Genomic DNA, 72,089 nt, shown 5'->3' with positions numbered 1-72,089 from the left:
AGGAAGAAACACAGCTCAGTGATACGACGTATTGTCATATCACACCATTTTCTGATTTTCGTTGCTAAATTACAACCATGGCTTACCATTTTCTTCCTCTGCATGGATTTGACATATCAAATGAGTGGTAATGGCAGAGGTATCTTTGCTTAGAGCCACTTTTTTATTGTCAAATATTGTCGTCATTGTAATAACTAGGAAGAGAAATAGCATGAATACCTTACACTTGTTATTTCTGAGTGTATGGAATAGAGAAAAGATGAGTCATGAAGGTATAGTTGTAATGGAGTTTTAATAAGAAGTTGAAAGGAAGGAAGAAGATGAAATAATGAAGTATCAGTACGCTATTAACAAAGTAAATTTGATAATATTAAAACAAGTTGAAAGAAGTTAAAAAAAATAAAATAAAATAAAAGTTGAGAGGGGGGAGCCGTGACTTAGCTTTGGTAATTGAATTGTATGCATGCATTTAATGCACGCTTTTTCATTATCAAAGCATGCACATTTGTCCTTTGTGGTTTTGTTTTATTTTGTTTTGAACCAATTTTTTTTTTATTTATTATGTATTAAAAGGTGATTTAAAATATTAGAATAACAATAACAATAGGATACATAAAATCAGTAGTGCTAAACTTTTATCCGGGGTTAGAAAGTGATAATATAGAAAGGGTCGCGGTTTTAAAATTGTACGGATTAGAGGGTCAATATTTAATACTCCCGACCATGATATGTCAAATGGAATAATTGTTACATACGTCAGTGGTAACAACATTGTTTTTATTTTATTTTTTAAAGACAAACTTGTTACTATTATTAGGCTAAATGATTACACGATTGAGATATGATATAAATACGGATAAGATTTACTTCCTATAAAAGGGTGATTTCCCTTATCCGAAATCACCATTCACCCCATATCTACCCAAAAACATACTCCTTTCCTTTTCACCTTCAGTTTCCATGGCTCCCAGCAACCAATCCCTCTCCGTTTAACGAGCATTTTGAGTGCTAAATTTACATTTAGCTTTGATTATGGTGTTAGTGGTGCTACTAATGGCGTTAATGATTTTCATAATCATGAATAAATGACGACTTGAAGTTTTTTGCACGGAGTGTACAAGGTTCGGGTTGTGCTTCAAATTAACATCGTGTTCGTAAATTAGAAGTACAAATAGTAAGAGTTTTGTGTACTCCGAAATTATAAATAAACATCACTTGCATTCGTCTCTTATGTCTAATTATTGCGGTTATTGTTAGCATAATTAAATTTGTTATTATAATTATGAAATTATGCAAAATTTATTAGTTGATTGAAAGTAAAAAAAAGAAAGTATATAACTAGGGGATCAAAATTTATTGTCCACAACACCTTTACTTGTTTTGGACAAAAAAAAATGGGGACAAAGGGTTTTTAAGGCATATCTTGATCCTCAAAATTAAAAAATATAGGATGAGTAACATGTATCAGTAGAAAATTTACATTGATAAAATTTCTCTTTTTAAAGAGTAAAAATGTAATCTAAGTATATATTATCCTTAATTATAAATCCTATTACCCTCTATTGATATTTTGTTCTTTCACAATATTTATAATAAAACAATGTCGGTTAAGATGTAAATCTTAAGGCATTTGTCAAAATAGAGGATGGGGAAGTTAGGGTATTTATTTATGTTTGTTTCAAATAGCCAAAAGGGATAAATTAATATTATCTTAATTATGGAAACTTAAACTATAATCAGTAATTTGACACTCATGTTTACCCTATATACATATATATATATATATATATATATATATATATATATATATATATATATATATATATATATATATATATATATATATATATATATATATATATATATATATATCCCCTCCCCTCTTTAAGCAAAGTACATGCTCCGTTTCAAAATATTCAATCAAATAAAATAAAAGTTGATTTTGTTGAGCGATCTTTTCCGTTATAACAAAAATAATACTCCGTGTTTTTTTTTTTTTTTTTTTTTTTTAGTAATGACTAAATTTTAATTACTTTAATTTCCTTGTTCCCACCAACAAATTAAAAGTTCGCTCCCATCATCCTATCATCATTAATTACTGTGTCAAGATTGAATGTAAATTGAACTTCCAAGAGTTTGAACGATTGGTTACTACTTATCGTGTTGACGACATTGACCAAATCTCATCGTACCAATCTATCGCACCATATTGTCTCTCCTATAGCACCGTAACATATTCCTTTAGCCCTTTTGTGCCTATTGCCACTCTAATATTGTGGACTTAATGAGGTCTTTTGGACATTGTGATGGAAATTCTAATAAATTGTGGCAAGAAGTTAAAGATTATGTTTATAATGAGTTAAGTAGTTTCTCTCTAAGAAATTGGATTATAGTCAGGAACATTGGTGGGACATACCTGCTTATACTGATTATGTTTGCGATAATATGGTGGTGTAAAGGGCGTGGGTGGAGAGGGAATCGTTCGAGAAGGAGGTCAAGCGGCCTACTCCGGCAAGCAAGCAAGGTTATTAATTCAACATGTTAAGAATCAAACACAGCATATGTTACAAGATTGATCTCAAATTCTCAAATTTTGTTCATATTAGTTTAATTCATTGTTCATCTTAATTTTGTCTTAGTCTAATATGTTGTTTGTAATATGGAATATTTGTTAGGATTATAAAAATTGTAGTATAGAGTGACTTTTCGTTTTATTTAGATATTTTGAGGGGAGAAATTTTAATATCCTTAAACAAAACTTGTTTCTTTATTTCATATATTTTGCTTTTTTTTTCCTCAAAAAAAAAATATTTTGCTATTAAATTATTATAGTCATTTAGTTAAGAGAGTAATTCCTTAATTTAACGGAGTAAGTGGATTGTAATAATCTATCCCTTTTGACAAAAAAAAAAGGATAGGTTTTAATACTATAAAATTGCAAATTTCAGCTAATTTTTTATTTATGCGTGCAAGTCAAAGTTCTTAAGGTATTAATGAGTATAAGTTGCACAAACTAGTTTTTCTAAAACCTTAAACTATCTACCTCAACTTTCTAGAATATTCTTGAACTTAAAAGCAACTAAAAGATAAGGTTCATGAAAAATTCTAGAATATCATGGATAAAAGCTTGAAGAAAGTAGTGCATCGCACAAGTTTTATTCAAGTTAAACTTAATATATAATATTTAATCAAAATAACAAAATATTAATACATAATGTTACTATTATTATAATCTTATACAATTAAGGTTCACACATATATTTGTTTTTTCAAAAAAGGTTCACACATATACAAACTGATATATGTGTTTTATGTGCTATTTTATCCCCTGTCCCACGGTCATTTATATGCATATTTGAGCTCTTCGGAGCTACTTTTAGTACTAATGTGTGGTTTCGAGTGTTGTGTAGAGTTGGCATCGGAGCTACTTTTAGTACTAATGTGTGGTTTCGAGTGTTGTGTAGAGTTGGCATTTGTTTTGTAGGAATTTCCCGGATTTGTCGGTAATTTCTATGGTTTTCCGGCCACTACGAGATATTGAAGCTTGTATCACATTCATGACCGTTGATCGTAGCCCAAGACCGATCATATTAGTGATTAAGGGCTTGGTTCGTGGAATTAGTCCGAGCAATGGACCAAGAAGAAGTTTGGGCCTTTGACGATTGGAGCCCAAAGAAAACAAGGAAGAAAAGAGTTGACCAACAAAAGACCAGGCCCGTTTGGGCGGCATATGGCCCGATCGGGCGGTTGCCCAGAACTAGGAAGAGAAGAAAAATGGTGAGCCCAATCTGGCGCGTGTAATTCTAGGCGATTTAGGAATCGTTGTTTGGCTCATTCTTGAGCTTATTATTAAAACTCTTTTTCTAATATTTATTAGCTACGTTTTTCATTATTACTCTTTTCATACTAAAACTTTAGAGAGATTCTTAGTTGGTGATTTTATTGTTGAATTCAAGTTTTCCCCTTTTAGTGCAATTTCATATTTCCTTCTTTCGGTATTATTTCTTCTCTCTTTTATTGCTTATTTCATTGCTTGGATTTTAATTGCTTCATTAATTTGTGTTCTGATGTCAATCATGTCTTATTCATATGGTTTGATTTGTTTAGATTTAAATATGTGTGAGTAGTTTAATTCTAGAGTTCTTGGGGGCTCCATAATTAATATGAAGGGATAATTTGTTATTGTTGATTATTGATATTGCATAATTATTTCTTATTGAATTGTTTTAATTGTTTACAATTGGATTATGAATCGAGTTGATGTGATTTGATTGTAAAGTATAACAATATTGAATTGATGAATCGAGCAGACGTTAATTTAATATTAAAGGCTATTTTCAATACGAACTTAGATTTAGTAAATTGCAAGAGCCTGTCATATCTATGTTGATTAATAAATTGCGAGAGTCTGTTAATCATGTTATATTTGCAATATCAATCGTTGATTGTTATATTTTATCCCGTAGTATTGATTATTGGTGAACTTGTGACCCTAGGCTTCTTATTATTGATTTCTCCTTAATTATTCCTCTTAGTTTAATTCCTTTAAAAATAACTTGGTTACCTAATAGTTTAGGTTATATTAATTAATTAGGAATAGAAGAACGTTGTTTCCCTCTTGGATTCGACCTTACTTCCCTATCTACATTAATTAGAGGATTTAGGTAATATTTTTGATTAGATGATACGACTTTAGCCTATTACAAACAAAAATTTAAATCTTCCAAGCTTCCATCATCCTTTGTACGTAAATCAATCATTGATCTTGCAATTATGATAACTGCTCATCGCATTCCAGAATTTCATGGTGTTCAAATTCTAAAATATGCTTCGTTGCCTGCATAAGTGTATATTAGATTGAAAAAATACTGGATTTAAAGTGGTGATAAAGTTTTTTTTAGATATAATAAATTTCATTAACGTAGAACTTAATCTTTTAGCCGAATAAATGATAAATGATGAATAATTTTTTTTTGCTGGAAAAAGAGAAAAGATATATTTTTAGTTTCTATGATTTTTTTTTCTTATTTTTTGTATTTAATTAAAACTGATATTTTTTTATAATTGAACATGATTTCATATATTTTTTATTAGTATTTTTTTTTTACAAAAAAAATATTATAATCACTTCTCATATTTCATTTTTTTATCTAATCCAATTTTTTTTAAAAAAAATAAATTGGACGTGAATTTCATTTTTAAGTTTAATAGTATTTTTTTTTATATATTTATACAAAATAATATAAACTGTTTCTTTTTCTCTTTGATAAAATTTTCAATTTTAAAAGATAATAATTTATTTTTATAATAAATTTAAACCTTTATTTATAATCCTATGTGACCAGGGGCGGATCTTCATGGGGGGCCATCATGGGCCTGGCTCCTGGTACCAGCCTAAAAAAAATTTAGTTGAATAGGATGAGTATTGGAGTATTAAATAATTCAAGAAATACATGTAGAGGCCCAAATTTGGTGTAATTGCTTTGACCGTGTAACTGACTTCCTATCTACCTCCCTCCTAGATTCCCCCTAGTAGCCTATTTTCTTTTTTTTCCTAAATTTTTAATAAACCCTAGGTACTACACGGTTAAAGCAAGTTACTAGTACTTATTATCATCAATTTGCTTAGGAAGACTAGCACTACTACAGTATGAGTATTACTTTCACACCAAATCAAGAATCCATAGGTAAATTTAATTGCTTTACTGTGTTTTTTTTTTGTTTAATTTATTGATTCTTGCAATTTCTAATTTTATAAATTTTGATTTTTTTTTTGGCTTTGTTATTATGTATTTTTAATGAAATATTAACCTCATATTCGTATTTGTTTATGAGTTTACGTGATTTGTGAGTTGTGACAAATAAATTTATAACAAAATGATAAATAAATTTAATTTATTATAAATTTCAGATTAACTATGAACAAACAAAAATTAATTACCTCTTTTTTAAAGAGGAAAGCGCCGCTGAATGATACAACCCTAACCAATGAAGATTAATATTATTTGTTTTTATTACTCAAGTTCTATACTTTAATATGTATTTTGTATGTATGTGTAACACATTCAGTTTTGATCGGCCCCCTAAAGAAAAAATTTCAAGATCCGCCACCGTATGTGACGCTTTAAAATAATAATCCTACGTGGCATAATCCTATACGTAATGCTTTAAAAATACTAATCTTATATGGCGCTCTAATAATTTTTTAAAACATTGAAATCCTACGTGGCTCTCTAAAATCTTGGGAAAAATCTTCCCTTTATATATGTACTAGATGAAAGCCCGTGCGATGCACGGTTTTTCATATATAAATCTCAAGAAAAGATATTTTCATATTTGATTTATTTTACTATTTAATTATTTCAGACAAAAAAACACATAATAATTTAGTTAAAGTGTTATTGCCTATTACAAAAGTATAATTTGTTGAAATGTAATTTATAATGCGACTTTATTTATTGTTGTTTTGTATTTTATTTTTGGTTGTTTGTTATATGACAATTGAATTTAAAAATAGGAATAAATTGTAAATATGATATTTTATCGGTTACATATTAGGATAAAATGTTTAATGTGAAAAGATACTTTTTTTTACATATTTAAATCCTAAATCATTATTCGTTGATTTTAAAAAAAAATAAAAAAATATTAAAATAATAAAAAACATGTTTATTATTTATCTTCTATTTCTTTGTTCACACCCATATTTCTTTTATCTAATAAAACCGGATAAATAAAACATGTTAGCAAAAATAATAAAATTTATATAAAACTAATCTTTATAGTCTTATAAAATAAATCAATATATTTACCATGAAGTGAAAAGTTTTTCTGAAATTGGTCTAAAAGTTGTAATTGTACAAAATCAAATATATGCATTGGAATTTTTAATCGTCCCCCATTGCCGCTTCTTATTTGTAACGATCGAAAAGTATCTAATGGAGTAAAATTTTATTAAATTAATTTTCGACGAAATTGTACAAAGTTGGCTTTAATTGAGGCATGAACGTAATCAACTTGTAATTAAAATTAAAAATTAAGTTAATTTGATGACTTGATTAAGGTACCTAAATCACAAAAAAATTATTTTCATCATAAAATTAATTAATAAAAACGAAAAAGGTTTATAAAAATTTAATAAATGTAAACGATTTATAAAGATACAATACCTCCTCGTACTTTAATTTGATTTTCCAATCATTTTTGCTCGAATTTAATTCTCTGATTAAATTAGATATGCATGTAAAAACAAAATTCAGTAAACAAAACATAAACATACTATCATTAAGCATTCCAAATAAACACAATCATTAAGCATTCCAAATAAAACAATGTAAGCAATAATTACAAATATATATTTAAACATGGATTTTGAAAATTAAACTAGGAATTACGCAGCCACTGAGGACCTAAAACTGACACAAAATTATGACACAAAATTCGCTTGATTTGGTTTTGTATGGATACGAAATGTTATTGATGTTGTACGATATATCAATTCATAGTGGTAGACATCAACAATTTTATATACATGATTTACCAATTTAACATGTTTCTTAGATATATAAGTCCTATATTTAAACATGATTTTTTAAAAAAGATAATTTCTAGTTTTTTAAATAAATTAAATGCTTATTAATCACTATTCGTTGTTTTTACCTACGTGACAAAATTCTTAAATCTCATTCGTCACTTTTGTTTAGGTGGCAAGTGAATTTTTTAATTCTAAAATAAGATAAAAATCTAATTTTTAATTGGTCAAAAATATACCTTGCTTATGTGGCTCGCCGAACGCTCTCTAAAAATGTCTACTTTATTTATATATATTATATTAGATTGGATTGTATGGTACATTTAAATAATGAACACTTACTTATAATTCAATTGCGGCCCTTCTCCTTACCACAAAAAAAAAAAAAAAAAAAAAAAAAAAAAAAAAACGGAAAAACATGTATCATTAATGTAATATATTGTATGGTACATTTAAATAATGAACACTTACTTATAATTTTATTACATGTAATAATTAATGTAATAATTTACACCCTATAAAATGAACATATGAACATTTCGTAATAAAAAAATTAATACTTCAAATAAAATAAAAAAAATTAATCATTTAGTATATTATAATTGAACTTATCATAACAAAATGCTCTAATGAATGTAATATATACACATGTTTGTCGTTCCTACAATCATGTCCATTTTGCAAAATTATATGTTTAAAACTTAAAATAAAAAACAAAGGTTAATAATAAACTAATTAATTATTTAATATAGCACAAATAATTGTTCATAGTACGAAATTGACATGTACATAATAATATGAATTTAATAACTTGATCGCTTTAGAAAGTAGTATACTCATATGAGTCAGATACATAAACACAAAACAATGTAAAAAAATAAGCTAGCCCCAGTTACTCAATTTGAGTAACAAATAGTGTTACTCGATCAAATGGCACAATTGTAAATAATTGCTTCTTCCTCCTTCCTCCTTCTTACAGCCACCAAAACCACCACCATCATCACGCTACCATCATCATAGCCACCATCTCTCACTCCAATCTTCTTTCCATCGTCGACCTCATCTTCTTCGTATTTTCTCAAGCCCACAACGCCGCAGCGAAACAAAACTCAAGCTTCCCCATCTCCACTTTCCCCGATCTCCACCCACATCTGTAGAAAAACGAAAGCCCTAGGAATGAAGGGTGAAATTAAGGGCATGGTCAAACCCAAAGGGAAGGGGTGACCTTGTTCTCTATTGAAGCTCCTTCAATTGATGATGGGTCGAGTTCAGCGGCGACAAAGTGATGATTGGTCAAGTTCGACAGTTTGTAGATGAATCGAGTTTAGTGCCGACGAATTAATGATGGTGGTGGTTGTGAAGATGGTGATGGCTGTGATGGTTGAGGTAGAAGAGGAGTGAGGACAAAGAAAGTTGAATGATAGATATGAAAAGACAATAGTTCATAATAAACTCAAGTTGAGTAACATATTTTGTTACTCATATTGAGTAATTTGGATTCACTTGGAAAAAAAAATCTATCAAATAAATTTCAAAGAGTAAGACATAAAAATTATGTTGTTTAAAACTATTACTCCCTCCGTCCCTAAATTACATTCCTCTTTAGAAATTTACACGGGAATTAAGGAGGGAAGAATAAGACAAATAACAATAATTAGATAATGCAATGGGAAGTACAAAGATAGATTAGTTATTACTCATGACAAGTCATCAATCCTTTACAAAAAAAAAGGACCAATCACATGCTCCTAATTAATAATTTTTAACCAATCATATTCATTGTAATTTGACACAAGGATTATGAGTGAGATTAGGTAAAGATGAGTGAGAAAGCATTAAATATAAAACAGAAAAAGAGAGTTGATAAACAAAAAAAAACTTACCAAAAATAGAAAGGAGGAATGTAATTTTGAAATACCAAAAATAGAAAGGAGGAATGTAATTTAGGGACGGAGGGAGTATGTACATAATAAACTCAAGTTATGTTCATTTAACAAAATTGAAGGTTTATCTAAAAAAAAAATTGAAATTTAATAAGACTAGCTTGCTTATGTTAGAAAATACTTACCCACCCCTCCCTTGGTCATTCACAATTCCTAGGATTTACAAATTCCCACATGACAACTAAACATATTTAGGTTGCGTTTGGATACTTGCACTTCCTTTGAAATCATTGATTTCAATTCAAGAATTCAATTTCTAGAGTTCAATCACAAGTTTCATGTTTGGCAAATTAAGAATTTCAAATTTGGAATTTCAAAATCCAAAAACTTGTTTGGGAAACAAAGAATTTTTTTTTCCCCAATATAAACTGTTGCACATACATTAAATCAACAACTCAGAGAATTGAAAAAAAATTAGGGAAAAAACTACAAAATAAAGAAGAGCGAAGAGAAAAACCTGTTAATGTGTAGTATAGGGATACAAGATACAATTAGCCGCATAAATTAAACAAAATTGAAGAAATTGGGGGAAAACTTAAGGATAATCTAATACAACAAAGAAACCCTAATTTCTTCAAATTGACAAAATTAAACAAAAAATAAAGGGAAAATCAAAAGCTTATCACATAGATCAATGAGCATATTATTAATCGAAAAAATCTTCCGCTCCTTGCTGCTTTGAACTTGATTTCTGCCATAGCAACCCAGAAATTTAGAATTATCATCTCCTTCAATTTTGTAGGATTAGATTACCTTAAAAGTGTAGTTTCACAGTAAAGGATGAGAGAGAAAACACTTGAGGAGAGAAAAAGCTTGCATGAGAGAGCTTGAAATGCTTTAAACCAAACAGACGATTATGTAATTCTTAGGAATTTTAATAGGAAAAATTAACAGGAATATTATGACCTTTGTCCGATTCGCCTTAAATAAAACCACCTTTTGATAATCCCCTAATGAAATGACCTTTGCACACCATCCTCCAAAACTTGGATAAAAAACCGGTAACTTGTTTCATAGGTTAAGGAAGGACACATGTCACATTATACCTGGTTAGATTTTTAATTTCATTTTTAACATATTTCTTTTTTTAAAAAATAAATCAATTTATAAAAAAAGCTAATTAAAATGAAATTTGATCTTAATCATTAATAAATAAATAAAAAAATCACCCTCACCACCACCCCTTCACCGTTCAAAACCCCCTACCATGGAAGCTCTTCACTGACTAAACCCACTACACCAAACCAAAACCCATTATTATTATTATTAAATATTATTAAATTATTTTTTTTATTATTATTAAAAATTGATTATTATTATTATTAATAAAAATTAATAATTTGTATTATCTTTAAATATTAGTTATTATTTTTAAATATTAATTTTTATTATAAAAAATCAATTATTATTTTTATTATTATTAATATTATTAATAATAAGTATTATTATTACTATTATTATCATTATTATTTTTTGAGAAAGTATTATTATCATTATTATTATTACTATTTTTATTATTATTATTAAATATTAATTATTATTATTAATATTATAATTATTAAATATTAATTATTTATATTTATTATTATTATAATTCAATATTAATTATTATTTTTATTATAAAATACTAATTATATTATTATTATTAAATATTTATTTTTAATAATATTAATATTATTAAATATTATTTATTATTTATTTATTATTATTATTAAATATTAAATATTTATTATTGTTATTATTAAATATTAATTTTTAATATTATTATTAAATATTAATTTTTAATATTATTATTAAATATCAATTATTTATTTATTATTATTATTATATATTAATTATTATTATTATTAATTCAGTATTAAGTATTATTTTTAAGAAGGGCAGAGCAGAGCAGAGCATATTGAAGCAGTGCAGAGCAGATTTCAGCAGAGCAGAGCAGAGCAGCTCTAAAGAACGGGGCCTAAATAGGTTACCAACCGGTTTCGTCCTATTTTTGGAAGATCAGTGTCAAAGGTCATTTTATTGGAGGATTACGGAGTATCAAAAGATGGTTTTATTCATGGCGGATCGTGCAAAGGTCATAATATTCCTGTCAATTTTTTCATTTTAATAAAGGAATTAATTTACCATGAATTAGAATTTCCCATGGGAATTTACTTCCTACATCAACTAAACAAGGCCTTGTCACATAATGTATTTTTGGTGTTCCACCCTGTTCACCCTTTGGTTAATCCAGATTCAGGATTAGTTCTGGGTGATTAGGTTCCAATCCCCTCCCAATTGTTATCGCGGAGGATCGAATACGGATCTTTTCTACTAAATGTAGTCTCAATCACCACTACACCAACATCCAATTGGTATGCCTTGTCACACAACGTGGAAAGCCCAAAAGGCGATTAAAAAAAAAAGAAGTTAAATTGTAAGATGAAATTTTTTACCTACAACCCCCTTTAGCCAATGCTGCCTACTCCCCCCAATTATACTACGTCGTTTTATTCTGTTTCTGATATTTTTTTTAGCCCTTTCCCTAAATAATGCTGCCAAAAAATTCAATTCCACAAATACGGTCACTTTTTAATAAATTCCCACAATACCGTCCACATCACCGGTTCAAGCATTTTTTTACTTTTTACGGTTATATGTGAAAACCGCTATTTGAAGTGGCGGTTTAAAACAGTAAACCGCCACTTGAAGTGGCGGTTTTAGGTCTTTGAGTAATAAAAAAAAAACACATTAAACTTCATTCTCTCTTATCTTTTGGCTTCCAGTAAAAACAGAAACAAAAAAAATCCGTCTGATTCCGCCATTATTTGTTCTCCGACTTCTCACACTGCTCAAACATGGAGAAAAATTGTTCCACCTACCTAATTCCGTCCTCGAAGCCGCACTTCACGCTCAAGATTGTTGATGTTTAAATTAGGGATAATGGAGGGTTAGTATAATTTATGCCTAATTTCATTTTATTTTTTCAATTCAATTGTTAATTTAGGCCTAATTTCATTTCTATTTTTTCAATTCACTTGTTAATTTATTCAATTTTTGTAATTGTGTATTCCAGATCTAATCATACTAAGTTTTAATTTTTTTTTTATCTTTTTTTAAGTTTTGTTTGATTTGGAGTATTAGCAATCATAATGGGCTGTGTTTTGTTTTCTTCTAAGTATAACTATTAATCTTGGAGAATTATAATCATGTGAACTTGTTTTTCTTTTTTGATTATTTGTTTGTTGAAAGAATTATGTTGCTAGCTTTTTAATGTATATTTTTTTTTTTAAAATTACAACAGAAAACCGCTACTTCAAGTAGCGGTTTTCACTTCTAAAAACCACTACTTGAAGTAGCGGTATTTAGTTTTGAAAACCACCACTTCAAGTAGCGGTTTCTCCTTGAACCGGTAAAAAAAAATCGGCTTTTTCTAATTTGCTTACGTGGACGGTAATTTGGGAATAAAAGAAAAAGAAGCTGTAGTTTAGGAATTGGAGTTTTCCCCAACATTTTTCTTATTATTTACTTTTCTTATTTCTCAAGTCATTTATATATATAATTTAAAACCTATTTTTCTGTTTATCGTTCGTTTTTTTTTTTTTTGCATTTTCTCTCTCTTCTTCAACATTATTTCTCTTTCAATCACGTTTTTTTCCTCTTATTCATGGATGAATCATTGATTGGAGCTGTTGATTGTGATAATGAAGTGCTGCATTCTTCGATTGCCGAATTTGATTGCGATTGTGAAGTTATTTTGTCTCTGATTGGAGCTGTTCAATTTTGATCAATTTTGTCCCTAATTTCGATTAATGCTTGCTGGTCGATTGTTTGATTCAATTTTGTTAGCTGTTTTGTTTTAAATTGTTTGCTGATTTTATTCGATTTTTCAAGTTTTTTTTAATCAATTTAGCCTCTGTTTTAGTTCAATTTGGTTTGTTGTTATAATTCAAGTGAATTGAAATTTTATTTTAATTAATTTTGTCTCTTATTTCGATCAGTATGATTTATAATTCAAGTTTGTTTGCTGTTTTTAGTTTAATGATTGCTGATTGTGATTAAATAGATGTTTTCTGTGATTGATTATATTTTTTATATACGTTTTTGTGTTTTTTTAGTAGCTTTATAATTTTGATCAATTCCATAATTCTAAATGATCATTATGATTCAAACTAGTGTTCTGTTATAGTTGTTTAAATTATATTTTAAATATTTAGTACTTTATTTTATTTTATTATTTTGATTAAATTGATGATGCTAAATGATCATTTATATATGTACTGTTTTGTATTTGTACATATCTGTTATCGATTATGTTCATTTTTAAAAACTTATGCAGTGGGTGCTAGTGGTGAAATTCTGTATGAAGAAGCAACTAAATCAAAGTTACTTTTTAAAGATTTTAATTCTGAACAAGAAGCTTATAAAAGGTACAATGAATATGCTTTTAAGAAAGAGTTTGGTATTGTCCAAATGCGTGCTCCAAGAAAAGGCTAAATTCCTTCGAGTGCTCCAAGTAATGTCCAAGTTTCTTTAAGTGTGCCAAGAAAAAAGGTTCAATTTCGTCCAAGTGTTCCAAGAAATTTTCAAGTTCCTCCAAGTGTTCCAAGAGATGTTCAAAGTATTCAACGTGGTAGCTAGTCAACATATTTCTTCTAAGTATGATAGGTTGTTAGCTTTTTTTGACACTAATGTAGCTAATAGGTTGGCAAATAATAATAAGTAAGAATTTGGATTGAAACAATATATATTTGTTCGAGCTTGATTTTTTTTCTGATAAGTGATATGTAACTGAACATATTTTGTTTTGACACTGAACATTTGCCTTTTTGGTTATGAATATTTTATTGTATTTCGTTATAACGGTTACGTAACTGAACACATTTTATTCTGATAATGAACATATGACTTCTTGATAATGAATAATTTCATTCCAGTAATTAATATATATATATATATATATATATATATATATATATATATATATATATATATATATATATATATATATATATATATATATATATAACAAGCACTAATGAATTAAAAATTAAATATGAATATTAATGTACTTGATCATTTAGAAATCCATAAATAATCAAATGTCCAAAAGAATAATATTTTTAGTAATCTAAGCTTCCATAAATCTTCTTGCTCCTTTTCTATTGCTTCTAGCTTCTGTTTAATCCAAATAGCATCAATTGAGCAATGTACTGTATTCTCATCTTCTTGATTTGGTTTATTTGTAATTCAAACAAATTACAATGTCAATGTGTGTATTCATTGTTATGAAAATGAACATTATGCTATATGTCAAATTAACTTACTTGTGGTTCAACATGTTTCTATCAATATATGATTCCCACCAATTACTATGTTGTTCATTTTTATCTTTCAATATAATTGATGGCATTATCTCCTGTATAAATATAGGCTCAGAGTTCTCATCTCTAAATTATTGCAACGCATGTTTCACTCTATATAGAACATCACTACAATATATATTGTGTTTGTATATCAATATATATGCATAAACATTATATTGATATTACAAATTTAATGAATGTTCAATTGGCAAAACAAAAATGTACATTCTGTTTTATATAAATGAACAAATTATCACAAATAACATGAACATATATATATCACAAATAATGTAAGTGACAATATGTGATTTATTTTTGAACATTTTTTTAAAATAGAATCATATTTTAAAATAAAATCATATTTTAATAGGTTTATGATGAATGAACAATATGTAATTTATTTTTGAACATTTTTTGACATGTGAATTAACATACATTAATATATGTGTGAATAATATACACATATCCAAATGAACATCTATGTATCAAATTCGAATAAGCATCTATCAATATTAGAGCGAAAATGTATGTAATATAATATTCAAATGACACTCATGAGCATATAATTAATATGAAGTTAAACATGTATTATTATATTCTATGTGGATATTTTCAATATGAGAATGAACATGTACGTATTTACATTCAAATAAACATATGTTTAAATATCAGTAAACATTCATTAATATGTAAATATCACAAACAAAATTAGGATAATCTTCTCTCAAGAATGAACCCTAGCTAGTAGATGTAAGGTAAGAATGTAAATGATCATATACTAATATCATAATGAACATCTATTAAATTGAAAATGAACATTTATCGAAAATGAACATTTGTTCAGCAACCGTCTTCTCTGACGGAACCTTCGAAGTGTTCTTCTCTGTTTCATTTCTACAAATTAAAAATACCACAAAATATAGTTGATTTTAGTCTATTTTGCACAAAAATAAGTGTAATTATAGTAAATTTTGTTTTAGAATATCAAAACGCAAAAAAATATAAAATTTAGGGTTTACATTCAAAATTCTACTTAAATGAACAAATTCTTACTCTTCTTTTTCGGAATTTAGTTGTGATTGATGAACTTCATCTCGAATGTCAGACATTTTTAGATGTTTTGATGCAATTTGCAGTAATTTTGAAGATTTTTTTCCTGAATTGTAGCGATTTTGAGTATTTAAAGAGAGAGAATATGATGTTGAAGAAAATTGGGGAATTAACTGCAAGTTCTAACTAGTGCAGTTAGTGGGGTGAGGTTAGGGCTATTCTGGTAATTGTGGGAGGGGGAGTAGGCAGCATTGCCTGGAGGGGGTTGTAGGCATTAGGAATTAATTGTACGACTATACCCTTCTCCTTGTTCTTGTAACTTGGCCATTTTCAGCCTGCGGAGAACAACCTCTGTAGTCCCTATTCTCGGAGCTCCACCATGTGGAGAACCTCCCTTTCTCTCTCTTCCAAGAGACTACTTTCTCTCTCATTAAACCTAAACCCTAATCTCAACCCTAATCTCAACCCTAATCCTATTTCTTCTCTGCAAAAACGTTCTCCATCTTTTGATTCTAGTTATGGCGGATTGAGCTCTTTCTCTCAGCTCTACTCTTCCACAATCCCTAATGAATCCACTAAAATCGGATTAGGGATTAATCAATTAGGGATCGCTGCTACTGCTTCTGCTTCTGTTGATGCTTCGTCTTCGCTTTCTCGCGATCTTGTTGGTGTTGTTTCTCATTATGGTCGCTGTTATTGGGAGCTTTCTAAAGCTAAATTAAGGTATACTTGAATTTTGCTTTATTTGATCCATTTTTAGCCTGATTTCGGATCATAATTTTGTTTATTTGTTTGTTTATTTTATGTGAGTTAGAATTGTTTGTTAATTTGGGGATGATGCAATTTGTGATGTTACTAGATTATCAATTTGCATTTGTGGCTGTTTTTTTTATGAATTGAATGTGGAAAGGTCAAATCTTGTGCTTCGATTAAGTATTTGGAATAGAATTGGATCATTATAGCTGTAGGATGCTAGTTGAGATCTTCAGTTTGCCGTTGAAGGGAGGTGTCGGCTATTCCGACGAGATTAAAAGGTGTTGGATTAGAATTGGAAGGACGTGTATGGTTGTAGAATTGGAAGGTGTTCAACCAATGGAAGCTAGGACATGATTGTAATGTTGCATATCTTGCGATCATACGACAATTCGATTGAAGTTTGAACTTGCAGGCCTATAGTTCTATACGACTGAGGGTTAATGAAAGCTTCCTTCTGTGAAAAGTATTGAGGCTAAAAGTAATGAGATGTATTGATGCTTGACTGCTTATTTGGTGTTATAGGAGACAGGGGCTAATGCTTATCCGAAAAAATAAAATAAAAAGTTTGCAGCACTTACTGATTAGCTAAAAGGTTGAAGATATTCTAGGTTGTTGAAGCAAATTTACATCTGGTATGGTGTAGAGGTAATTTGTCAACTTTGTTTAGTGTAATATATGGAGAAGGATAAACATGCTTTGCTTGGTTTTCTTGTGCTTCTTATATGTAGTGATGCCCAGATACATAGCTAGTTAAAACTTAAGAAGGTGGGTGATTAGAGGTTAACATCGCAAAATATGGTTAAGTCGTTAAGTTGAAGTCTATTGCTGTATGTCTTGTTTGAAATTCCGTATAATATTAGTTATCTATAGTTAAGGATGCTGGCAACATTTCTGATCAATGTCTTGATTCAGATAAAAGTGGGGAGAAGGGTATAGGATCTTCCGATTTAAAATTGATTCTGCTATTAATATCTAATGAATATCATACTTTCTGCTTGTTTTCTTTTCTGCTTTATTACTGAAAGATGATTGTCTGACTCCTTTATTTATTTATTTGTATATTAATTTGTATCATTCTGATTATGTGTATAAATCTCAGCATGCTGGTGGTTGCAACTTCTGGAACTGGATATGTTCTTGGCAGTGGCCAGGTCATTGATCTTGCTGGCCTTTGTTATACTTGTGCTGGGACAATGATGGTTGCAGCATCTGCTAACTCTTTAAATCAGGTTAGCTGTTAGATTTTCCTTGTCACCTGATGCCATATCGCTAAACGTTTGGCTGCTAAATGATAAAAGCACAATTGTTTTTTTTATTTCATATTATTACGTCATTGCTCCACTATCAGTTTTATACTTTTACCCTCCCATCCTTGATGCCCTATTCAGTACCCAAACATTCCACTTAATCAATCTCTCCCACTAGTTAAGGTTAGGCTGAACATAAACTTTTCCATACACACCCTTGTGTATAAAAAGTGTGCCAAGGTGCAAGACAACATGGGTTATTTTTTGGCCCAGGTATGACAATTTTTCTGAGGTGCACCAAAGGCATGCCTAGGCACACATCTTTAATTTTATTTTTTTTCCTGCACTGTTGAAAACTTAAAACTAAATTAGATGCACCTTACTACAGATATGCCTTGGAAATTTAACCAATTTGTCAATCCACATAAAGTGATGTGCATAAAATATATTGATATTTTTCATACCCACAAATATACAATGAAATTAGGGGTTTCTTAGTTAATTAAACCTGAATGGATTGCGCACACAGGGAGGGTATGCATTCAAATTCCCATATCTATCTGAAGTTGTTTGGTTTAATCCTACAATGGACTGGAATATGTAACATTCAACCATGACATATGTAATTTTTTCATAATAAATCCAAAAATGATAGAATCTGTATACACTTCGTTTAAGGAAAAAATAAATAAAAATTGAATGTCATACTATGTTACTTGCACTCTTCATTTTACCTCACGTACCCGTGTCGTACCCTTGACACTCGGACATGTGTATGACACCCGGACACTTCACTTTAGTTCAAAATCATGGAATTTATCATGGAATTTTTTCACAAAATAGCCGAGTCAGATGCTTCGACGCGTACCCATGGTACCTGAGTCCAAGTAACATAGAGTCATACATGCAAAATAACAAGGAAAAAAAAGTTAAAAATAATTAAAAAATTACCATAAAAAATAATAAATTTTACACCCCAACTTTAACTAATATCAATTCACCCACCCCTTCAAAATAATAAATTTCCATTGCTTTTCTGTCATTTGTAATATAAGTTAGGGCTTGTATTAGGGATGGAATGGATTGTGAATCTTAGGGGGTAAGGTGGGTATGAGATTTTAGGGGAATAGGGTGGAGTTAGATCCCTATTAATATGAGGTTCTATAGTTTATAAAAAAAAAAAAAAAAAAAAAAAAGACCAAATAATTTATAAGATGGAATATATTCTAACTTTATTGCAACCCATTACAAAGGTCTAACCAAAAATAATCAAATTTCTTAACTTTTGTAGATAATTTTTTTTTTCCCCGGGGAGTTAGATCCCTATTAATATGTTGAGCTCTCATGGATTTCATACTTTTGGTCTTCCAGCTTACTCAAAAAAGGCTTTGTTCTCCTTCATTCCTCATCTTTATTACTCCCTCTAATACTTATTATAAATAATTATAAAAGTTGCATATTTGGAAATTAAAAGTTGAGACGAATCTAACAAGATCCCACATGATTATTTTTTAAATAATAGAAAAGACATTAAAGTTTATGATTCTATTTGCATTAAAACCTCCCAAGATTCCAAATGTGACAAACAAAAGATACGAAGGGAGTAAAAAGTTTAAAATAAAAGTAAGAACTTCTAAGCAAAATTAAGTTGATTAAAAACATGTCAAGTTTGATAAAAAAAAAAAAAAAAAAAATGTTAGCGAGCCAAAAATGAGTCTAGTTAAGCAAAATTTCAGTAGAATTAAATTAAGTTCTACAAAATATAATAAATTTTCAGCTAAGTGAAGTTGAGAAGAACAAAGTCTAATCCAATCTATTTTTAAAGCAAATTTAGTAAAAATTGGGGAGTGTATTCCAAGAGAGATTTTATGCATATTTCTAGGTATGATGTGTTAAATATATTGTGTATATGTTGGTCAAAGGAGATAATTAGCTTTATAATTTATCTTCCTAGTTTGGCTTCAGTTAGCGGATTTCGTGTATAATGGATTGCTAGTTTGTAGGCTAGGGTCAAAGCTATATTTTGTATATATTTTTTACGATTAAATGAGAATAGCAAAGAAAATATTCCCATCTTATTTCATGGTATCAGTTCCCATTGCTGCTTCCTTGGCCATGCCTGCCTCTTCAAGAGTAAACATAGAGCGAGCCTGGTAGAAAGGCGGAAGAGGGTCACTTTGTCGCATAGCGTACCCACCCCACGGTATGCGGTAGTGAGACCCGAAACTAGTTGAAGCACAAGCCTGTTACGGGACACCGGACATCGGAGCTCTGACATTTCTCAATTGATCAACTAAGGATTTCAAATGCTGGCAATAGGCGGAGGCATTGGGATATTGCTCCATTTTTGTGGTAGAAAAGTCATGCTCGAGAGTTACGGCACGAGAATGCTTATGATCCTGAAATATGTCACGTAATCGATTCCACGCCTCCATTGTAGTCGCATCAGGTTCAAGAATGGTATGCAAGAGGTCATTCGAAATTGTGGCATATATCCAAGAAAGGACTGTGACATCGAGAGTCGACCAAATTTCCTCATCACCATCACCATCGGCTGACGAAGAGGTTTTTTCTTTTTCCTTGCCTTTTTCTTTGGCAGGAGGAATAATGTGGTGCAAGACCTTGTGAGATCTACAATGAACCTTGAATAACTCCGCCCAAGTAGAATATTGAACGGTCTCCATGTCAAGTGTAATGGAGACATGGTTCTTGATATTAGATATTGCAAGAGTAGGATGAAAGGAGGTTTGAGGATGACATTGATGCTGCCACAGAAGAGAAAAAGAAAAACTGAGAAAGAATTGGGCGGAAAATAGAGCTAGGGCCAGTGGAAAGAGAAGAGATCGAAGACCCTAGTCTTGTGATACCATGAAATAAGATGGGAATATTTTCCTTGCTATTCTCATTCAATCGTAAATAATATATACAAAGTATGGCTTTGACCCTATGCTACAAAATAGGAATCCATTATACACGAAATCCGCTAACTGAAGCTATAAACTAGGTAGATAATTATAAGGCTAATTATCTCCTTTGACTGCTATAAACTAGGATGATAATTATAAGGCTAATTATCTCCTTTGACCAACATATATACAATATATTTAACATGATGGACTTAAAATTAGGATAACTGCTTGAGTTTTGGCATCAAAAGGTTGTTAGACTTATATGCTATAAAAACAGTAAAAACTTATCTCGATGGGATGCAAACCAAATGATAGTAGCTGCGTCGTGGGTAACCACTGACCTAAAAGATGATTCCGCGCTACCTCCCGATGCAGTAAAGATAAGCCGACACAGGAGTTTGTGTGTTGGAACTCAGAATATTTGCGAGAAAGGGAGAAAGGGAGTAGTGTTTTGAAGTTCAGAGAGAAGAGAGTTGAGTTTGTGTGATTGTGTATTATAATAGTCGTGAAAACACGACTATTTATACGGAAGAAGCAGGCAACGATTACCACAAGAAAGTGTCTAGATTCGTTCAGCCAAGGGACCAGATACGTTACACTAAAACGACAAGAAATAAATATGCCAATTAATTAGCTAGAATCAAGGGCTAATTAAACTATAACCGAGAAAATTCTATTACCAAAGAAAGAAAAAAAGATAAAAATTCTCCAAAAAGATGGAAAGCCCACGGGCAACCCACGCCCGCTCACCGCATTCCCCAAGTCCACGAGTCCCGAGTCTGACTCGACTGGGCTTAGCGTGTGCTCATGTGTGGTATGGTGAACAACCTACTTCCCACTTAATCAACTAAGTAGGACTAAAGTACTACAATATTTAAACAAGGGATTACACTCTTGTTCTTTCGATATGGGACATTTACCTTACTTTTAGACAACTCTTTTCTTTATTTTTCATTGAGAATTTCCAACCATCCCCCACGGATTCGAAGATATGAAAAAGAAAATAAGGAAAAAAATGATTTTTGGGCAAAACAAACAATTGCATAAGTCCCGCGACTTGAATTGACACATAGTTAACATCAAGCTATGATCTTTTTCCTACCAAGTGACCTTCGTCTTGAACTTAATAGGGGTTAGGGACCCGTCACTTGAGTCACACAATTAACTATGTATAATATTCTAAAATTCTGGAATAAAATGACGCATTACATTGGCTATACGTCCGAGCTTGGATGCTCATAGGTACTCTAGAGTATAAGCCCACGAAATACTCATAGGAAGCGGCCACACTTCCACACTTAAGTAGGTGAACCCCATCAAGTGTGAGCTACATTACACCACCAATTATATGGTTATGGCTTCATTAAGAGCCATATGCTCAACCTTTTTCTCATAAGTAGCAAAGCACAAAACACACATCTAGGGATGGACAAAAATTAAAAATTGTGCTTCCGTATTATTATATATTGTTCCCCTTTGAACTCATAATGAGTAGGAGTTCATTACTTTACAATTCATACAACGAGCTTTAGTCCCATCCTATGTATAAAAAGGCTCAAGGCGTTTTGGAGTACCTTGCGCCTCATTGAAGCGAAGCGCATATAATAATCAATAAAAAATTCTAAAAAAAATTTTGTGCGCCTCAAGGGTGCGCCTAGGCGCTCCTTTGTGCGCCTTAGCTGTGCCTCATCGAAGTCGCCTTAGTTTTAAAAAGCGTTGTTGAGGCGCAAGGCGATGCGAGGCGCAGGGGAAATCGCCTCAGCGAAAGAAGGCGTAGTGGGGTCCAAAAGGCGCTAGAAAGCGCGCGCCTCCTACCGCCTCAACCAAGGCGCAAGGCACACCGCCTTTGCCGCCTCATGTTTAGATGCGCGGAAAAAGGAAATAAAAATCTGAAATTATTAATAGAGATAATTTTTTTATTCAAAATGTGTCTTTACCCATTCTTTAAAGTGATAATCGAGCAAAAGCCCTTTATTTATTGTATGAAATTACTTCAATTTAACCCCTAATTGGAGAACCCTAAATTTTTGAAAACCCTAATTTATGGGATGCTAACCAATTTACAAAAATGACGGCTTTAGAAACTGCCGGAGGGTATTTCGCGGCAGTTCCAAATATGCCGGCAGCGGCGCCGGTCAAGCATTCCAAGCATTTTCTTCGATTTGCTCTTCATTTTCTTCTTTCATTCTCTCTCTTCGATCTTCTTCATTTCTTTTTCTTTTGTTTTCTTTTGAATTTTTTATTAATTAAGTAGAGCTAAAGTCTGCCACTTCTGACTTTCTTCCCATGTGACCCCCCACCTCCTCTTTTCTGATTATTTTCATTTAAAAAAGTTATACAACACTTGTTTTTATTAGTTTTTAATTTTTTATTAGTTATTATACTTTAAATTTGATTTTTTTTTTTACAAAATTTTTTATACCAAAACATCAATAAAATAAAAATAAAAATAAATAATTAATTATACTTAAATTATTTTTAATAATTAAAATCTTATTACCAAAATAGCAGAAACAATAAATAAAAATTAAATTAAAATATGTGCACCTCGGATACAAAAGGCACGCGCCTCCGCTTCGCGCCTAAGCGGGTGCGCCTCGCGCTTTTCAAAACTAAGGAAGTCGCCTCGCCTAGGCCATAAAAAGCGCATGACCTCTAACGCCTTGCGCCTTAGCCAGCCTTAGGCGCGCTTTTTCAAACACTGGCCCCATCCCTTTCAATATTTCCAAAACTAGTTTTCTACATAGGCCTTTAGTCAACGGACAACATTCTTTTCAAACTTAACATAGTCTACTGATATCACCCCTTATAGCTGTATGTGTGAGACGTATGTGTCTCTTCTTCCCATTGTAGGAATGGTTGTTTGCAACAGCAATTGCAGCTTGTGATTCTCAATAAAGTGCAACTGAAGGAGTCGGCTTCCCCCACAGTGGAATATCAATAAGCATGTTCCTTAACCATTCTCCCTCATGACCTACGAGCAACAGTAATAAATTCAGATTCCATCGTATACATATCAGTACAAGATTGCTTACTAGATTACCATGATATAGCTCCATCCCTAAGGGTGAAGACATAATCACTGGTGTAGTTAACTTCGCTGTTGTCAGACACCCTATTGGCATAAAAAAAAAGCCCTCCAAAACTCCTAGAAAGTTGGAGTAATGCAAACCCCAATCCATGGTACCTTTAAGATACCTAAGCAATCTCTCGAGAGCAATCCAATGATCACTATTCGAGTTATGAGTGTACTGTGTACATGCTCAATTTGCTAATAGAGTAAGCAATGTTAGGTCTAGTAAAGTACATAAGAAACATAACGCTACCGATAATCCTAGCATATTGATGAACGGGATCACATTTAATTTTTCTTTAGGTGGAGACTGGACTCATATGGAATTCTAACTAGATCGACATTAAATGAGTCAAACTTTTTAAAAAGTTTTTCAACAGTGTGTGGTTAAGACAGATGTCATTTTGAATCCTTTTAATTTTTACTCCCAAAATCACATCTGCCTTACCCATGTTTTTCATATCAAAATTTGAACTTAAAAAATCTTGTTTCATTTACTTGATCTAAGTTAGTTCCAAAAATCAACATATCATCAACATAATGACAAATAATCACACAACCATGGCTATCATGCTTAGAATAAACACAAGAATCACCTTCATTAACATAAAAACCATTTCCAGTCATAGTTTTGTTGAATTTGGCATGCCATTGCTTTGGAGCTTGCTTAAGCCCATATGATGACTTACTAACTTACAAAACAAAGAAATTTTTTTATGAACAATAAAGAAAAGAGTGGTATTAAAGTAAGGTAAATGTCCCATATTGAAAGGAAAAGAGTGTTATCCCTTGGTTTAATTATTGTGGTATTTTAGTCCTACTTAGTTGATTAAGTGGGAAGTGAGTTGTTACTGTACCACACACGCGCGCGCCGATGTGAGTCAGGTCGGGTTCGGTCCTCGATTCCTGGGGAATGCGATGCACGGGCGTGGATAGGCATCTTTTTGGAGAAATTTTTATCTTTTTTTCATACTTTGGTAACAGAAATTTCTCAATTATATTTTGACTATTAAAGTTTAACTAGCCCTTGATTTCGGCTAATTAATTGGCAGATTTTTTCCTTGTCGTTTTGGTGTAAAGTATCTAGTGCTTTAGCGAAATGAACCTAGACACTTTCTCGTGGTAACTGTTGTCTGTTTTTTCCCTATAATACCCGTTCACCAGCATAATACACAATCACATAAACTCTTTTCTCTCTAAACTTTTAAACACTGTTCTTTGATTTCTGGCAAATATTCCGAGTTCCAGTTAGATTTATGAGTGCACACACAAACTCCTGCACCTTGATTATCCTGGAGGGTGACCAATTTGCGTCTACTGCACCGGAGAGATAGTGAGGAATCGTCTTTTAGGCAGTGGTTATCCACGACGTGGCTACTGTCATTTGGTTTACATCCCATTGAGATAAGTTTTAACAGTTTTTATAGCATATAATTCTAACAATCTAAAAGACGAATATGGCTTCCAAATTTCTAATTTCTGATATGTCTAAGTTAGAACCCGTTGATGAAAAAAATTATAAACGTTGGGCTGTTAGGATGCGTTTTTATTTAGAACGAATAGATGTTGTTTATGTGCTTGATGAAATCGTTGAACTTGATAATAAGAATGCTTTATCCAATTCTTATCTCAATGGGATGCGAAAATCCTTCAAAGAGGAAGGCAGTTTCTCAATCAAAATAATAGCAAGGGTTACATCACATTTCAGCACCCACATTAATACAAACATTCTCATAAGCATGTACTTGATTAAGAATAGGTTTATCACCCTGAACTTTAAAACTCAACCACTTACTAACAGAATAACGTTTAGTTCTAGCATCATCGGTACCATACTTTTTCTCTTAAGCAACCCAAATATCCTTAGCATGATAAAAACCCATATATATATATATATATATATATATATATATATATATATATATATATATATACTTTGTTTTTTGTAGTTGTTACACTTTTATTTTCACGGTCTCTTAGACAGTTTTTTAAGAGGAGAGAGATAGAGAGAAAAAAATGTCAAAAATGGAAAGTGTTGCAACTAATTAGAAATTTCCAAAATAGGAAAGTGTAACAACTAAAAAGAAATGGAGGAAATATATCCAACAGATTATTCGACATATAGTGCGACAACATTCCTTTACAGGTTCTATTATCCTTAGCAAACTTAACATCAGAATCAAATAAAGCATTCTTAACATTAGGTTCAACGATATCATCAAGCACATAAGCAACATCAATTTGTTCCAAATAAAAACGCATCCTAACAACCCAATGTTTATAATTCTTTCCATCAAAGGGTTCTAACTTAGACATATTAAGAATCAGAAATTTGAAAGTCATATTCGTCCTTTAGATTGTTAGACTTATATATAAAAATAGTAAAAACTTAGCTTAACGGGATGCAAAACAAATGACACTAGCCGCGTCGTCGATAATCATTGACCTAAAAGACAATTTCTGCTACCTCCCTGTGGAATAGATGCAAAGTGGTCGCCTTGCAAGATAAGCACGGTGCAGGAGTTTGTGTGCACTTACAAACCCGACTAGAACTCTTAATATTTGCCTAGAGAGCAATGTTTAAAACTTTAGAGAGAAGAGAGTTTCTGTGATTGTGTATTGTGGCTAGCGAAAGCACATCTATATATAGGGAAGAAGCAGGCGATGGTTACCACAAGAAAGTGTCTAGGTTCGTTCAGCCAAGCGACCAGATATGTTACACCAAAATGGCAAGAAATAAATTTGTCAATTAATTAGCCAGAATCAAGGGCTAATGAAACTCTAACAATCAAAATATAATTGAGAAAATTCTGTTACCAAAGTAAGAAAAAAAGATGAAAATTTCTCTAAAAAGATAAAGAGCCCACAACCCACGACCCCAAGTCCACGAGTCCCGAGGCCTAGTGTTTTAAAAAGCGCGCTGAGGCGCAAGGCGAAATGGGGTTAGCGCTTAAGTTGGTCTGACGAGGCGCAGTTGGTTAGGCGCAACAAAATCGCACAATGCGCACCTCCGACGCACCAAAAGCGGACAAGGCGAACCTCAGGCGCCTCTGAAGCAAATTTCTGCTAATTTTTCCAACTGCTTGTACAGTGCGCCTCATTTCAAAGAGGCACACTAAGGCCCTAGGCGCACCTAGGCGTTGCATAACCCTTCTTGCCTCTTGAGCTTTTTTTATACATGGCCGAGGCCTGAGCCCAATCCGGCTCGGCGCGTGCGCGCGCGCATGTGTGGTATAGTCAACAAAGGTTTGGTTAGCAGTGTTGAAGAATTGATGTGCATAATACTGTTTTGCATTTGGGGAATCTGGTTCATATGGTTAATTTCTCTAATTGAGGTTTTCAACTTTCCATTGTCACGAGGTTTCCTTTAAATGATACATATTTTGACTGGTTTTTCCTCTTCCTATCAATCAGTTTTCTCCCAAATTTCCATTAAATTTTGTGTCAGACTACGGAGTATTGGGATAGATGATCTATGATTAAATATATATAATTATTTTTCAATTGTATGCTATTAGAGTTGTTAGAGTACACTATTAAAAATTTAAAGCCATTGTTGGGAAAACTAGAGGTGTAACCTTCAATTCAAGGTGATAGGAGGTCAGAACATTTAAATTAAACAGCAGTTTTTGTAAACACCCCTTACTAAAACAGGAAATTTTGGTTATGTCGATTGAAAAACCTTTACAAGATGACCTAACTGAAACAATGCAGCCATATTTTTGTACCATAATATATGTAGTTCTTTCACTAAATTTAGATGCCCTTTTTATCCATTGCTGATACGGCATATAATCTCATTGCAACTTTTTACGATGATAATGATGTTTTCTTGTCGATGTTGCTATTTACTTATATCTTTTAGGTTTTTGAAATTAAGAATGATGCTAAAATGAAGAGAACGATGCAAAGACCATTACCTTCTGGGCGTCTGACCGCATCACATGCACTTGCTTGGGCATCTACAGTTGGGATAGCAGGCACTAGTTTATTAGCATGCAAGGTAGCAAAATTATGTTCCATACTTCCATTACTTTATGTTGTTCTGCTTTCTTTTTCTTGCTTACTGCTTTATGAGACCAAGTGACTAACATTGCTGATCCTGCAACAAGGTTTTTGCAGGCTAATGCCTTGGCAGCTGGACTAGCAGCCTCAAATCTTCTCCTATATGCATTCATTTACACTCCAATGAAACAATTACACCCAATAAACACATGGGTTGGAGCAGTAGTTGGTGCTATTCCACCGCTTCTTGGGTAGGCTTTCTATAATGCTCAATTGCACTGTTTGTGTTGTAGATTGTCTAGTTAGCTCAGCTTATGCTTTCCTTTGTTTATCTTAGGGTTTTCTTTGATTGATTACTGGCTTAGTGCTTGAAATCTCTCACACTCTAGATATCAAGTAATTCTGGTTCAATTTCTGGGTTCAAGTTCAATTTCTTGTGGACCCTCTTTCTTTATGAAGTTCTTACAGGTGGGTAACATTGAAGTTTCTCTGATGGTTGCAAATAAATGATAGAAGAGATAGAAGCTCTATTTTGATGTATCATGAGTTTGTTAACGCTATATATTAGTTTTAAAGAGACTTATTCTCGGTTTTCTCAATAATTAGTGCATGATGGTTTTGAATGTCAGTGATAAACAAAGTAAACAACACAGTGTAGATCATTATATCCTACTGCAGACTAAATCAGGAAGTGTGGCCATACAGTTTACAAGCACAATGGTTTGTTCTAAAATCTTACTTTCTCTGTGTTTAAATAAGTGTTACACTTTGACCAGCACATAGTTTTAGGCAATTTAATTGACTTAAATAAAATAAGAGTTGAGTGGAGTGGTTGGAGTATTAAAAAATTGTAAAAGAAAGGTAGTGGGGTTAATAATTTATTGAAAAATAATGAATGTCAGAGGAAAGAAATAATAAAAAAACCAGTAGTGGGTTTAGGTTGGAACCATGAGAGGAGAGAGATATATTATTAAAACGTAGCTTAAAACACGGCCGTATTTTGTAAGTGTAACACTTATTAAAACATAGAGGGAGTACAAAGGATCTTTTGAAGTGTTGAAAATAAGCAAAAAAATAAGAATAGGTTTGGGTGAGGAAAAAAAAAATGTAAATTAATTTCTTTTTATGTGTTTATTACTTTAGCAGTTGAGGTGTCACATTATTTCTTTTTTCTGGCAGCTTCTCGCCTTCTTCTTCTCCTATATTCTTATTATTACTATTATTGTATTTCCTTGCAACTTTTTTTATTTACTGAAAAAGATTAATTATTTATTTCATATTTTCTTAGCAAAATAATTTCTAAAAATTTTACAAATGTAATTTATTATACATTAGCTGCCAAGTCCCCGTACCCGTGTACAAATCTCGGACTGAATTTTGAGATTGACATATCGGACACTCAAATCTGTATCTGTATCCGATCCACCTTCCCGAGTCCATGTAACTAAGGTTATGAGAGTTGTTAGGATCACAAACGGGGCGCGGGGGGGGGGGGGGGGGTGGCATTGATGCAAGGGATTCTTAACTAATTTTTTTGAAATTAGTTAGGTAAGTTCAAGAGAATATTTTCATGATGACAATTGGACATTTTCCAAGGCCCAATAGGAAGTGAGAAATCGCAACCAACTCAAACTTTTCACCATATAGGCCAAATGACTGTTACAAGACTTACAACTATTTTAAAACTCGGTTCAAAACTGACCCCTTCATGAACTTGAGTTCCAAAGCAATTGAGCCCCCCTTAAATTTTGATTGTGGAAATAAGGTGATAAAATATTAGTGGTCCATACTATATAAAAGAAGTGTGTCACTTAAAGAGGGTAACTTGTTTCTAGCTAGCCTTTGAATGGGTTTTTTCTCATGAAAATTTGTTCTTCACTGGATTTCTTATTTCCCCAACCATAACTCTTCACTGGTAACTACAAATGAGGAAAAAAAAAAAAATACCATTTGCAGTAGTCTTGTAAGCTAATCAATGATGTGATCCTCTAAAAAAGGATGCCACATTTTAACATGTAGAATGGGAAAAAACTGTATATATAATAGTTTTGGTGAGAAAAAACATACCATTTGTAGTAGCCTTATAATCTAATTGATCCTCTAAAAAGAGATGTCACGTTTTAACATGCGTGTAGAATGTGTCAGCAAGCAGAAGGAATAGGTACTTCTACTGGGGGCCAGGCCCGAACTGACCCCTGTAAAAGATCCTCCATTGATCTGCATGTCTAAGATCTCCAAACTCGTGATTCATGAAGGCTTATCTCTGAACAGCTGCTTTAAGTAAAATCAATACAAATAATAAACTATTGATTATAAACCACTATTAATATTACTTGATGGTTTTTATTCTTCCAATGGAGGGGCTCTTAACCTTCTATCATTGCATTGTTATTTTGTTATTAATATGTGGAATCGACAGTTATGATTGCAAGAATCGACAGTTAACTAGTTAAGTTGCAAGGTATGGTGGGTCTGCCTAGCCATTGTTCTGGAGCACTTGCAAGTTTCCTGTGAATATTAGACATAATGAACTGAAAAATTGGACATGTAAATTTCTGGTGCAAGTGTAGCCAATTGACTAGCACCAACTTGTTATACAGTTTACTCTATAACCACCCCCCCCCCCCCCCCTTCGGCTTGCTGTAGCTATTAATCTGTATTTGAACTTGTTAGAAGTCCCAGGGATCAATAACTGATTAAGTTTTTATTTATCCAATGGTCTTCCACTCTGAATTAGTTTGTTTATATTGAAGTTGCACTTGGATATATTTACGAAGATTCCAGTGCTAAATAATTTGGATAAGACACCGCTGTTGTTAGTTTTTGAGATCATACTCTTGAAAAACTAGTGAAGATAGCAGTAATCTTGATTCTTATTGTTATGACAGATAACATTTCTATACTATCATTATACACGTAGAAGTTTGCGTGCATATTGGAAATGCTTTGTTATTAAGCTGACATCAATTATTGGTGCTGCAGGTGGGCTGCTGCTGCTGGTGAAATTTCTCTTAATGGGATGATTCTCCCTGCTGCTCTGTATTTTTGGCAAATTCCCCATTTTATGGCCCTTGCATACTTGTGCCGTGACGATTATGCTGCTGGAGGGTATGTAACTTTTGAAATCTATGGACTTTAGTACTTTAAGCAGTTTCTGATATGTTTCATGTGAAGCTGTGTAAGTATCGGGATCCAAATCTGAAACAGACATCACAGTGGTGAGAAGAGGAGAGTAGATTCTACTTGTTGCATAGAGTTTAACTAGATGTCTATCATACAGTTCAACTCTTTAGGACCTAAGGGATAAAAACCACCAACAAGAGAAACTGCTACTGAGAGTATGAGATATTATGTAGTAGTATACTTGGGACTTTGATCAAATTTTGATCTTGATATAAGCCTTCAACTTTCATAGACAGCTTTGCATCTTAAAAATTGCCTTCATGTTATTGTTACAAATCCTGATCAAATGAAATGATTATGTATTTACTTGCTAGTATTGGCCTTTATAAACAGATATACACAAGTTACAGTTTTGGAGCTGTATGTTGTAATATCATATTGTCAATTGGAACGTCAGTGATAGTAGGCTGCATGTTAAATGAGATGTGGCACTAACACCTATGGCAAATTCATGATAATGGTTCATGCCAAGAGATATTATATTTACCAGACTAATATATTCTCAAAATGCTATTAGCTATGTTGTGGTATCATATTCTTAAAGTTTATCTGTTTTACATACAGGTATAAGATGATTTCTCTTGCTGATGTCTCTGGTCGAAAAACTGCCTTGGTTGCGCTGAGGAACTGTCTATATCTGGTTCCTGTAGGTTACTTGGCATATCAATGTGAGTGACTCCACATGATTCATATATTAATTAGCAAAAATTGCTTGGACAAAAGACTACTTTCTATAGAGTAGTATTATTTTCATTCTGCTCCTTTGGATTCGTTCTGATGTTTCATATGTCATCTTTGTTATTATAGGGGGATTAACCTCTGGATGGTTTTGTCTTGAGTCATCATTGTTTACTCTAGCAATTGGTGGCACAGCAATGTCTTTCTATTTAAACAGAACAACAAAGAATGCTAGGAGAATGTTCCTTGCCAGCCTTCTTTATCTTCCAGTATTTATGTCAGGGCTTATGTTTCACCGTCTATATAATAATTGGCAGAGCTGTTTGGTGGATGATTCAGCTACAGAAACTGTTCCATCATCAAGGTTTATGTCAGAGAGTGAGTCTGTTGACAATGAAAAGCAACTAAAAAATACAGCTTCTGGTAAACAAGTCCGGCCACCTGTTGCTTATGCCTCTGTCGCACCATTCCCTTTCTTGCCTGCTCCATCTTACTCACATTACTAGAAACTAAAGTTTTTATTGCATAATACAGAATACATCTTTTTTCCTTGTATATGTAGATCATTCTTGTTTCCTTTTCTGTTCTCTTACAATGGATTCAGTAAAGCTGAATCTGCAATGGCTATTTTTATGACTTGGCGAGTGCCAGGTGAATTTTTGTCCATTTTGTTTTCTTTAATGTAGCTCTCTGTTAGCTTGTAATTTTTATTCTCAAATAAATGAGATTGTATTTGGATTGGTCATTTTTCATCATTTAAAGAAGGCAGTAATATTTGAAAACTAAAGTGAACTCTGTTAAGATCTGCTAGTTTTCTACTCATTTACTGAAACAATTTGAAATTACCAACACTTTTTCAGTGTCTTCCTAAAAGTTTGATATTCAACTCTCCCCTTGCCTTGCCTTACCTTACCTTTATATAGGGGGGGGGGGGGGGGGGGGGGGGGGGGGGGGGGGGGGTTGGTGGTGGGGGGCGAAACCTTAACGATGTAGCTGTCCCGAGATTTTGATTTCAAGTTTTAACCATTTGTTACCTGGGTAAGCAGAACCGCATAAGTCCTAGAATTCAAGTCCTTTAAAGAGATTATAATTATTATTTATTTATGATGACATAGCTAGGGAAGCTTATGAGACAGGACAAGACAACTTATAAGCTACTCAAGCTTAACTTGGTCAACACTCAGTTCTCTAAGCTCAATTTCAACAACAATCAATTCTCTACAATTTGCGAGCTACTTAGTCAGAACTCTGGGTTGATTTACAACAATTCAACCCAAAAGCAACTGTTGTCGTAGACTTTCCTATTTCCATGGCACAGTGGTATTGAAGCACGGGTACAAGTGACAAGTTAAAACAATATATGCAGCTGATAAGGATTTATTATATTTCAGATAAAACAATATATGCAGCTGATAAGGATTTATTAAATTTCAGGACATAAATCAAAATGGATAAAAATCCAATGGCCCAAATCTACCAAAAAGGCTGCTGTTCTCATACATACAAGACATTTGCCATCAGAAAAACAATTTCCCACACCACTTTTCTATATCTATGGGTTTACATCATAACCAATGTACACTAATTCACACTGTTTTGCATTTGTATAACTTAATCCAGGGGTATAAGAATTTCCCGCACAACAGATAATATCATAGAATTGCACAACCTCTCCAACGATAGGAGGGCAGAAAAAGAAATGCCTCGTGTGGAATATCAAGTCCAGATGTCACACTAAATTCCACATTCCACTCATCGAAGCTTGATAGTTTCATTTGGAAGTATAACATTTGGGTTTCGGATATGCGGATTAAGCGCAGCTAGTTGTTTCCATTTGGCTCCACTGCCATGAAACTTAGCAGAAATACTCCATAAGGTATCACCTGGCTGAGATGCAACTGTGGCTGGCAATGAAGATTTGGCAGCAATCCTAGGTTTCATAAATGAATTTTTCCCCTTCCCCATGCCATTTGCAAGCAACCAACGTGATCCTGATTGCTGTTGCGCACTACTGCCCCACAGCTTTTTCTTACCAGGCTCAGATTTTAAACCTGAAACATGCACCTCACTGATTTTGTACTGAGGAATAAAGTCCTGTTCCGGTGTTTTCTCTTCAGGCTTCTGCTTCTTCTCTTCCTTGGTAACTGACTCTAGATCATCTTCATCACTGCTGTCTTTTGATGCAGAAACTGTGCTGTATATCTTTGGCTTCGGAGGAACAAAAACCCTTTCCACTTGAATCAGAGCAAGCATTGGTGTGCCAACTGGCTCATAGTCTCTCAAGGGGTCACGAAGTTGGACCATCAAGGCAACAGTGAAATTGTTACCCAATAAGCCACACCTCCTTCCAGAACCTTTACCCTGCTTTTTATCTCCCTTCCTCCCAAACATGTTTAAATCTGTGCTTTTGGCATGGTGGGCAGCTAAAAGCTTTGAAGTCCTCTCACTTAGTCGCTCATCTTCGTCAATTTCACCAGAATCCAGCTTCATCCATTCATCCAACGTTAAAGATAAACTCATTAGCCCATCATCGCTATCAACCCCACAGTTCTCAAGGGCTAATAGCTTCAATCCTGCAGCTCCCTCCAAACCTATCGACGCAATGGAAGTTATACCTTTCCTTTCAACAGCTGAGACTTCCCCGATAGACTGAGCATTGATGTTTGAAGGTGCCTCCTCATCTGACATGCCAGATTGTATTCTCAAACCCTCAATTGATAGTGCTTCAATCTTATCCACTGCCAATGGTGCTAAATCTTCTAAAGATACAAATTCTGACTGTCCCTCATCAGAATACAAGCTTGCACTAGTTTTTTTAGATTTCCGGCCAGAAGAAGGTTGTTTAACTTGTTTATTTCCATCAGAGATATGAAGGCCATCTCTTCGCTCATCTTGAAGCATATATTGGCTGTGTACGAGGGAGGCAGAGAAACAAGATGGTCAATAAAACAAAGCTAAATTGCAGATGAACAGATAGAGTCAAATAAAAAATATTTTAAAAAATAAAGACTCAAACCTTTCAGACGCTTCCACACGAGGTACAGCTTCCCAAGCTATTTGTTGCATTGTTCTTCCAGTGATATCTTCCAAAGGCATTAACTTACTGGCTTGCACAGATAACTTTTCAAGTCCTATTGAAGCCAAATTCTGTAATATATCTATTACCCCAGACCCCAACTCAGCAGGAACCACAACAGGACTGGATACCTGCATGATTAGGCTGCCACCACTCTTGGCATTCGTAAAGTGGTTAGGGTTCATGGATCGCAAAAATCCTCCGGTCTTGGTTTGGACAAATGGACCTAAGCCTTCTCCAAGGGAAGGTAACTGTAAAGATTCTATAGGAGGGAGATCAATAGGACTGCCAAAGCCACCTCTATTGTCCGGTGAAGAGCTCTGGAAAGCCATCTCGTCCAAGCCCCATTCTTGCATAAGTTCTAGTGTTTCCAAATCTTCCATAACTTTGGCCCTAATCTTGGGATATTCATGCTGATCTACTGTTAAGAAATCAGAATCCTCAAAATACTCCTCCCACCCAGAAATAGTGGGAGCATAATAGTCATAATCTTCCATTTCCTCTTCATCAATATCAAAACCAAATAACGAACAACCACTAGCCTCTGCTTCCTTTTCGAATTCTCTCAAGAGACGCTCTCTTGGAGACTCAGGCTCTGTTTCATAATCAAGGGCAAAGGAAGAATCTTCTATTCCGAGCATGCTTAGAAATTCATCAGCAACAGTGTCTGCAAGGTCATCCAAGCTAACTGAAGGCATTACCATGTTTGGCTCATCCTCATTCTGGTTTTCCTGATCACTCGATTCACTATTGGCCTCTGGAGTGTCTAAACCTTCTTTCTCAAGGTCAGCAACATTGCTCAAAACTGACTCCAGATCTTCTAGAAGTGATTCTTTGGTGCACATACTCTTTTCTGCGGAGTTGGAATCATTTGTTACATATTCATCTCTTTTGAAGTCAGCTTCCATTTGACAAGATACTCCAGCATTGTTGTAGAGTACGGAAAGATCAGAGCTCATTACATCTTGATTATCAACAATTTTTGCCCCATCCTCCACATCTTGATTATCAACAACCTTTGCCCCATCCTCCACATCTTGATGATCAACAACCTTTGTCCCATCCTCAGCCAGGTCTTGATAATCAACAACCTTTGCCCCATCCTCCACCACGTCTTGATTATCAACAACCTTTGCCCCATCCTCCACCACATCTTGATTATCAACAACCTTTGCCCCATCCTCCATCACATCTTGATTATTAACAACCTTTTCCCCATCCTCCACCAATGTTGTCTTCTCCTCCAAATAATCCACCCCCTTCTCAACAAATGAAAACTCAGAATTCTCATCATTCAACATATTTTCCTGATTAGAATCTGATGGAGAGCAATGAGATGACTTTACAGGTTTGTCATCATCTGTAGGCACTTGAATTTCACGCTTATCCTCAACCAAGGAGTCTGAGTCCTCCTGATCAAACTTTTGATACAGCATGCTTACATAGCTAGATAATTCAGACATTTTTGAAGATGGAACCTCATGGAGAACTTTTACATCATCCATAAAACGAGTTGTTGTAGATGACTTTAAATTTGAAGGAAGGCTTCCAGCACGCCTTATCGAGCTCTTCCCATCACCTTGATTAGATTTTACATGATTCCTGGCAGTTGACTTTGAGTCCAAAAGTTGAAGCATATTCTTGTTATTATGAGCAGTACCATCCCCTAGCACCAAATATCCAAAACTAACATGCATGACAGCACCTTTTGCCTCACCTGATAGCTTAAAGCTTGTTGTCCATGTCCCAGAACCCTTCTCATCCTCCAACTCCTCCAATGTAAGCGGAAGCAGCCTTGTGAGATCAACACGATGCTTTCCTAAATCAAGCCTTGGATGCCCATAAACTGCCGCATAAATTAAAAAATGCTTCGCCTCATACTTGGCAGAATGGTGTGGACCACTCCTACTGCCATAAACTGAACAAGTATGAGTTAGTTTCTCCTCAATTCCAGCGGCTCCTTCGATAACCTTGATTGGGCTAGTGACTACTTCTCCATCCCTTCTCTTCCAATGAACACAAATGCTAATATCATTGAATTTAGAGGGCAACCCTTCAATTTTATGGACTTCAAGACTAAAGCAACAATTAAACCTTCGATTTCTGACATGTGAAAGAGCCTTCAAAGGTTTCCAATTCCAAATCGACTTCTTCTCCTTGGTTGAGGGGAAATCACTGCCATGCTTTGATGTTGGATTGGGCACCAATACATTATTCTTATCAACTGTTCTAGGCAGACTTCTAACTGCAGAAGAGGAGCTTTTTGACGGATTCCTGTCCAAATAGAGTGCCTTGCTAATACTTTCGATTTCATTTAACAACTTCCCCTTACTGGAATCATCAGTTCTTTTATATCTAGCAGCATCTCGTGACATCATGATCCTACTGGCCAACAAGTCAACAACGGACATTGTAAAAAAATAATCAAGTCAGATTCAAGTCTAATACAGCTAATAGTTCAGATGCTAAGATGTTCCCGGCATGACAAAAAAACAATATAGTTCAGAATACCGATGGAAATAGTTGTGTTAACTAGCTTTCTTTGTTCCACGATACTCGTCACTTCAGACTTAAGAATACCAGTGAAATAACTTTATTCAAATTTAAACAACCTTGCGGAACCAATATAGTTATACTTGTCAATTTAGAACACCATGCCTTATAGCCAACAAAAATTTTAATCAGTGAATTAATTCTCCAGACAACTCCTTGATACTCACAATAAGCTTATTCTTTGTTTTCCCAATCTCTTCTACTCATTTATTCAGCACATTTAAAGTTAATTATAGATCAGCTGTCACAGATGAAGCTCGTGTTAGAATGGCCACTGAGAAGAATATGTTTTTAATAATAATAATAAAAATTCCATAGAAAAACAGAATCAAAATCTTGAAATTTGGATGTGCAAAAATGTCATTTTCTTCAAAAAAAAAAAAAAAAAAAAAAAAAAAAAAAAAAAAAAACTTGAGAATAGGCAACCCTAAATTTATGGTATTTATTTACAATAGCCTTAAATGTAACACAACTTTAAGTTCGCCCACGTAATATGGTTCGGCATTGATGTGATTCTCTATATAAATGCACCATTTTCACAGTTTCTTTAATCTCTCTGTTAAGGCATTCACGAACTTATAGTTCTAATACAATTAAGTTTACATTAGGAGATATCTTGGCCATTCAAGGTTCTATTGGGAAAAAACTTATGTTCGATGTTAGCTCGTATAAATTCCCTCTATTCTTTGAAAATGACAAGGAATAGAATAATAAGCATCTCAAAGATGTACTCCCTTGTCCTTTAATGTTTGCCCCATTCTCCATTTTAATTAACCCCTTAAAGTTTTCCTAATACTACTTTGGTTGTAGGGGACCAAAACTTTACTCTCACAACCAGTAAGGCCACTACATTCGGTCACACCACTTTTCTTTCTTATCATTTCATCTGAGCGAACAATTAAATAAATAGGCATTGCTCCAATGGAAAAAACAAAAAGGGACGAAAGGATTAGAAGAATACAAATATGTCCTATCCTCAACAACACCACCAAAGATCTTGCATGAAAGTGGAGAACTAAAAAGCACAAGTCTAGAACTAATAATATTATTAGCTTAATTTCTAGTTACTACTTCAGCTTAAATGCACCAGCTCAAATGTCTTGCAAAATTTTTTACCTTATTTGCTAATGGGCAACCGGTTACTTAGTTGCCTCTAAGTACTAATTAGATCAAAAGCATTTTCGCAATTATAAATGTAAAGCGGAGCTCTTCTTATAACACAGGGTTACTCATAGTGTAACACAAATAATTACTAAAATCTATGAACCCTCCTTCATAAAGGCTTCTATCACATAATTGTCAACACTAAAGCTTCCAAATTAAAAGCGACAGCTAATTACTTCAATATAGACCTACTTGTTCAATCAACCAATATATCATATCATAATCATAAACACTCAGCTACCTAACAAGCTTAAGCTTTCACATTTACTTTAAAACCAACAAAACAAATTAAAAACCCTTTCTCCTCAACCAATTTAATTCTTCCAAAATTATTGCATTTAAATTTAATAATTATGTCAACCAAAATAAGTACTACGAAAATATTGAATTCTTCATTGTCAAATAATTTCTTTGTTTCTAGCTCCCTGTAAATCAAACTTTACTGATAAACAGGTCACCTAACAAACAATCAATGGTGGACCCAGATTTTTTATTTTTTTTTCTTATTTAGCCCTAAAATAATCGTTGCTTTGACAATATTATTCAAAAAAAAAAAAACATTTTTCCTATATTCATTCATATCTTGAATTAGCAACTAAAACTTTCCAATCACCAAATTCAAACCCAATTTTTAAAATCCCAAATGAGCAAATAATCTCTAGCCTAAATCCAAAAAATTTCACAAACAATTAATCAACCTAAACATCAATGAATAAAAAATCAACAACAAACAATTAAAAAAAAAAATTTTTTTTGGAGATGGAATATTGAAATTACCTGAAGTTGAATGACGATGATGCGAAGTTAAGATTAAGGCTCCTCCACCATTATTAGATCTTGAGGAAGAAGAAAGAAGGAATTTTGGGTTAAGTTAAGAGTTTGGGGGTTTTCAGACAAAGAAGAAGAATAAGCTATTGTATTGAAAATGCGTCGAGAAAATGACAAGGAGGAGAGAGAAAATGGAGGAGCTTCTCTTTCAAAATTGAAATTGTTTTATGCTGACTCGTCTTTTACATATAAGCTGTTTGTTGTGTTGGTTTTAGGCTTTGTTCACTTCTCTTGAAATAAGATGCTTTCTTAAATTTTTAATTACTTCTTCCGTTCCTGAATACTACTGATAATGACAATACTTGTAACTTTAGGTGCTACAAACTGACCTGAATTTAAATCGGTCAGATTTGATCTGATCCAATCTGAAAGTATTTTGATCCTGATTTCGACTTATATATGCCAGATGATTTAACACAACTCAATCTTGAAATATACTTGACACAATCGAACGTAATTGTATTTGTACGTTTCTGAATACTAACAAGAGTTAAACGACACTGCTATCATTTTATCGTGTGTTTCTCCAAATAAGTCCGCTTGCATAATTTCTTTTTATGACGCTTACTACACTTAGCTTGCACTAATTCTTTGTTGTTTCTTTCTTTCACAAACCATCAAAATTACCCCATTAACTCCACGTACACATTACTTTCATTACTTTATTCTTTTTATTCTTTTATGTTTGTTCTATTTGAAATAATTCATTAGAGATAAAGTTTCTTCATACTTTTACATTAATATAGGCATAAAAAACAATTATTTTATGTGGATTTTATTAGAATTCATATCAATTTGTAACTCCAAATTATATCTTTTTAATAATTTTTCATACTTTATTGCTAAAAAATGTGCATTTAAAATTGTGAAAAGTTTAATGAAATAAACATAAAGGAACAAACGAATGTCGTAGATGTATCACATAAATGCGAGTAATATATTTCCATAACAATATGTGCTAATTTCTACTTTAAATATAATTATCTTGCTAACAAGCGCCCCCGAGCATTAGAGAACAACTAGTGTGTGGCCCGAGCGATGCCCCGGGTTACTAGTTTGTACTTGTTTAATTTGCTAATCAAATTCGACTGTTTATATAGTAAAACTTGTTGGTTTTGAGTTTAAGTCTTGCTATAAAACATTTTTTAGTTGTCAATCCAATCATTACATAATGGAAACAAATAGTATAATAAGACACAAATTAACTTATTTAAGTTAACTATAATTTTGTTGGATAAAAAAACATAATTAATAAATGGTTAAGATGGTAAGACTCTTAACTTAAGACTTGTTGGTCTTGAGTTCAAGTCTTGTTATAAGCATTTTTTAGATGCAAACCTAATACATGTGAAAGTGATATGTCATGTTTATAATGACATGTGGCACATATTGCTGACATGTCGAACTTTATATTCTGTTTAAAGAACGCTTTTTAATATATAAGTATAGATTTAATAACTACAAAAATAGTATTAATTTGGGAGTAATGCATGTCAAAAATCATGTGTCGATCAATGTGATTAAATTTATTTTAATTTAATATTACTACTCTAATTCATCTAATCCCAGGCTCCTAAAGCATTCATCATCTTTTGCCAATTAGAATACTAATTAATGAAGAAAGTGAGCCTCGTTTAAATAGCAAACTAGTTACTAATTATTATTAGAGTACGAAAGAGTTACAACGGGGATTAAATTGAAATCTTATGTGGCATGAAAAATTTGGCAATTAGTTTGCCATTAAATGCTCAATTACAAGAGTATGTATCGTGTAATTAAGACAATAAGTGCATGTGCAATAATTAAGACAATAATAAATTATTAATTTATAAGGAGAGGTTTAAAAAAAAAAAAATTAATTTATACGGAGATGTTTCGTGTGCGTGAACGCATGAAGTATATCTTAATGTATAATGAATATTTTGGCATTTTGCAAAATAAATGTAACGAGCATAAAACAATTCAAAGATAGAAGGTAAATGAATGAGAATAATGTGAATCTTGCTTTTATTGAATCACCATAATGGTTCTAACTTCTAGCTAAGTTCTCCAGAGTATAATTTAATGCAGTCACGCAAAGCACCACGGGGGCAATTCAGTCAGTCTTCTATTTATGAACAATTCCATTCTGCATATATTTTGTTTTTAAAGAAGTTATATTGAGAAAAAGATTTGATAAAATTGACTCGTATCAACCTCTCTTTTTGTTTTACAATAATATGACTAGGTATATATGTCAACGCATAAGTTTGAGTGTTTGACTATTGATATATGACAATATTGAAATATGAAGCATATATTTGTAAAACAAATTGTTGAAGTTGATATTTTGCAATATATATAATCATAATATCAAAAATTGAGTTTTATATATTGTTAAAATATAAATATACGGTCAAAATTAATATACTTCCCGTAGTAAGAGTCCTCAAAAAAAAGAAAAAAAAAAATACTTCCTCTTTTTTTTTTTAATTCTAATTATTTTTTTAATAGTCTATTATATTCTACTTAATTGACATTTTTTTTTTTGAGGAATTCTACTTAGTTGACTACTAGATTAACTCCCGTGCGATGCACAGAAATAATAAAAGAATTTATAATTTTGTAAATTTTAAAGACATATCAGTTATAATATGTAAAAATCTTTGTATTACATACGATATTATTAACATAAATCAAACTACAAAAATTAAAATAATATAAACAAAAGAAAATTAACATCTACAATTAAATTTAGCGAACTTTATAATTAGATGGAATAATCACATATATAAAAAGGTTGATATTTGTTTTCTTAAGATTTTTAAAAGGTTCTTAAAAGAAAAAGTAATGAAAAATTGAAAACTAAAAAGTTTATTGTACTGTATTAAACTACTTTGCAATTAATATTTAGATTTTTTTTTTAAAAAAAAAATATGAAAGGAAAAAAAAAAAGCTTAGGCGGGAAAAAATATGAAGGATAAGTTGACACGTGTACAATTTGAAAAAAGTGATGATGTCAGCGGTTTTTACTTTAGTACTCCATAATATTTATAGAAAGGTACTAAATTTTAAGGAAAAAAAACAAATTGAGCATTAATTTACAAAGTATATATTTATTATTTGTAGGCCTAAGTGTTAACAATTTAACATACTTCTATATAATTACCCCGATAAAACTACTAATATTGTTCAATCAAGGTTCAAATTAACAGGTTAAAAAAAAAAAAAAAAAAAAAGGTTCAAATTAACAAATACATCACTTGCATATAAGATAGGTGTCATTGTAAAAGAACTATAAACCTAATAAAAGGTAATTTTGACTTTTTGAGGGAAGGGGAATAAACTACTAGTAGAATTGAGTCTTAAGAATAATTTGACTCCAAGGCACCAACTTAAAAATCCAGAAGTTTAGGGAATACATGTTTATCATGTGTTTAGTATCCGTGTGTTGTACGATGATGATAAATATTTAACCTAATTTATATTATATGAGATTAATTATTATATGTTTTTCATTTAGTGGGATTATAAAAGTTTACTTGCTCTTTTCTTCTTTTAATGTATTTATTTCATAATCAAATGAGTATGTAGAAGTAATCATAAAATAGACGTTTAGAAAAAATAAAATTAATATAGTTTTGTATGTGACTTAAGAATTTATTTTGAATATATTATTAATATCTTTTCATCAAGAAATACCATCTCAATGCTATTATAGTCATTTGGATTATCAAAGATTGGTGACTTCCATAAGCATATTATTCGTATCTTAATTATCATATTTTCCTTCATTGGAGTTATGTCTTCAATGAACTCATATTGTTGTGTAGACAAATTCATATATCCTGCATGATTAGAAAAGTTACTGCTGAATAATCATAATAATTGACATCAATATGAGTAAAACTAAATTGCCAATTGAAATATGGAAGAAAAATATTTTCATACCTTCAAATACATAAGACACACACTGAACAAAGGTAATGTTGAAAAAAAATGCAACATATAAATATATATTAAAATAAAATGTCAATCACTTTGGATAATTATTGTTTTTTTTATTTACACTTATCATCACAATTAAATAGGAGGGAATTTAGGAATATTAGTGCGCTTATTTATTTATTTATTTACACTTATAATTCACTTTGGCATTGTGGCCAAAAGTCGGTCACTTTTCATCATTGGTAGTTTCTGTATTTATAGCTTTTTTTTTTTTAACATATAAAGCTTATTTTTTGAATGGATATATATATAGATTATGTTATGCAATTTGATAGCTCCGTATTTATAGGCAACCAACAACCGTAGTATGCATTATTATCTAATACAATACTTGTAGTTTTTTTTTTTTTTTTTTTTTTTTGAAAAATTATAAAAAAAAATAAATAAATAAATTGATGACATCATACAACAAAATGGCGGGAAATTTTTTAATGTGAAAGCGACACTTAAGATAAGAAGGGGGTGTATGATGTCAGCAAATTTCTGTTTTAATAATAGTTAATAGATTTTATTTTAAATTAAAGCTAATTGGAACAAATACCATACACATTCATCAAGTTTGTGAGGACCCTTTATCAGTAAGGTAAGGGTCTCAAAAGTTTTAATAATAACACTCATATTTCTATTTCTTCTTAGTAACAAAGAGACTAATTTGTGGCTAACGTTCGCTTTGAAAGTTCATATACTCACAATGAAACAACAAAGTACGCTCCAAAGCAAATATTTCCATACAAGCACGAAGAAGCAAATAGAGATTACTCGAGATGGATTTGAGACGGAAATAGTACGTCTCTATAGAAGGCGTCTCTAATTTATTTTAGATGGCAACATCACACCATCTCAAATTTGGGACGTATATTGTTTCGTTTACATCTCTAACTGTGCTGGAGCTGGTGAGGGAATTTGGTGCTGCCTTGATCAACTGTGCTTCCAACTCAAAATTACCTGGAGGCTGGAGCAGTTAATTTCTACTCCTGTTCTATAAATCTTTGCTAAATTAGAGAGAATATGAGAAATTGAATAAACTCAATTGCTTTCTTCATTGATACGGCCATAGCCAATATATAATACAAGGTTTTCCTAATCTTGTAGAATTGGGAAAATATCAAAAGATATCAAAAGATTATATTCTAGGCAGAAAATATAGCAACTAAATATTATCATATAATTTCCTAAAAATATAATATCCTCAATACCCCCCCTCAAGTTGGAGCATGGAAATCGTAAATGCCCAACTTGGAAAGAAGATGATCAAACTGAGACTTCGCAAGCGCCTTAGTGAAAATATCTGCAAGTTACTCCTTAGTGGAAACATAGGAAGGTGCAATTAAGCCCTCTGTAATGGCATCACGAACAATGTGACAATCAATCTCAATGTGTTTTGTACGCTCATGAAAAACTGGATTTCGAGCTATATGTAAAGCAGATTGATTATCACAAAACAACTTGATCGCCTTAGGGTGTTGGACACCCAAACTCAAAATCAAGGCCTTCAACCATTTCAACTCATGTGTGGTTGAAGCCATGCAACGATACTCAGCCTCAGAAGAAGAAGTGGCAACTGTGGGTTGTTTCTTGGTCTTCCAAGAAATAGGGGATTTACCAAGAAACACAAGCCAACCTGTCAACGAACGATGAGTAAGAGGACACGCCGCCCAATCTGAATCACACCAACCCTGCAAAGTCAGGTCACTATCTGCACTCAACAAAATACCCTGTCCCGGGGTACCCTTTAAATAACGAACCACCCTGAGAGCTGCTTCCCAATGCTCAATCCGAGATTCGTGCATAAACTGAGAAAGAATATGAACCGAATACGCCAAATCTAGTCTAGTCACCGAGAGATAAATCAACCGCCCAACTAGTCTACGATAAGACTCAGGGTTCACAAGTAACTCACTACTAGCAAGGCTAATTTTGTGGTTTTGCTCAATCGGAAAACCACTTGGTTTCGCACCTAATAACCCTGCTTCAGAAATAATATCCAAGGTGTATTTTCGTTGACACAAAAACAAACCTGATTTACTACGAGCAACTTCAATGCCCAAAAAATATTTCAAAGGACCAAGGTCCTTTATCTTGAAACAATCACCAAGATAAGCTTTGAACACAGTTAATGCAGCGGAATCATTTCCAGAAATAATAAGATCATCAACATAAACTAAGACATTAATCTGAACATTGCCTTTAGTGTATGTGAAAAGAGAATAATCAGAGTAAGATTGAATAAAACCGTACCCTTTCAGAGCCGTAGTGAGTTTTGCAAACCAACATCTCGAAGCTTGTTTCAACCCATACAAAGACTTTCTCAAACAACACACCAAACTCGAATCCGAGCCCTCAAAACCTGGAGGTAATTTCATGTACACCTCCTCTTCTAGATCACCATGTAGGAAAGCATTATGAACATCCATCTGCTGAATCTCCCAATTTTTTGACACTGCTATAGCAAGAAAAGCGCGAACAGTGGTCATTTTTGCAACCGGGCCAAAGGTCTCACCATAATCAATGCCTTCTCGTTGATGATTACCAAAAACAACCAAACGAGACTTGAGACGCTCAACATCCCCATTAGACAAAAATTTCGTCTTGTACACCCATTGACAACCTAGAGCTTTCTTACCGGGAGGAAGATGCTCCAATGTCCAAGTCCTATTATCTTCCAATGCCCTTATTTCATCTTGCATAGATTTTCGCCAACCTTCAGATTCATGGCTTCTCTAAAAGATTTTGGATCCTTTCCCAGAACAACAGCTGCAAGAAATTTGCGATAATTCACAGAAAAAATGTCACAATTTACATAGTGTGACAAAGGATAAGGCTTACTGTAGGGAATATTTCAAGCCATTAACCCCAAGCTTGAACCCCACTGTGATCATACACTTAAACATGGTGGCGTCCAAAGGGAAAGAAGCTAGAGCAAAAGAGTCGCCAACAAGTTTTAGGAACTTGTAAACCGTTCACAAGGTGAAGATTACACCCCTTAACGATCCATGAGATCGTCAACTCCAAAAGGTCTTGAACCAAATAGGGTTCGGGGATGAAGGTACAAATCCAACCTAAAAGAGATTGAACCTGCCCTAATAATAGGCCTCTACTTCATTCTTCTCGTATTCATGTGCGCTTTCTGACTAGCATGCAAACATTAGATTAACCCTAAACCTGTTTAATCTATATTGGTTGAATTTAATGCACAGGCAAAACTATTATTGGCGATCACTTGAATTATAATCAAATTAACCTAAACAAGATTATTAATTATCTTATTAAGCGTGATTACAAGTACAAATTCCCTTTAAACCTACAAGAGAGGGCGTGATCAAGAAATAACAATAATATATATCAAGCAACATAATAACAATCATCATAATAATAATCATAATCATGTTAAAGCATAATATTAATAGCAAGATCCTAGGCATGATACTAACAAGATTAATAACAAACCCTAGCATGTCACTAAACAATAAAGATCAAAGCTTTAGCCCTAACACGATACTAACATGATATTAGAAAAGAGTAAAAGGCACCCTAGAAATCATAATTGATATAAGCAAATCACCCTAAATATCATACTAAGGAAAGCATCCTAACATGATACTAGGAACCAAAATAACAATCTTAACATGATTTCTATATCATAATATCAATTAAACAATTAAAGTACTTACTTGGATGCCTCGTATCTCTTTCTAATAACAAAATACACACGTTAGTAACTTCAAGGAAAATATAAAATCAAACAATTAAATTAAATAAATGAAAGAGAGATTAGGGACCAAACCCTTAGAAATTATAACATTTCACATCTAGGGCGAAGACAACTTCGAACTTGATTAGGTGTTTCTAGATCTCGTGAATGCGGAATTGTGTTTGTGAAAAGCTAGAGAGACGAGAGCATAGAGAGAATAGATGATTGATGATGAGAATTGTAGATGATTGAAAACGGAGGTTCATGACCCTATTTATAAGAAAACAGTCCGGAAATAAGTAGAATTTGATAAGGAATAAAACTCCACTTTGTCGCTGCAAAACCGACCTTGTCGCCAGGCGACAGGGTCTGTCGCATGGCGACATGGTCTGTCGCGTGGCGACAGCCTGGATTTCTACGCGCTTTCAACACGGAGTGCACATATGAATCAAAATCGATTTGTAAAGTCCGTATGAAAACTGAAATCGTATCTTTTATAAAATAATATTTTATTCCAAATAAAACTTATCAAAAATATAATTATTAATTCTAATTCTATTAGGATTAAAGAGAACCTTCTAGAAGACTATAATCAATTCTAATAACTTTAGGAATAATAATTAACATTGGGCCCTCCCCTAGATCATTGGGCCGCATGTAAAGATCAACCGGGCCCAGTTTAGTATCTTGGCCATAACTTCCTCATTATTCATCGGAATTGGGCTTATAATATATCGTTGGAAAGCTCTTTCCAAGCCCCATCCAACTACACTATTATTGGACCCTTGTCGTGGACCAAACTAAACTGGATTGGCTGTTTTCATAAAATAGAGTTGTTTTCGAAAACAGAAAGAAAGAATTTAATAAAAATCAACCGCAACACTTGACTTTTCACACTTTCACCTCATTCGATAATCATTCGACGCAAAAGGTATTCATCACTGGGTTTGGTTTTGGGGAGACACATTTGGGTGTCTACACGTACTTGAAGGAGTGTTGGATGGAGAGGACGAAGACAGACTATTAGCAAAAACAGAATGAGTCACATAGTCACGGAGCTTGACCGACGGAATCTTTTCACGGAACCCCCTGCCCAAGGGTTCGACACTCAATTGATAGTCGCGCGAGCCATCGCCCGATGGAAATCCATCGGAGGAGGCAGAAAGATCGAGCTGCTGTTGGTTCCGCGACCCCGCGCCCGGGGGATTTCCTGCGGGAGAGGCAGAATCTGGGCGAGTAAACTGCCCAGCCGCAGGTCCTCCTGCGCCCGCGGGTTCCTCCGTGTGATGGGTTTGCTGCTCATTTCTCGGGGCAGCTTGATCTTCATTAATTAAAACCACATTCTCATCACCAATAACCACCTCATTCTCATCAAACACTTCATACTCCAAAAAATCATCATGCACATCACAATTTTGATCAAAAATCATGCGCTCTATATTCACATCATTCGGACTATCAAAAGGAAACACACCCTCCACAAACTTTACATCACGAGACACAAAAAAACTTTCGACTCAAGATCATACAATCTCCATCCTTTCTTCCCAAAAGGATATCCCACAAAAATACATTTCCTACTCCGATTTGCAAATTTGTCCCCATTTGTTTTCTGATTATGAGCAAAACAAAGACATCCAAAAGTACGGAGAGAATCAAACAAGGGGGGTTTATTGAACAAAATTTCAAATGGAGTTTTATTTTGTAACAAGGGAGTGGGTGTACGATTAATTAGATGAGTAGCGGCAAGGACACACTCCCCCCAAAAATAAATAGGCAAATTGGCTTGAAACCTCAAAGCTCTCCCAACTTTAAGAATGTGTTTGTGTTTTCTCTCAACCCTCCCATTTTGCTGAGGAGTCCCCACACAAGAGGTTTGGAAAAAAATACCGGTAGCGCTAAAATAATCATGCAAGCAATTAAATTCCGTACCATTATCACTTTGCACAACTTTAATAGTTTGAGAAAACTGCCTATCAACCATTGCAACAAATGCTAAAAACATTCGGAAAACCTCAGTTTTATCAACCAACAAGTAAATCTAAACAGCTTGGGAATAATCATCAACAATAGTAAAAAAAATAACGAGCTCCACACGAAGAGACATGCCGATACAGACCCCACAAATCACAATGTATTTTTTCAAAAATCCTAGCAGCTCTACCATCACTCAAAGGAAATTTATCTCTAGGATGTTTAGCACGTATACATACCTCACACCCTTTAGAAAGATTATGTTTATTGCCACTGACATGAGGAAGTAACTTAACCACTTTTTCGGAGGGATGACCCATTCGACGATGCCACAACTCCAAAGTCGACCTTGCTTCGCCCACATCAACATGATTCACTGAATCTGAATTGCTAAAATAGTATAGTCCGTCTCTCCTAGCTCCCGTTCCAATCAACTCCTTCGTTTGATCCTATACAACACACATATAAGGATTAAATTGGACAATACAATTAAGCACATTGGTAATTTGTGACACAGAAAGTAAATTGCAACTCAAATTAGGAACATAAAGAACCCCGGTTAGAATAAGCTTGTTCGACAAAGGAACAGAACCAATTAAAGAAGCCAATGCGGTGTCACCATTGGGAAGACCAACGGGACACTCAAAACTCTACGTATCGAACAACCAAGATTTATCTCCGGTTACATGATGAGTTGCCCCTGTGTCAATAATCAAAGAAGTAACATCAAATTTTCCATTCAAACGATTGTTGGGAACATTAACATTACCAAACAATCCTGTAATTGCATTAACACCAGAAACTGAATACTGCCCCCCTGGACGCAAGAAACCTCACGGCCACAATTGATAGGGGGTGATAAAGGAGATGCTTCATCATCTCCGATCATTGTATGAGTTTGTTAAAAAAAAAATTAACCTGCTCTTGATACCATGCTAAATTAGAGAGAATATGAGAAATTGAATAAACTCAATTGCTTGATCTTCATTGATACGGCCATAGCCAATATATAATACAAGGTTTCCTTAATCTGATAGAATTGGGAAAATATCAAAAGATATCAGAAGATTATATTCTAGGCACAAAATATAGCAACTAAATATTATCATATAATTTCCTAAAAATATAATATCCTCAATAATCTTTTACTATGTATTTTATTTATTTGGTTAAATGTCTTTTATTAGTTGATTGTTTTGTTCTTTAAATTGGTCTTGTTAACGTATGTTTAATTGTGTTTGTAAATATGTTTTGAGCGATTTGGTTAAGAAGAGTACAACTGATGATGATATGTAGACAAGGGTGTAAAAACAACTATGTTTGTAAATATCTTTTCGAGTTATTATACTGATAGAACAGACTAAAAATGTTGCAGCTAACGAGAGTCGTGCAGGATACTAGTCTTCCTCCTTGCTCTGATAGGAAAAGAAGACCATTAAACAGCAAAAACATGCTGTCATTTCAGTGTCATGTACAATAATGAAACTTATAAGAGAGAAAATATTTTGATTTGTGGAGAGCTTAGGAGAAAGATGAAACATTGCACTGTACTAATTTATCACCATATATTATAAATTCCTAATGTTTATGTTGTGTTTTAGGCTTTTAGCTAGGTTGCTACCATGCGCCAATCAAACAAGTGCTTTGCTTCATCACACATAAGATATTCTCAAAGTTTTACCAGTACAATAGCTGAAAGTAAACAAACAACCTATGAAAATTCCTCAAATTTCAAGACCATGCTTCAGGAAGCACTTATGACAAACTAAACACCAAAAAACACAAAAAGTAGAGAACGGAAACTCATCAGAGGGTCAGTTCCATAATAGCATAAACAACATCACCATTATTAGCCATGAGTGCCCTGATTTCCCTGGTCCGTGAGACATTAGCCTGTGTCATCACTATTTCAATGTCCCTAGGATCTGATCCGGTATCCTCATAATCCTGTTCCATTGCAGAGAATTCACGCTTGGATATTGTTCCGGGTGAACTCCGGTTCTGTCAATCTCTGAGGGCAGGTAATGATTTACCGTCCAATTACGCACCTGCACAGTCCACACAGATTAGCTAATCCGGGGGTTATCCGGGAATAACCGCTCCGATGCTAAAATTAGTAATCTGATGAGAAGAAAGAGAAAGAAGAGAGAGAAAGTGTTGAGAGAGAGAGAGAGAGGTTCTACCTCTTGAATGGGAATTTGCTTGGGTATTTATAGAAAGACAACCAAGCTGGTGCCACCTATGCTAATAGGTGGCAGACCAACCTTATAGGCAGCGGGTGCCTACGTGGTCTAAAGCAGCTCTCCACGTGGCCAAGAAGAAGGTCGGTAGGGGAGTTTGAGCTGGTGTGCTAATTAACAGAGGATTAGCAGCGCAATGCGCTTTTACCGGCTAATCAACAGATGCTGCCGGCCTTACCCCGTACAACTAGCCCCCCAAGTGAGGACTTCAGTAGAACTGATGTTCTCAGGTGAACATATATAGCAAGGTTTAAAAATCTCCGATTTGCCCCCCAAGTGAGCAAAGTACCGATAGTACTTTGCTCAATTAAATATTTAGCCGAAAATGGTAGTTAATGCGTTTAAACAATTAGCAGGATTTGGCGAGAAAAAACCACCAAGTAGTGGGGCACGTGTCCTTCATCTAACGTTGGTGCTTGAAAAGGCATTTTATTCATTCCGTTGGATTGCATGCAGTAAATGTCACATCAACCGCTTCACTTTGGGAGTATAAATAGTGGGATTGTACATTTAACCCATTTTACCCATTCAGAAAAAAATTTCAAAAAAATTTTTCCTTCAAATTTCGCCTGTGTTACACTTCATTGCTGCGATTTAGGGGTTCAAATTCTCGAGGATTTGTGCAGTACTTCAAGATCATTGTTCTTGTAAGTCAAAAGGAACTATTATCTTGCTCGCTCGTCTTCAGGAGTTGGAACTACAAGAGGTAAAAAACCCTAACTTTCTTTTCGATTTCTCGCTGGCTTGTGCTTAAGTAGATTTCTCAGTTTATTGCATTATATGTGAATGTCTGGTTCTGAAATGCATTCGAACATGGGTAAAGCCGATGAGGCTGACCCTTTTGCACCCTTGTCCTCAGCGCAAGAATGGGAAGCTTATTACCGGCATAAGTTTCTAGCTGATGCCGAGAGGGCTTTGCGTCCTATCAACCCCGAGTTCCCAGAGGACACGGAAATTGCTGACGTTGAGCCTATTAGCGTTCACTATCATTTAAGGTCAACTTCGGATTTATTTAATCAATATAGTACTAATATTGACAGGATAGGTCTCAAAAGTACTAGGATGCCATGAACCAAACGCACCAGTTACCAACCCGAGGTTGGTGAGAGCAGTAGATGCTCTGGTGAAGAACCAGTGGTTGACCCATAACCTGAGGTATCTGATATTAGGGAAGAGGATATTCACTCAGTAGAGGAAAGCATTGAACGTCATGCTGGTAGTGGGGATGAAAATGTCGGGAACGAGGGTAGTGAGGAAGAAACAGAGGGATTTGGTGAGGGAGATGAAGAGGACGAAGAAGATGAAAATGCAGGAGAGGAGGATGATGATACCGACAAAGAAATTCAAGCTGACTTCAACCTTGCTGCTCAGATTGCGGAGGAAGAAAGGCTCGATGAGGGGTATGATTCTGAGCAGGACGATCCTAAATATTTGCAACCACTGGAAATCCCAAGCAGCTACAAGGTGATCGATACTGTCGTCGATCCGGAGTGGTTATAGACTGCTACCAAGAAGGAGTATTGTCGACATGGTAAACGCTTTTACCGTTTACCCGATGGTTATGAGCTCAGGTTACCAAACAAGGGACAAACAACGCTTGACTGTCCTCCCGGCCATATAGTCGCCTATGCCAAGCATTTTGAGTTTGGTTTACGGTTTCCCCTTCATCATTATGTCGAAAAAATATTCAGGGCGTGGAATGTATCAATTGCACAGTTAACTCCCCCCCACCATTCGAAACGTTGTTTCTGTTGTCTGATGATCTTTATGGACTTTCCTTTAACTCTGAACTCATTCCGACGGTTACACTGGATAAAGAGAGATAGTTAGTCGCCGGGATGGTGGTCCCTGTTTACTGCTCCCAACAAATATACAGTTTGGCCAAAATTAACCAGTTGTAAGAAATGGCAAAAAGAATTTTATTTCATGAGTGTACCTGAGGACTATAACGTCCGTAGGACCTTTTACCCACCACATAGCATGTTTGAAACCATAAAGTCCAGGTCGTTAGGACCGTTGGATAAAAAGGCCGTTAAATGGTTTACTTGTACATATGTTAGTGCCGGTAAGAAGAATAAAGTTGTTTTGGGGGTGTGGCTGCCCCATTGTAATTACATTCTGGGCAACGCCCCTTTGTCTCATGTCGGTCTCTGCCATACCAATGAATTTGGTGTGGAATTTTTTCATAAATTCTATATATTTATTTTACATTTGCCTTAACTGCCTGTATAACTAATAATCAAAATTTTCTTCTTCCTGTCTCCCGTACTCTTCTTTGCTTGTTAGCTTTAATCTTATTGTTTTGATCTGTTTTCTAACGGGTCATTTTATCGTCAGGTATTGATAAACTTGACTTCAACTGGCTAGGATTATATCCTGACGGCAAAGTAAAACAGCAGTGTCCCGGCAAGCCGAAAAAATCTTACGACACTCTACCTGTGTTTGCCACCAGAGCGTCTAAGAGAAAGAGAAGAAGAGAGCAAGACATGGCCCCTAATGAACGAGTGGTTAAGTCCAGAGTCCTTCCTACCAAAAGGGGCGGCAGCAACGCTTTGAAGAGGACGACTAAGCTCTCTGACCGAGATCAGTCTTAAAAACAAAAGAAGCAGGACGCCGACCTAGCTAAGAACCAGCAGGAAGAGCAGCAAATATGGCCGGAAGGTGTTGTCAACTTGGAGGATGAGACGGAGCCCCCTCATCAAAGGAAGCTAACGGTCACCCTACGTGACCTAGGTGATGCCGGGGCAGACAATGCAGTCAGAACCGAAGGGGTTTTGACTACCGAGAAGCCTCCTAACCAGGAAAGGCAAACGGTCACCTCAGCACGTTCTGGCACCTCCAGCAGAAATGCCTTCATTCCGGCACTGACCGGCGAGTTTATAGAAGTTCATCAGGTTAAAATTCCTGACAAGGTTGCCGAGGCCTTTACAGTTCCTTCCAGCACCGCAGGGGAGCCATGACGTCCTCGCATTAATGTGAACCGGGGCGAGTCCATTATCTGTGACGACCCCAGTATCGGCGGAAGCATGGGCTGGAGGATGCTGAAGGATCGGGCTACACCGGCAGACAGACCTACCGATCGCTTTGCTGCCCCTTGCGGGCAAATGATGAACAACATGCTCCGGGTAAGATAACAGTGATATCCTTTCGATTCTTTTTCCTTTTTCTCTCTTATTATTTTTATGTATTTATTTTATTTATTATTTATTTATTTTTTTTATATATACATACATGTATCATTATGATTTACTATGTACTATCTAATTTTCAGATTGTCAATTCGGCTGTCGAGGTGGTGCATATGTACCAATATTACCAGCGCTGCGCCGACCAAGCCGAAACAAAACTGAAGAAGTCTGATGATGCTTGCAAGGCCGTTATTAAAGAACGTGATAAGATTAAGGCTGATATGAAAGTTCTACAAAAGCAGGTGTCTGATCATTCAGAGTTGAAGAAAAAACTTTTAAATCAAGAAAACTTGTAAAAGAAAATCGTCGGCCTTGAGCAAAGTCTGAAAGAAGAGAGAGAGGCTAAGGTCGCGCTGGAAGGAAAGCTGGAGGAGATGCAGCGTGACAAGCCCGGTATCCGACGTCGAGCAGTAAATCGATTTTTGCAGTCTGATCTCTAACGTAATTTGCTGGTTGATCGCTATACCGGAGGATGGGTTGCAGCGCATCGTTGTGTGTGCAAAGCTGAGGGATGGGATTCAACAAAGTGGCAGGTTGCCGAGAACGCTTATGGTCAGGAAATGCATCACTCTCCTACCAGCTATGAGGGTGATTACTTTGACGAGCCTCCGCCATTGCCGATCTTGACCAACTAGGACCCACGTGACTTGCCAGAAGTGGAGTTCGATGATGTCCTTATCGGCAGTCCTGTTGTTATGCAGAACGCTGACAAGGGTCTTAACGGTCCTCCTGGGAAAGAAGCTGGTAAAGATTCTGGGAATGTACCTAAGAAAGGAGCTGAAGCCAAAAAGGATTAATGGGATGGGCAGTCACCACCAGAATCATGCGGGTCTTCTTTTTCTTGTAATCGTTGTTTGTAATTGCTGTTTAAACAATTTTTCTTTGCTTTATCGTACAATTATCTCTATTCCGGATACTTTTTTGGGTGATGGCTGTCGTTCTTTATGTCTGTAATCTTTAATTAATTTTTTTTTTTTTAAGTATCAATGGTTTCATGTTTATGACTTTATCGGTATTTGATCATTTAACTTATGTGTTTTTACTATTTTTGATGATGATGATTTTTTTTTTATTTTTATGTGTTAACCCTTTTCTTGCTTGCTGTACTATCGATTTTAGCGAGCTTACTATCTGTCACCAATGCCCCCCAAGTTTTGAAATGAATTTTATCAAAAAAAATTTGCAAAACTTTATGTGCCCTTCCGGCCATATTCATGAATTATTTCGACAATTTCATAACAGAACTATATATGCAACCTTTATCAAACCGAGTAAAGGCAGGGGATCAGACCGTCATTTCAACTCGCCTTGAGGCCCATTTGTTATACACCTCCCTCCTCACTTGAATGAACGAGACAGCTAGCTAGGCTGTTTATCAATTCATATCGAAAGTAGGGGGGTTTTGTATTTCAGAGGTATTATCAAACTTTATTACCGACCTTAGCCAAATTACAAACAGATTACAAAGCTCATAAATACCATAGTTAAATGCATGACTATATGTCATCTTGATACTTAAAAATTAAGCAAAATACACATAAGATATCTAAGCATAATACTTTTTTAAAACACTTGCGTTCCAAACGTTTGTTAGGGGCATTCCTTCTAGGGTCATAAGCCGATATGATCCTTGTCGCAGAGTTTCATATATTTGGTAAGGTCCTTCCCAATTGGCGGTGAATTTTCCCTCTGCCTTTCCTTTGCCTGTTGCAGCAGTTCTCCGTAAAACTAGGTCTCCATCCTCCAGGGGCCGATAATGAACACGTTTGTTATATGCCTGACTCATGCGATTCTTGTATGCTGCGGATTTGATTGCGGCCGTCAATCTTAATTCTAGTAAAAAGTCTAATTGTTGTCTAAGGAGTAGATCATTTTGATCCTCACAAAAGTGTCGTATGCGGAATGTAGGAAGGCCAAATTCAGCCGGAACAACTGCTTCCGAGCCGAAAACAAGGTTGAAAGGTGACTCTCCGGTAGCTTCCCTTGTCGTTGTTCTATTCGCCCATAATATTTCAGGTTCCAAGTCTGCCCACAAGCCTTTGACATCTTCTACTTTCTTTTTAAGCGCACCCAATATCTGCTTGTTAGCAGCCTTAGCCTGCCCGTTTGACTGCGGATGACACACCGCTGCATATGCGAACTTCACTTTATATATGCTCAGGAAATTTTTAACCGGCGTACAATCGAACTGAGAGCCGTGGTCAAATACCATTGCTATCGCCAACCCAAAGCGGGTGTATATGTTTTTCCAAATGAACTTCTTTACTTCGTTTGACGTGATCTTTGCTACTGGCTCTGCCTCTATCCACTTAGTGAAGTAGTCTATTCCTACTATCAGAAATTTTCGGCTACCCGTAGCGGAGGTGAATGGTCCAACAATATCCATTCCCCATTGTGCAAAGGAATCGGGTTGAGGATGGGTGTCAAGTCATTTGGGGGCTGGTTTATTGCTGGCCCAAACTTCTGGCATTTATCGCATTTTTTGGCATACTCCAAAGTATCTGCATTCATTGTCGGTCAATAATAACCCCTTTTCAGGGCCTCCAAGGACATTGACCGTCCTCCCGCATGATTTCCGCAATCACCCTCGTGGATCTCTTTCACTAGCCTTGCCGATTCATAGGCCGTTATACACCTTCGCAATGGTAAAGAAAATCCGCGCTTATACAGCATGCCTTTGAACATGATAAACCAAAAACTGTCCTTTTTGACCTTTTGGGCCTCAATTTTATCGGTTGGGAGAACGTTATGTACTATATAGGCTAAGATGTCATCGTACCATTCTCGGCCTCCATTTATGCAATTCATCTCCTTTGGGGCCTCTTCCTCGATACTCTTTCGTTCCAAAATCTCTACCATTACCGTGCGCTCTAGATCGTTGAAGCTTGAACTTGACAGCCTTGCCAACACATCTGCTTGCGTGTTCTTAGCTCGAGGGACTAGCATTATTTCAAAATGCTCCAGATTAGCCGTTATTGTTTTCAGTTTTGATAAGGTATGCCATCATTGTCGACTCCCGAGCCTCATAAGTGCCATTAAATTGGTTTGCTATTAGTTGCGAATCTGTTGTTAGTTTGACACGCTTCGCCTCAGCAGCTATGCACAACTGTATCCCTGCCAAGGCTGCTTTATATTCAACCTCGTTGTTCGAGGCCTTGAATTTGAATTTAACGGCATACTCGAACACGTCACCTTGCGGGGAGACCATAATTATGCCGGCCCCCGAACCGGTCAATGTAGAGGAGCCATCAACTGACACCTTCCATGTCCCGATAAGCTCTTCTTCTTTAGCACAAGATGTCTCTACGATAAAGTCAGATAATGCCTGAGCTTTTATCGATACTCTCGGCTTATATATTATCACATATTCGGACAGCTCTACTGCCCATTTAAGCAAACGTCCAGAATTTTCCATCTTTTGCAAAGACTTTTCTAACAGCTGATTTGCTAAAATATCGATAGTATGCCCATTTAAGCAAATGTCCAGAAGTTTCCAACTTTCGCGCCGCTATGACTACCGCGTATGCAATTTTCTCAACCAATGGGTACCGTTTTTCCGCAGCATTTAGGCCGTCACTTACTAAATAAATGGGCATTTGAACTTTTTTCCATTCTACCAACAGTACAGCCGCTACCGTTTTCGGAGATGCCGAGATATACAGCTGAAGGGTCTATCCTTGCTCTGGTCTTGCTATTGTAGGTAAAGACCTTAAATGATTTTTCACCGCTTCAAGTGCCTTGGATTGCTCTTTCCCCCACACAAACGATTTATTCTGACGTAATGCCACAAAGAACGGTAGGCTTTATCAGCTGATTTGCTAATAAATCTTGTCAAAGCAGCCATATGACCGGTAAGTTTTTGCACATCTTTTATCGACTTTGGTTGCGGCAAACTGAGTATAGCCTCGACTTTATCTGGATTGACATCTATCCCTCTTTCGCTAACCATAAATCCAAGGAACTTCTCTGACCGAACCCCAAAGACGCACTTCTCTGGATTCAGCTTCATTCGGTATTGCCGAAGAGTTTCAAAGGTTTCTCTCAAATTAGCAACGTGATCTGCGGCTAAACGGCTTTTTACAATCGAATCGTCAACATATACTTCTACGTTTCTTCCCTTTTGATTTGCAAAAACTTTGTCAACCAACTTCTGATATATGGCTCCTGCATTTCGCAGCCCAAACGGCATTGCCCTTTAACAGAACACACCGACATCAGGGATAAATGATGCATTGGTTCTGTCTAGCTCGTATAAACTGACCTGACGATATTCAGAGAAGGCATCCATAAAATTCAATAGAGCGTGACCGGAAGTTGAATCTACGAGCCTGTCTATCCTAGGCAAGGGATAGCAATCTTTTGGGCAGGCCTTGTTCAAATCTGTAAAGTCCACACACATTCTCCATTTCCCTGACGGTTTCTTTACCATGACCACATTAGCTAGCCATTCAGGATATGTGCAGGTTTCAATAAACCCTGTCGCTAGCAACTTATTGACTTCTGATTGTATGGCTTCTATCTTTTCTGTCGAGAAATTCCTTTTCTTCTGCCTAACCGGCCTTGCTTTTCTGTCAACGTTTAATTTATGCACCATGACATCGGGGTGTATCCCAGGCATTACATCTGCCGAAAATGCAAACACATCGGCACTTTCCCGTAAAAGCTCTACCAAATGGCAGCGTGTGTCGACATCCATATCGGACCCGACCCGCACTACCCTTCCTGGGACCCCAGGTCACAACTCGATCTCAACGTTCTCGCCCCCTGGTGAGGGGCGTGGAACCGTTACTGGTCGGGTATCAAAATTCTCCATTGCCAGATCATGTGTGGACGGAGCTCGTTCTCTCTTTTGTGCTGCCTGCTCGATGACGGGTTGTCGGCTTGGTTTCTTTAGTGCTGAAACATAACATTCTCTAGCCATGGTCTGGCTTCCCCTAACACGCTCTGTTCTTCCGACGTTTGACACATACACCATTGTCAGATGATATGTCGAGACCACGGCTTGCATATCGTGGATCAGGGGTCTGCCGACAATAGCGTTGGAGGCTGAAGGCACGTCGATTACTAGAAATTCCGTCATAACATCCCTAACCGTTGCGCCTTCACCTATTCTAACTTGCAGAGCAATGCTACCTTCTGGCTGGACTGCTGACCCATTGAAACCAATTATCGGGTACGATACTGGCGTCAGGTATTTCCGGCCTATTCTCATGGCGTCAAAGGCCTTTGCGAACAAGATATCCTCCATCAACAAGTGCTCACTTGATATCAACCCCATTAACCGTTAGTACTAACACTAACGAATCATCGTGGGGGAAAACTATGCCCTTGGCATCTACTTCTGAAAAAGACTCGAAAGGTATAGAGGAAGGTCGGGGCCACTCTGATATGTCCATTTTATATAGTGATTTACCCCCGTCCCTTGGTCATAATTAGTAGTGTTTTTGGCTCTTTCGAGCCACTTTTATTACTAATTGGTGTTTTCTAGTGTTTTCGTAGTTTTGGTTGAGTTTTGTAGGAAATTGCACTTTTGGAGCATTTTCCCGGATTTTCGAGTAGCGACTACCGAGCATTGGAGGTGCACGGCCACTGATTGAAGCCCAAGGCCGGTTAGAAGAAGCAAATCGGTGATTAAGGGCTCGGTATTGGAAATCCCGAGGCGTTTGGACCGAGTTCAAAGACCCAAGGAGGAAATCCGATTGGGCTTAGGAGTAAAGGCCCAGTCAAAGTCCATTATTGGTGCCCAAGAGCTCCGCCCGGGGCCATAAGGCCTCGCCCGAAGGCGCTCCCGGCCGGGCGGGGCGAGCAAAGAAGAGAAGAACATCGCGCCCGGAGCACGTGCCTGACCGGGCGCGAGAGGTGATTTTAGCAACAAAAGGCGGGCCCGGTTGGGCGCTCGGGCGGTACGGCGCCCGACCGGGCGCGATTTTTAGGGGGTTTGTTTAGGCTCCGATTAGTTTCGTTTAGCGTAGAATTTCCTTGTTTAGTATTTTGACTTCTTTTACACACTCTTACTACTTTTCTCTCTCTACTTAGATTTTCTCTCTCTAAATCTTTACTCTTTCTCTTGTTCTTAAACTCCGTTTGTAATTCCGTCGATTCGGTACGATTTCTATTTTATTAATTTCAGTATTTTTATTCCTTCAATTCCTTATGACTTGTTTAATTGCTTTGTTTAGTTTATTTCTAATCATGTCTGAGTAGTTTACTTTCTAGGGTTTATGGGGATCTAATAAATAATATGAAGGGGTAAATTATGATTGCTGATTGTTAATGCTTAATTAATTTCCTATTGATTGATTTAATGCTATGCAATTAGATTAGGCCTGATTTAATTGTATGAGTTTGGCAATATTGATTCGAGATTCGAGAGATGAGAATTAATGTTTAGGCTTAGTTTCAATAGGCAGACTAATTTATAAATGGTTAAGTTGAGATTCGAGAGATGAGATTTAATACCGGTAAATTAACTCTGTGATTGTAATACGTAGCGAAGGCCCTTTAAGATCTGATTGATTGATGCGTTAATGGTTGATTATTATGTTTTACCCTGGAATGTTGTTTATTAGTGAACCTGTGCCCTAGGTCTTTTAATATTTGATTTCTCCTATTTTATTCTCCCTGCTCATATTCTTCGTAGTATAGATCTTTAATACCAATAAATTATTACTTAATAATTTAGATTACTTTTAATTAATTAGGAATACATTGACTTGTTTCCCTGTGGTTCGACCCTTCTTCCCTATCTACTTTTGTTAGAGGATTTAGGTAATATTTTTGATTAGGGGATACGACTTTACCCTGTCACACTCCTCTACCCCCAGTGCATTCACTATATGCTTATACTCTGACAAACTCTTTTTTTCTCCACTCACAAAACCCCCATATACTGGTCCACCGGTAATGACATATATTGTAATTTTTCGACCTGGTGGAACATTACCCTGCCTGTAAACTTCTGTATGATTTTGCCTATAAGTGTCATCTTACATAGATGAGTCACCTTGCTTTCGGTATTCAGTTTGCCTTGGTTGCGTAGGTTGTTGTTGGCTCGGTCCTTCCTGGGCACGGTATTGAGATAAATGCCCCTTACTAATGAGGTCTTCGATATTCTCCTTTAGCTGAATACACTCCTCGGTATAATGGCCGACATCCCTATGGAACATGTAGTATTTCTTAACATCCAGACCCTTTGTTATCATCGGTGCTGGTCAACTCCAATCCTCCTTGTTCTGGTTTATAGCGTATATTGCAGCCCTTGGCGTGTTCAATTGCGTATAACTACTGTACCAGCCTAGACCCCTTGCCGGCCCGCCAGTTCTCTGTTGATTCTGCTGCTACGGCCTGTTTATCCCGTTTGCATGAGTGTTGGGCATCATATTGTCGTTCTGTCTCCGAGAGGGCTATGTTGATGCTATCTGGCGGCTTGTTTTCAACAGTTCTTCACTCTTTATGTACTCGTGGGCCTTGCCAAACGCCACTCCTAAATTCGGGAAAGATTTTCGCGCCATGTATTTTTTAAAGTCGTTAACACCCAAGCCGTTCATTAGAGCCATTACGGCTATTTCTTACTGCAACTTTGGTATGGTATTAGCCTCGTTGTTGAAACGCCTTATGAAGCCCTAAGCGACTCATCTTTCCGTTGCTGGACTGCCATAAGTTCTCCGGACGTCCTCTGTCTTACACTGTTACTTATGTACTGGCCCGTGAACAACTCCACCAAGGTCTCGAAGCAGTCAATGATACCTGGTTCCAGATTAGAAAACCAGTCTGAGGTTGCCCCTGCCAAGGTTATCGGGAAGACTTTGCACCATACTGCATCTGTGTCGGTGTACAACAACATGTGGCTCTCAAAAGCTGCCACGTACCGCTTGGGTTCTCCATTATCGTTAAATGCGCACGATGGCATCTTTATCTTTTCCATTTGCTGAACGAGCACTTCCTGGGTGAACGGGGATATTCTTGGCCTGACTACAGCTCGGGCCACACGTCCTACCGGTCCATTACTAACTTCATGCCAATAGGAACCCGAGTCCCCTACCTGGGTGTCACGAATGACGTGACGCTCAGCTGGTACTATTACCTCTCGGACCTGAGCCTGAGGATGGGGCTGTGGTCCTATCTGATTGAACTGGCTTTCAAGGTTTACAACCACTGGCTTTGCCAGTATGTTTCCTATTACTTCGCCAGCCGCCACCTCAGCTTCCTTTCTTTTTTTAAACGTTGCTCGCATGACCCTGGCTGTTATTTCCAGTTCCTCTGGAGTAAACCCTTCCAGGGGATCTGGGGTTATTGCTCGATTCCGGTCAGGTGTTATCGGTGTGTTTGTCGTATTCCCGTGAAGGAGATGAGTTTCGTCTTCGACCACAATTTCAGGTACGTTGTTTACGGTTTTACTCGCGTTAGCATTGAGAGTATTGCTATCATACTGGCGATTTCCAATTTCAAGCATAGGCGTTACGATTTCTTTGCTTCCATCCATGATTGCAGAAGGTTCTATTGGACGATAGAAGTTATTACTATCCCCTCCTTCTAGCGCCAATTGTTCCGAGTGAACTCCGGTTCCGTCAATCCCTGAGGGCAGGTAATGATTTACCGTCCAATTACGCACTTGCACAGTCCATACAGATTAGCTAATCCGGGGGTTATCCGGGAATAACCGCTCCAATGCTAAAATTAGTAATCTAATGAGAAGAGAGAGAAAGTGTTGAGAGAGAGAGAGAGAGATTCTACCTCTTGAATGGGAATTTGCTTGGGTATTTATAGAAAGACAACCAAGCTGGTGCCACCAATGCTAATAGGTGGCAGACCGACCATATAGGCAGCAGGTGCCTACGTGGTCTAAAGCAACTCTCCACGTGGCCGAGAGGAAGGCCGGTAAGGGAGTTTGAGCTGGTGTGCTAATTAACAGAGGATTAGCAGCGCAATGCACTTTTATCGGCTAATCAACAGATGCTGTCGGCCTTACCCCATACACATATGACATTAGTCGAGTCCGGGGCCTTGAATTGCTCTGCAGCCTGGGTTTGAAGTTATATATAAATAAGTACATATGAATACGAAAATATGTATGTAATTTTTTTTACTTTTTTTTTATGTATTAAATTGGAAAAACATTTTAACCCTATATTGATCCTATCTAATAGGGTCCTGTCCATCAAATATCCTATTTATTAAAGGCCCTATAAATTTGGCCTTCAGCATATTGGATTACCCTATCCAATAACCAGGTCTATTCACACACTATTGAAATTTGTAGCTTCGTATTTTAAGTTACAATAGAACTTCTAACTCCTTATTTAAAGTCATAAGAAATAACAATCAATCAAACACACAAATATTGAATAACTTCCAAATCTAATGCCTCTCATCCAGAGGTAGGTTAAGAATTAATAAAATGACACTACACATCATTACATCAATGAAAAAAATCCCTCTATTTGAAATTTATTGTCATGTCCATAGTGTAATTTGAAGTGCGAAAACTTAATCGGGTAGGACATCCTGAATGAAATGCTAATAAAAATGAACTAATGAGATTTTTTATATATATAAAATCTTCTTTCAAACTACATTTCAATTAAGCAAATTATTACATCTTTCTTCAATCTTGAAAGGAAAAAAATTTGTGAAAAAGACCTTTTAAGAGAGCGGCTTTGTAAAGAAGGATCTTTTAAGATAAAAGTTGTGAGAAAGAACCTTATAAGTTGTGTGAGATTGTGAAGAGGAACATTGGTTGATTTTCCGGCTAGTCAACACCTTATTACTCTAGCGTTGACTTTCACGTGCCTAGCATATGACACTGAAAAATGAGCTCCAATTACTTTTTTTTCCCCCTACATTTCCCCTCATGTGCCTAGCACGAGATTGTTTGAAATAGAGAAAAATGTGGGGAAAAAATTATGAAAGGGTTTTTTTAATTGTCATGTGCTAGGAACATGATAGTCAATGTCGAAGTCACGTGTTGACTAGCCAAAAAACTAACCAAAATTCTTCTTTACAATCTTACACGGCTTATAAGGTCCGTTATCACAACTTTTGTCTTTAAAGATCCTTATTTTACAAAGTTGACCTCTTAAAAGAACCCTCATTACAAATTTTCCATCTTGAAACAACCATTAATCCAAATCATAATAAACAAAAATGAGATCCAACTAAAACAACCCTAATTACTACTCCAGTAAAGGAACAAATCCCAAAACATTTAACAAACATTTAGTCCTAATTAAAAAAAAATTAAAAAAAAAGGCAAATTGAACCCAGAAATGAAATTAAAAATTAAGAATCGTATTCAAAAACATTTGTACAAATAAAAATAGAGAGAGGAAAAAGGAGTATACATCGATTTTCTGTTGTTCGAGATGAGCAGCTAGAAGCTCTTCTTGAGTTTGAGCAGTCATGGCGATCGAAGAAACGGTAAAAGGATGTTTGAATTATGTGATTAAGACATTAAATATATATTGTGTGACAAAGACATTAAGTGCATGACTGCATGTGCAATTATTAAGACAATAATAAATTATATTAATTCATAAGTATGTAGGATGTTTTGTGTGGATGATCGCATAATAGGTGTATATTTCTTAATGTATAATTAACGTTTTGGCATTTTGCAAAACAAATGTAATGAGCATTATAAAAATTCAAAAAGTCAAAGGTAAATGAATGAGAATAATATGACTCTTGCTATTATTGAATCAAAATAATGGGTTCTAAGAACGGTTTATATAGATCAAAATGCTCTCTCTTTCTCTCTCTAGTTTTTTCTCTCCACTAGGTTGATCATCGGAGATTTTCCTTCTCGCCTTGGCGAGGGGGCTCTAAGAGTCTCCTTGTGCGATAATTAAACTCTTTTCCTCAAATTGTTTTCTCTTTTGTCTTCTCTTTCTTTTGCAGGTATTGAAGCCTCTATGATTCGCTTAGTTCGTTTTATGTCTATCCAACATGGCTGACAATCCAATTTTGGATACTAACATGCATGGAGGAAGCTACTTCTACAACTCACAATAATCTTCCATTAGACTCCAAGGATAACCAAGATAACTATTTGCTTTTGAAACATCTTACCTCGCTTATCCCATCTACCACTCCTACTATCTCCTTTAGGGAAGCAGTCAAAAGCTCCACCCAATGGTTTTTGCAACTCGAGAAATAGAAGTCTCCACCCTTCAATGGGAGGATGAAATTGTTCCATCTCCTAAACTTCCTAACTTGATCTCTTTTTCTAAAGGAACCCTTGACAAAATTCATCACCCTTGGAAACTAACCCTTATGAGAAAATGCCTAGGTATATCGGTTAGGCCATCCTTTATCACAAAGGGTGAGAGCTATGTGGAAACAAAAGAGCACCTTAGAATTCATAGATCTCGGCAAAGATGTTTACGTATTTAGGTTTTCCATTATGGATGATTATGAAAGAGCCCTCCCAAAGGGACCATGGTTCGTCCTTGATCACTATCTAATGTTAACGAAATGGAACCAAACTTCCGCCCTTCCATGAATCCTTTTGATAAAATGACTGTTTGGATTTGCTTCCCGGAACTACTGGTAGAATATTATGATAATGGGAACTTTTTGTTTGCAATGCTATTAGGCCAAGCAGTACCACCAAGTGTACTTTATTAGAAAAAAACAATAACAGAACAATAGTTAGGTGCATACTTCAAATATGCACAAAAGTCATTGCACAACCATATACAGCAGTTTACCTTCTTTACTGCTCTTTCTTCTTTGATCTTTCACCCACTCAGTGTCCAAATGGGGTCTCCCTGCGTCTTTCTTTGGTGAAGATACAACAATTGGAGTTACAGTAGGGTTTTTGCATGATTTTGCATAGTGTCCTAGCTGACCACAGTTCTTACATGTGCTTCTCCTTCTGACAGGCTGCTACAATTGGTGGCTCTAGGCACCCTCTTCTTCCTGCTCTAATTTTCTTTTCTTATATTTAGGCCTTCCAGGCTGGATTTTGATGGCTGGTGGCCAAGGTGGCCAAGGTGCTCTTAGCTTGACCTTTTCCAATGGTGTGGGCCAGGCATTGGTGTTATTTCATACCTATATACCAACATATAGGTTTCCACATGATATGCATTGTCCGCATAATCTTCTAGGACTGCCCTTTTATCCATGGTGCATGCATATACATGGACACAAGGGATACCTGTAAGCTCCCAATGATAGCAAGTGCATGAACCTTTGCCAAGGTCAACTGTAACTAGGTTAGAGTTGAGCTCAACCTCATATGCATCATCCCTAAACACTTGCACAATACAATGTCTTACAGCTGGTTTTATCCTTTGAAATGTTTTCCTCACATAGGGAACTACTTTCCCTTCCATTTTCTGATAACACTCCCACTTATCATGGTTTCTTTTCACCATATGCCACCTTACCACTCCATTTGTGTCAAAATAGGCTTATCCCTAGCTTCTTTTATCACTACATTAAAGGTCTGACAAATGTTTTTTAGAAGCATGTTTGATTTTCGGAATGAGCTGTCTAGACCAGAGCTTTGGTGGGATGTTAGCAAGGTACTTATAGGCCTTTTCAGACAAAAATTTAATTGATTCCATGGAAACTTCAAAGTCAAACTAAAAAAGAAAAAAAAACAACCAAATAAATACCATATCACCCACTCCTTGACTGTTAACACAAAACATACCAGTACAGACAACAAACAACATATCACACAATTAACCAAACAAATCTCAGATACTTAAGAAATAGGGCCATACCAAAGTTGTTGCTCTAGTTGCTGACTAGAATAGCTCTTTGAAATTAGAGCCATTAAACTGCAACTTGAAGTTAGCCCATATATTCCTCACACAATACCTAATATCTACATATGGTACAACTTACTGCAAAGCTTCTAGCAGGCCCTATAGACAAAGCAAATAAGAGCAACAGTAGAAAATAAGAACACCATTGAAACAACCTTATACACTTTAAAACATGCTTACCTTTTGTCTATCTGACATAAAGGTATATCCAAGACCTTGTAACATAATTAAACAATTTCCCCAATTAAACAATAATTACAATATAAATTGGCACAATAAAGTAATGGAAAGTAATAACTCAAATACACAATGAACCCCAACTTTACACAAAATTGCAATTATACCATCAACAACAAACAAATTCCAAAATTCTATTGAAAATTACACAAATGCTTATTGTTTTGGGTAAAATTACCCAAGACACGTGGCCCTATCTGAAGGTGACATGTGTTACCCAAGGAGAGGTCCAAAATGGACCTATCTCCATCAGACCCCTACATGTCATCCCTAATTATCTTTAAAAAAAAAAGTCGGTCTTCATGGCCCAGTTCCCGAGAAAGCTGTAATGCGGCACAGTCCATCAATCTTAGGTTTTCGTGACCTAGGACAAGGGAACAAACCCCAATGACCCTATAAATAGGGAGATTCCCCTATTTTGGGGGCACGTTCAATCATTACATCATTCATTACTCTCAAAAACACCTTATCTCATAATATGAGAAGATATTTACTTTCCTGCACCCTTTTACTCTGAATCTTTACTGACTTGATCATCGGAGGCAGAACTCCGACTAACCGAAGCTTTCGTAATTTTGCAAGTACAGACGGCTCGAATCTAGACTTAGTGACGTAACTCTCCCAAGGGACCAGAAAAACCCCAAAACATTTGGCGTCGTCTGTGGGGAAAGTACCTCTAAGATGGTTTCACAAGAGTCTGTACCGCCTCTTAATCCTAAACGGCCTACGGCCGAAGCTGAGGTCTAGTCGGACCATGATACTAATTATGACGTTAAGGTAGAAATACATGTGGCCCCTGATGGGTCACTTAGAACTAGACGCATCCGTCCCAAGGATAAATTGGAACGGGGCATTGATCAAGCAGGTCCAAGCAAGTCATCCGGCCAGCCATCTAGTCAACCCTAGGCGGTAGGAGGCAAGGACTGATCCTGTCACCCGAACGAGCTCATGAAATTCATGACAAGTTTTAAGGGTGAGATCAAGGACCTGATCACCAAAAGCACGAATGGTCCCAGCAAGGGCCAGTCAGCCAAAAAGACTTCTCATAATGAGAGGAACAAGTCCGTCAAGGATCGAGAACCCATTCCGCATCCTAAACCAAATGAGACGACTCGGCCCTTGATAGACCTGTCTAAATTCCGCCACCCTAAGACAGGGAAAAGGAAAGCCATTCGGCATGTTTAGCCGGATGGTAGCAAGAGGAATATCTCTGATACTTGACTCATCATCTAGCAGAAAAGAAACCAGCAACTATCTGACTCAGAGTTAACATCAAGTTACAGCTTCAAGAATACCTCAATGAGGTATTTCCAATCTATCCATGAGAGCCAGTCAGGCAGCCATTCCGTCCATACAGGCCCTCATGTCATTGGCTCAGCCCAGTATGCGCCTCAACCGCCATATAGGTCGTATGCATAACCATACATTCAGCCGGCCCTCTTTGGGGGTCAGACTCCATATAACGTCCAACCTTTGGACTGACAATTCCGTCTACTGAAGCTTGGGGAACAACCTTCTGCGTTCACCAAGGAAATAACCGAGGCGATACAGTCGGCCAAGGTTAAAAATGTTTTAGTAGGTTCCTATGATGGAACCACCAACCCTGAAGACCACCTCATGGCCTACACCAACCTCATGTATTTACAGGGGTTGGATGATACCACCTGCTACCTATGCTTCACGGCTACATTGAAGGGCATAGCCCAACAATGGTTCGGAAATTTACCGGCCGGCTGCATCAATAGCTTCAAGAACCTTGCATTCTTGTTTGTTTCTAACTTCTCTATGAATATCCCTACTAAGAAAACAAGCCTCAATTTGAGTGCGGTGCAGCAAGAGAATAGAGAAGGGCTACGGTCATATGTCAGGCGGTTCAACCTGGTGAGAATCCAGATTCAAGGCCTGTCTGATGATGTGGCTTATACAGACTTTTTCAAGGGTTTAAAGAACGGGTCAACCTTTAAGTTTGACCTCGTCAAAAAGAGAGTCTTCACTCTCCGGGAAGCGTTGATGGAGGCGGAAGCCTATGTACAAGCAACCGAGCTTTGTTCCTTTAGCAAGCAGTCAAACTCCAAAAAGTCTGACAAGCAAAAAGAGAGTATGTAAGCTCACCCAACTCAAAAAAACTGAAGAAAGCAAGAAGAGAAAAAAGACTTGGGCGATTGATGATTCTGATCAGCCATCCCAGAAGAAGAAGAAAGAGTTTAAACCGTGCGTTCCAAGGTACGAGTTTAACAAAGATTGCTACTCCATCCTCATGGAGATAAGATCGGGTGACCATAAAAAAGCCCGCTGCAATGAAAGGTTCCGCCCAAAATCGGAACAAAAACAAGTATTTCCACTTCCATGAGGATATTGGCCACGACACTAACGACTGTTACAAACTCAAGCGGTTGTTGGACTGTCTGGCTGATAAGGGGTGTGAAAATCATACATCCTCAAGTCTAAGGTTACCCTAAAGACAAACACAGGGCAGTCGTCCAAAAAGACTGCTCAGCCTACTAGTAGTTTGCACTACTAAAATTCGGACAAATTACGACCGTTTTTTTACGACCGTCATTAAAACGGTCGCAAAATATAATATTTGCGACCGTTTTTAAGGTGGTCGCAGATTTGCGATCGTTTTTAGGATATTTAACAGTCGCAAAGGTATTTAAAAATTTCTTAAAAATAATATACATGTTTAAAATAATTCTAAATAAAAACAATTCTATTGCGACCTCCAAAAACTGTCGCAATTTGTGACCATTACGACCGTTATAGAAACGGTCACAATTTGCGACCATTTGCGACCGCCAAAAACAGTCGCAAATTGCGACCATTACAACCGTTATAGAAACGATCGCAATTTGCGACCATTTGCGACCTCTAAGAGCTGTCGTAATAAAGTTATGATTTTTTTTAATAAAATGGAGTATAAAAGTGTTGCATAACCCACCCTAACCCTAATCTTTGTTGTAAGCAGCCGTTTCTTCTCACCCTAACCTATCATTTTCTCTCTCCTCATTTTCTCCATCTTCTCTTTCCTTCTCCCTTCTCACGCCCTCCTTTCTCTTCATCTCCTCTTTCTTTCTCATCACTTCATCTCCTTTCTTCATTAAGCCATCACATCAAGCCCCACCGTCACAAGCAAGCAACGAATGAACGAGCCGCACCGCCACCATCCTTTTCAAGAATTTCGGTTTTCATGGTCAAATTCGACCATGAAAACTCCAGATCTGGAGTTTTCATGGTCAAATTTGACCATATAAACCCCATGAGGAAGAAATATTAGGAAAGGTATGTTGATTTTCTGATTTTTTTTAAAAAAAATTTGTTTATTTTCGATTTTTGTTGTTTTATTTCAGTTTTTGTTCGAATTTCTGTTTGAATTTTGATTCGAAGTTTTATTCGAATTTTGTTGATTTTTTTTCGAATATTGGTTCGAATTTTGTTCGAAATTTTGTGTGCTTTTTGTTCGTTGTGGGTTTCAATTTTCTGGGTTTAATTTTTTTTTTGTTAGTTTTTGTGGGTTTGATTTTGTTCGATTTTTGTTAGTTTTTGTGGGTTTGATTTTGTTCGATTTTTGTTCAAATTTTAATTAATTTTTGTGGGTTAGATTTTGTTCGAATTTTGATTTAATTTTTGTTCAATTTCCGGGTTGATTTGTGTAATTTTGTTCGAAATTTTGTGGGGTTTTTTTTTTGGTTTAATTTTGTGGGTTTAATTTTTTTGATAACTTTATACGATTTTTGGGTTAAATATGGGTGGTGGTGGTGGTGGGTAAAGGTGGTTAAGGCTAGGCGGTGGCTGGTGGTGTTTTAGGGTGGGCAGTGGTGGTGGGGTAGGCTGCGAAGTTCCAGAAGTGGCTGCATTTTTTTCTTTTTTTTTTTTTTTTAATTTTTTAGCGACCGCTTAAGACCGTCGCTAAATCCAAATTTGCGATTGCTTTTGTCACCGGTCGCAATTTGTAAACTCTGCGACCGTTATCTAACCGATCATTGATATTAATAAAAACGGTCGCAAAAAATCTACGACCGCCAAACGGTCGTAAAAAAAAATTTTTGCGACCATGTAAATAACGACCACCACGTTACGACCGTGGACGGTCGCAATTATGTTTAGCGACCGTTAGAGGCGGTCGCAAAAACGTTAAATTTTAGTAGTGTTGGATACTAACAAAGAGTCAGTCTAAACAATAGTAGGAGGCTTTGCCGGAAGGGGGCCCTACCATCCGGGGCACCAAGGACCATCTGAGGAAAATGGATGTTAACTCGGTTGATGAAGGACAAGCGTTTATGTAACACCCTAGAAATTCCTTTCTTTTAAAATACATGTTTTGCCCTGTTTAAAATTTTAAATAAGAAAATCTAAGATATTACCGCCACCGTGAAAACGGCTAAGGAAACTATCAAAGACACACAGCGGAAGACTCTCCTTTAAAATATTTAAAACAACTCAACTTAAAAAGTCAACTCACGAAAGTAAAGTCAAATCTAAGTAAAATAAAGTCAAACCTACAACTTGGAACCATTATAGGCCCTTAACAAAACCAATTCAATTTAAAAACCTTTACGTTAGTTTCGCAATAGAAATATCATAATATAATTAAAGCAATAACACATCATAAAGTTATGGAAACTAGCATGATTCGCTCTTCACTCATGTCCATC

The 72,089-nt window shown here is 35.5% G+C and overlaps 2 protein-coding genes across 4 annotated transcripts; one reads left to right on the top strand and one right to left on the bottom strand.

Annotated features, from left to right (window-relative positions):
• Nucleotides 1-16,173: 16,173 nt before the first annotated feature.
• Nucleotides 16,174-32,510, top strand: LOC145576451 (protoheme IX farnesyltransferase, mitochondrial-like). 2 transcript variants are annotated; one of them, XM_081634211.1, is made up of 7 exons: nt 16,174-16,595; nt 17,728-17,857; nt 27,738-27,860; nt 27,980-28,113; nt 30,845-30,970; nt 31,610-31,713; nt 31,853-32,510. In XM_081634211.1, the coding sequence occupies exons 1-7, from the start codon at nt 16,252-16,254 to the stop codon at nt 32,227-32,229; spliced, it is 1,338 nt and encodes a 445-aa protein (XP_081490337.1). In that variant the 5' UTR covers nt 16,174-16,251; the 3' UTR covers nt 32,230-32,510. The 2 variants fall into 2 exon arrangements, with proteins under 2 accessions (XP_081490337.1, XP_081490336.1); XM_081634210.1 differs by having other exon boundaries at nt 16,176-16,595; nt 27,723-27,860.
• Nucleotides 32,511-33,084: 574 nt separating this feature from the next.
• On the bottom strand, nt 33,085-39,602 carry LOC145574670 (protein PLASTID MOVEMENT IMPAIRED 1-RELATED 1-like). Of its 2 annotated transcripts, none has more exons than XM_081632508.1 (3): nt 39,294-39,602; nt 34,740-37,184; nt 33,085-34,631 (listed from the first exon to the last, which is right to left on the bottom strand). In XM_081632508.1, exons 2-3 carry the CDS (start codon nt 37,175-37,177, stop codon nt 33,476-33,478), a joined length of 3,594 nt encoding a protein of 1,197 aa, XP_081488634.1. In that variant the 5' UTR covers nt 37,178-37,184; nt 39,294-39,602; the 3' UTR covers nt 33,085-33,475. The 2 variants fall into 2 exon arrangements, with proteins under 2 accessions (XP_081488634.1, XP_081488633.1); XM_081632507.1 differs by having other exon boundaries at nt 34,740-37,181.
• Between the last annotated feature and the right edge of the window lie 32,487 nt (nt 39,603-72,089).

Source organism: Chenopodium album, chromosome 13 (assembly GCF_948465745.1).
Source record: "Chenopodium album chromosome 13, dcCheAlbu1.1, whole genome shotgun sequence".
In the NCBI taxonomy this organism is placed as follows: Eukaryota; Viridiplantae; Streptophyta; class Magnoliopsida; order Caryophyllales; family Amaranthaceae; genus Chenopodium; species Chenopodium album.
The sequence above is the reverse complement of the archived record's forward strand: the minus strand, read 5'-3'. Positions and strand labels throughout refer to the sequence as shown.

Bases quoted from the DNA above. Each gene is read 5' to 3' on its own strand.
- LOC145576451 (XM_081634210.1), top strand. From the start codon at position 16,252: ATGTGGAGAACCTCCCTTTCTCTCTCTTCCAAGAGACTACTTTCTCTC. The intron at 30,971-31,609 runs GTATGTAACTTT...TTTTACATACAG, and splicing joins GACGATTATGCTGCTGGAGG to GTATAAGATGATTTCTCTTG. The intron at 31,714-31,852 runs GTGAGTGACTCC...TTGTTATTATAG, and splicing joins AGGTTACTTGGCATATCAAT to GGGGATTAACCTCTGGATGG.
- LOC145574670 (XM_081632508.1), bottom strand. From the start codon at position 37,177: ATGATGTCACGAGATGCTGCTAGATATAAAAGAACTGATGATTCCAGT. The intron at 34,632-34,739 runs GTTTGAGTCTTT...CCTCGTACACAG, and splicing joins CGTGTGGAAGCGTCTGAAAG to CCAATATATGCTTCAAGATG.